This window comes from Theropithecus gelada, chromosome 20, assembly GCF_003255815.1.
Source record: "Theropithecus gelada isolate Dixy chromosome 20, Tgel_1.0, whole genome shotgun sequence".
Classification (NCBI taxonomy): Eukaryota; Metazoa; Chordata; class Mammalia; order Primates; family Cercopithecidae; genus Theropithecus; species Theropithecus gelada.
The window spans coordinates 68,325,875-68,379,761 of NC_037688.1; the positions used below are offsets into that span (position 1 = coordinate 68,325,875).

The 53,887-nt window shown below is 49.6% G+C and overlaps 1 protein-coding gene across 1 annotated transcript; it reads right to left on the reverse strand.

Annotated features, from left to right (window-relative positions):
- Positions 1-25,459: 25,459 nt before the first annotated feature.
- LOC112613895 (translation initiation factor IF-2-like) lies at positions 25,460-50,210 on the reverse strand. The gene is made up of 3 exons (XM_025369762.1): positions 50,019-50,210; positions 48,898-49,233; positions 25,460-25,730 (listed from the first exon to the last, which is right to left on the reverse strand). The coding sequence occupies exons 1-3, from the start codon at positions 50,208-50,210 to the stop codon at positions 25,554-25,556; spliced, it is 705 nt and encodes a 234-aa protein (XP_025225547.1). The 3' UTR covers positions 25,460-25,553.
- Between the last annotated feature and the right edge of the window lie 3,677 nt (positions 50,211-53,887).

The following is a 53,887-nucleotide window of genomic DNA, read 5'->3' on the forward strand; positions in this document are numbered from 1 at the left end:
AAAATTTTTTACTTATTTCGAGACAGGGTCTCATTATGTTGACCAGGCTGGAGTGCAGTGGTTGAATCACTGCTCACTGCAGGCTTGACCTCCCAGGCTCAAGCAGTCCTCCCACTTCAGCCTCCCAAGTAGCTGGGACTACAGGTTTGAGGCACCACACCTGGCTAATTTTTAAAAATTGATTTTTTGTGGAGATGGGGGTCTCACTATGTTGCCCAGGCTTATTTTGAATTCCTGGGTTCAAATTATCCTCCCACCTTTGCCTCCCAAAGTGCTAGGATGACAGGCCTGAGCCAGTGTGCCTGGCCAGGGAAGGAAGCTTTGACACGTGCATGACATAAATGAAGCTGGAGGACATTATGCTGAAAGAGAAAGAAGCCAGTCACAGAAAGCCAAATACCGCGTGATTCCACTCATTCGAGGCATCTACGATAGTCGAACTCATAAAAACAGAGTAGAATGGTGGTTGTAGGGGGTGAGGGGGAGAGGGAAACGGGGAGTTGCTATTCCACAGGTATAAAATTTCAGTTATGAAAGAGTCATACTTCTTTTTTTTTTTTTTTCCAGACAGATTCTCGTTCTGTCGCCCAGGCTGGAGTGCAGTGGTGTGATCTTGGCTCACTGCAACCTCCACCTCCCGGGTTCAAGCGATTCTCCTGACTCAGCCTCCCAAGTAACTGGGATTATAGGTGTGTGCCACCACGCCCAGCTACTTTTTGTATTTTTAGTAGAGACGGGGTTTTACCGTGTTGGCCAGGCTGGTCTCGAATTCCTGACCTCGTGATCCACCTGCCTCGGCCTCCCAAAGTGCTGGGATTACAGGTGTGAGCCACTGCAACCAGCGAAGATTAATAAATTCTAAGGTCGGGCACAGTGGCTCACACCTATAATCCCAGCACTTTGGGAGGACAAGGTGGGAGGATTGCTTGAAGCCAGGAGTTTGAAACCAGCCTGGGGAACATCGTGAGATCCTGTCTCTACATAGAAATTTTAAAAATTATCCTGGCACTGTGGCACGTGCCTGCAGTCCCAAGTACTTGGGAGGCTGAGATGAGAGGATCACTTGAGGCCAGGAGTTCAAGGCTGCAGTGAGTCATGATTGCACCACTGCACTCCATCCTGGGTGACAGAGCAAGACCTTGTCTCAAAAAAAAAAAAAATTCTAGAGATCTGCTATATAACATAGGGCCTATAATTAACAGTACTGCATTGTACCCTTAGAAATCTGTGAAAAGGGTAGACCTCAAGCTAATTGTTCTTACCAGAATTTTTTTTTAGAGTCAGTGGTGGAGGGACAGGCACAGTGGTTCACGCCTGTAATCCCAGCACTTTGGGAGGCCGAGGTGGGCAGATCACCTGAGGTCAGGAGTTTGAGGCCAGCCTGGCCAACATGGCAAAACCCCATCTCTACTGAAAATACATAAATCAGCCAGGTGTGTGGCTACTCGGGAGGCTGAGGCAGGAGAATCGCTTGAACCTGGGTGGCGGAGGTTGCCGTGAGATGAGATTGCATTACTGCACTCAGCCTAGGTAGCAGAGCAAGACTCAGTCTCAAAAAAAAAAAAAAAAAAAAAGTCAGTGGTGGGATTTGGCTTCCAGGATATAGGTACCAACTCTTTGTCTAGGGTTTCGGAAACCAAAGCCACAAATGGTGTTGGTGCCGCCCACCCGTTGCCCCTCTCCCTGAAGGCAGTGAGTAGGAGCAGCAGGCTCTTTGCTTAGAAGGAAAAAGAGAAACTGACTAGAGGATTAAAAAAAAGTCAGATTTTCATGCGCTAAACACTGGCTCATTTGTGAATAGTTTTGCAAGTCAAATATCACTCCCTGATTTACCTTTGAGGGGAGATATATTTTCCTACGCTGATTTGCCTAAAGCTACCAGTTCCTGATGCCCCGGGGTTATCAGATTCTCGAAAGCTCTTTCGTGCCCAACCTGAACGTCTCGGCATCTGAGCGCTCCAGGTGTGTGGCCAAGGCCTCTTGCTTAGGGGTCTGGCCAGTCTGGATTGCAGCCGTGGTCCCACTGTTTTCTGCCCGTGTGACCTTGGGCAGGATACCTCACCTTTCTGTTGCCTTCTTTGTGAACCCTGGAAAAACACACGTCACCTGTGCTGAGGGTTGTCCGAAGACTCAATGAAACACTGCTTGTAAGATGCTCAGCCCAGGGCCCGCTAGAGGTGGGCGTGCAACACATGGAAACTGACTCCCCAGCGTCACACTCTGATTATCTTGGGGAGAGACTTGGGGCAAATGATTGGAAAGATGATTAAAAGGTAGAAGAAAGCCAGGCATGGTGGCAAGTGCCTGTAGTCCCAGCTGCTGGAGTGGCTGAGGCAGGAGGATTGCTTGTGTCTAGGAGTTTGAGTCCAGCCTGGATAACATAATGTGATCCCGTGTCTTAAAAAAAAAAAAAAGGCCAGGCACAGTGGTTCACGCCTGTAATTCCAGCACTTTAGGAGGTCGAGGTGGGCAGATCACCTGAGGTCAGGAGTTCAAGACCAGCTTGGCCAAAATAGCGAAACCTCGTCACTACTAAAAATAAAGAATTAGCCAGGCCTGATGGCATGCGCCTGTAATCCCAGCTACTGAGGAGGTTGAGGCAGGAGAGTCGCTTGAACCCGGTAGGTGAAGGTTGCAGTGAGCCAAGATCGTGCCACTGCACTCCAGCCTGGGTCACAAGAGTGAAATTCTGTCTCAAAGAAAAAAATCAAACCTTGGGCATGGTGGCACACGCCTGGAGTCCCAGCTACTCAGGAGACTGACGTGGGAGGATTGATTGAGCCCCTAGAGACAGAATCTCATTCAGGGCTGGTTCTGAATATCTAGACTCAAGTGATCCTCTGCCTCAGCCTCCCAGAGTGCTGGGATTACAGCCATAAGTCACTGCACCCAGCGCAGTGGTTTTAGAGGAAAAATATTAAGCAAAGAAAGTGGACAGGAAGAAAAATTACACTGACTCAAGTTTGGCAAGTTCTGGGGTTGAATAGTGAATGGAGTTCTGGAATAGACAGACGGTGGCATGTGGGGGACTTCAGAGCAGTGAGATAGGAACCAGGTATTTTTGAAGGGGTGCTCGATGACCCTGTAGTTAACTTAATATCTCTGGGCCTCAGTTTCCTCACCTCCAAAATGGGGCAGGTGACGGTTGTGAGAATTCAGTGAGATCAAGTAGGTGACGCACTTGGCACAGGGACAGGCACATCCTGACGCCCACGGATTCATTTTTAGGTTGTAGGAGGAGCTAAATGCATTGTGGTGCCCTGGATCAGGCCCTAAAACAGAAAAAGGGCATTGGTGGAAAACGAGGGAAATCTGAATATGTCCAGAGGGTGGTTCACAGTTATGACCAACGTTAGCATCTGTTTGGGCATGGTCGGGTAAGATGCTAGCATTTGGGGAAGCTGGGTAAAGGGACACAGGACCTCTCCTTGCCATCTTTGCCGACTCTTTTGTGAATCTGAAATTCTTCTTCTTGGCCAGGCGCGGTGGGTCATGCCTGTAATCCCAGCACTCTGGGAGGCCTAGATGGGTGAATCACTTGAGGTCAGGAATTTGAGAGCAGCCTGGCCAACATGGTGAAACCCTACCTCTACTTAAAAAACAAACAAAAAAATTAGCCAGGTATAGTGGCGGGTGCCTGTAGTCGCAGCTACGCAGGTGGCTGAGGCAGAAGAATTGTTTGAACCTGGGAGGAGGAGGTTGCAGTGAGCCGAGATCACACTACTGCACTCCCGCTTGGGCCACAGAGCAAGACTCCGTTTCAAAAATAAAAGAAAAAAATTGCTCTTCGATTTCTTTTTGTAGAGACGGGGTCTCGCAGTGTTGTCCAGGCTAGTCTCGAGCTCCTGGCCTCAAGTCATCCTCCCACTTCGGCTTCCCAAAGTGCTGGGGTTACAGGCATGAGCCACCACGCCCGGCTAGTGAATCTAAAATTATTCTAAAATAAAATGTTTATTTAGAAACATTCAAAGGGATGAGGGCAGAGTGTTATAGGTCTTCGGGGAAGGGAGGCACTGAAACCAGCTTGGGAGATTAAAGGCTTCCTAGAGGAGAGGGAAGGCTGAGTTTTGGAGGAGCGCAGGCACTGTTTACAGAAGGAGGGGTGCAGAGTCAAGCCCTTTGTTACCACCTCCCAGGAACCTGGCCCAAAGCACGTGTCAGCCCTCAGAGAGAGATCTCCCAGCCCCAGACTGGGTCCTGTCATTGTCACACACTCAGGGTCCCCTCCCTATTTTCTTCTTGGCCTGATGGCAGCACTGTAATCAACTAGTTGCTGGCAGGAGTCAGGGCCGGCTTGATGGGTATGTCCTGTGCTAAGAAGGGTCCATGGCCGGGCTTGGTGACTCACACCTGTAATCCCAGCATTTTGGGAGAATTGCTTGAACTCAGGAGTTTGAGGTCGGCCTGGGCAACATAGCAAGACCTTGTCTCTGTCAGAAAAACAAAAGCCCGGTGTGGTGGCATGTCCCTGTAGTCCCAGCTAGTTGGGAGGCTGAGGCAAGAGGATCACTTGAACCAAGAGGTTGAGGCTGCAGCGAGCCATGATTGCACCACTGCAGTCCAGTCGGGGCAACAGAACCACACCCTGCCTCAAATAAGGGCCCCGCGCTTGGCTGAATGCTCTGCTGTTGCTGTTTTGAAACTCCTGATAACTTTTTTTTTTTTTTTTTGAGACGGAGTCTCACTCTGGCCTAGACTGGAGTACGGTGGTGCCATCTTGGCTCATTGCAACATCTGCCTCCCAGGTTCAAGTGATTCTCCTGCCCCAACCTCCTAAGCAGCTGGGATTACAGGCATACACCACCACTCCTGGCTAGTTTTTGTATTCTTAGTAGAGATGAGGTTTCATGATGTTGCCCAGGCTGGTCTCGAACTCCTGACCTCAAATGATCCACCCGCCTCAGTCTCCAAAGTGCTGGAATTACAGGTGTGAGCCACTGTGCCTGGCTGCTGCTAATTTTTGAACAAAGCAAACTGCGTTTTCATTTTCGGCTGGGCCCCGCAACAAATTATGTGGCCAGTCCTATGGGACGTGTGAGCTGTCTCCACTGCCAGACCATCACATTAGTCTCCTATGGCTGCTGTGGTGAATTTCCGCAATCAGCAGCTTAAAACAACTCACATTTGTTATCTTACAGTTTTGGAGGTCAGAAGTCTAAATTAGGTCCACAAGACTTCATTCTGTTTATTTCGGGTTCTTTTGTTTGCTTTATTTTAGAGACAGGGTCTCACTCTGTCACCCAGGCTGGAGTGCAGTGATGTGATCACCACTCACAGCAGCCTCAACTTTCTGGGCAAAAGTGATCCTCCCACCTCTGCCTCCCAAGTAGCTGAGGCTACAGGGATGTGCTGCACGCAGAATAATTAAATGTTTTTTTTTTTTTTTTTTTCATAAGAGGAGGGTCTCATTATGTTGCCCTGGCTGGTCTCGAACTCCTGGCCTCAAGCAGTCCTCCCACCTCAGCAGCCCGAAGTGCTGGGATTATAGGTGTGAGCCACGATGCCCAGCTGCTGCATTCTTTCTGGAGGCTCAGAAGAATCTGCTCCCATGCGCTTTTCAGCTTCTAGAGGCTACCTTCTCTCCTTGGCTTGTGGCCCCTTCCACTGTTTTCAAAGCCAGTGATGTATTAATAGCATCTTGTCTTCTCTCTGACCTCTGCTTCCATCCCTACCTCTTCTGACTCTGACCCTCTTGCCTCCCTGCTGTAGGAACTCTTGTGATTATTTTGGGTGCACTTGGATAATCTAGTATAATCTCCTCATCTCAAAATGTGTTATTTAATCTCCTCTGCCAAGTCCCTTTTGCTACATATGGTGACATATTCACAGGTTCCTAAGATTAGGATGTATGCATCTTTGGGGGCTGTTGCTCAGCCAGCTACAACCACAACCATGATAGCTGGAAGTACAGAGCTTCATCTGCTCACCACTGCATCTCCTGTCCTGGCGTGGTGCCTGGCATACAGTAAATGCTCAATAAATAATTGTGTGCTAAGCGAATGCGTTCGCTGAGGCGTTGTGTATGGCTGGAGCACCTGGTGTGGGGAGCAGGGAGGGCAGGGGACTGGCTTTGCAGGGCCTGGAGAGTTGCTTTTCTGGGTTGGAGCTCAACTTATGGGTGGTGGGCAGTGGTCAGTGAGAAGCTGACCTTAAATGACAGAAAACTGGAGAGGTGCCAGTTCCTGGCCTTGGTGCCCCTTGGCCTTTCCAAGTCTGCCCAGCTGGTGTTGAATGTCCTGGCTTCCTGAGGCAAGGGCACATGGGCCTTCCTTCCCATACCATCAGCTACTCTGCCTTTGGGGATTGGGGGTGGAAGCAGTGAAACAACCTGGGTATTGCAATCCACGCTCTGAGATGTGCTACAAAGGGAGTTGTGTCATCACAGTGGGGACGCAGTGACCCAGTGACCTGGAGGTCATGCCCTAAGCCCCTGGCTCTGTCCTCAGACCGGCTGTGGGAATGGTTTCTCTTTTGGTTGTGGCAAATGCTGAACACTGATGGCATACTAGGCACCGTGCATGCTAGGCACTGTACCAAAGTCTGGGGATAGGGCAGTGACAAGAGACAAGGGGAGTGAGGGCCCTCAGTACTAAGAACCGGGCTGGGCGTGGTGGCTCACACTTATAATCCCAACACTTTGGGAGACCGAGGTAGGAGGACTGCTTGAGGTCAGGAGTTCAAGACCAGCCTGGGCAACGTGGCAAGATCCCTATCTCTACAAAAAATACAGAATAAAAAATCCCGCTGTGGTGGCGTGAACCTGTAGTCCCAGTTACTTGGAAGACTGAGGTGGGAGGATTGCTTGAATCCAGGGGTTCAAGGCTGCAGTGAGCCATGATCACACCACTGCATTCCAGCCTGGGCAAGACAGTGAGACCCTGTTTCTAAAAAGCAAACACACAAATGGAAACTGTGCCCTTTGACCCAGTAACCACGCTTTGGGCATCTTTCTGTAGACAGGAGACAGGTCAAAGCACCGCTGGTTGAGTGAAGGACTGGAAACAGCCTACATATCCATCACTGGGAAAGGGGTCAATGCCTTAAAATACATTGAGGGTCATTGCCAGTGGGTAGTATTAGCAAGCTGCTAGAAAGAAGGAGATTGATCTTTCCACATTGTATTAGCCTGGGACGATGTGTATGGAATTTGCCCATTTCTGTAAAAATGCAAAAACCACATATATGCAGGTGGATGACTGTGCAGAGAGAAAGGTGCACAAGGGAAAATGGGCACTCGTTAACTCCTCTGGGGAATGTGGGGGTGGGGAAGGGGTCTGGAGGTTGCGAGGTTAGCGGGAAGGGGAAGAAAGAAACCTGGCTTTTTCTTTGTTCACCTCTCTGCTGTGTGGCTTGTTTCAAGGAACATACATTGCTTCTGTAGCTCAGAAGGAAAATCCAATACAACATATTTTTAGAAATGTACTGAGCTAGGCTTTGTGCTAAGAGTGTGCTGGCTGTGCTTGGAGCTGCTCTCAGCTCTTATAGACCCTCCGTGAGCACCATGAGGTGGGTGCTTTCGTCGCCTTGATTTCTTGCATGGGAAACTGAGGCTCAGAGAGGTTGAGTGACTTGCCCAAGGAAGCACAGCTGGCAAGCATCACAGCTGGTGCCTGTGGACGGGGAAGGGGAAGGTGGAGTCCCACGTCACAGTATCCAGTTACAGGTTGTGGCGGGGAGCAGCACAGAGGGCTGGTGATGAAGGAACAGCCTCAGCTAGCGGGGGTTGAGTGGCAGCTCCTCCGCTTGTGATGTCTGCTGAGTGAGTGTAGAGGCTCCCGCCCACGGAGGGAAGGGAACGGCCAGCTGTTCATATCTGATTGGGGCTTAACTTTCCCCAGCCTTCCCTTTCAATGTAGAGGGTGCAGTGGCTCACGCCTGTAATCCCAGCACTTTGGGAGGCTGAGGCACGAGGATTGCTTGAGCCTAGGAGTTCAAGACCAGCCTGGGCAACATAGTGAGACTCCCATCTCTACAAAAAAAAAAAAAAATTAGCTGGGCATGGTGGTGTGTACCTGCAGTCCCAGTTACTCAGGAGGCTGAGGTTGTAGGATCGCTTGAGCATAAGAGGTCAGGGCTGCAGTGAGCTGTGATCGCACTACTGCGCTTCAGCCTGGGTGACAGAGGGACTGTCTCAAAAAATAAATAAAAAAATAAAAGAAGCCTTATGGGTCTGGCTTCCCTCTTCCCCCACCTTAACTCAGCCACAGGGTCCCAGTGCCCTCTGGTCTGTCCAAGGAGGGCCACACCAGAGAGGTGCAGTTTCTGGCAGGGCAGCGAGGGGGGCTCAGCTCCAGTGACAGCCGTCAAGTTCAATTTCTTTCCAGAGCCTCAGCAAATGACACTAGACATTTCCAGCACTAAGGGGACTGAGATCACACGTAAGAACCACGCCAACAGGCTTACCTCCAGATGGGACAAAATCGGAACCTGGCTACCACTGAGCATGGCCGGAAACATGTAGCTACGGTTAGAAACCCTATGGGTAAGTGAGGTTTTGTCGTGACTACACTCATTCATTCAACAGATGTTTTGTGAGCTCCTGCTATGCCTCAGACATGTTGGAGACACTGCCCGTGGTGTGTGCAGGTGAATGAGAATAGAGTCTCTGGATCATGGCGCTTCTGTTCTGGGGTTGGGTGTGGGGGTCGGAAAAAACCGCCATGGGAATAAAGAAATGAGGATGTTGGCTTTTGAGTTGAGCTAGAAATGACCAGCAGGAGTCAATCCCGCAGAGACCTGGGAGAGATGCTGTTCCAGGCAGAAGGAATGGGACGTGCGAAGGACCAGGAGCAGGAAAGAGCTTGGTGTGTTTGAGGAATCAATGGGGCGCCAGCGTGGGGGCTCAGTGAGCTGGAGGAAAATGGCAGGTTGGGCTTGGGGATGCATTCAGGGCAGAGATTTGCGTACCTGGGACCAGGGTGAGAGCTTCAGTGTTCGCGTAGTTTTCCAAGGGACACCCATTGAGGGTTGTAAGCAGGGGAATATGAGATGGTCTGGTTTTACCATAAAAGATCACTTTGGATTCTGGACTGAGGTAGAATCAGGGCAGAGAGTTAAGATGCTGCTGGGGTGAGGAGGGAAATGGAAGCAGAGAAACTTGGTTGAACTCAGAATATTTCAGAGGTGGAGTCAATAGAATTGAATGTTGAGATGTAGGAAAGAGAAGAATTTTGTGGATGACTCCTAGGGTTTTTGGTCTAGAGCAGTTGAGTGGAAGTAGAGTCATTGACTGGGAGAGGAGGGGGTGTTGGAGCTGAGTGTCAGAAGTCATACATTTTAGGCCAGGTGTGGTGGCTCATCCCAGCATTTTGGGAGGCCAAGGCGGGTGGATCACCTGAGGTCAGGAGTTTTAGACCAGCCTGGCCAACATGGTGAAACCCCATCCCTACTAAAAAGACAAAAATTAGCTGGGTGTGGTGGCAGGTTCCTGTAATCCCAGCTACTTGGAAGCCTGAGGTAGGAGAATCGCTTGAACCTGGGAGGCAAAAGTTGCAGTGAGCCGAGATTGCGCCATTGCACTCCAGCCTGGGCGACAAGAGCGAAAATTAGCCGGGCGTGGTGGTGGGTGCCTGTAATCCCAGTTACTTGGGACCTGAGGCAGGAGAATCACTTGAACTCGGAGGCAGACGTTGCAGTGAGCTGAGATTGTACCATCACACTCCAGCCTGGGCGGCAGAGTGAGACCCCATCTCAAAAAAAAAAAAAAAAAGTCTGGTAACAGGAGGGCTGAGATGGGAGAAGAGACAGCCACTGAAGTACAGGAAAGATGTCATGGAGGACTCCATGAAGGTAGAACTTACTTCTTGGCTGGGTATGGTGGTTCATGTCTGTAATCTCAGCACTTTGGGAGGCTGAGGTGGGAGGATTGCTTGAGGCCAGGAGTTCCAGACTACTCTGGAAAACATGGTGAGACCCCATCTCCATTATTTTTAAAGGAAAAAAAAAAACAACTTACTTTCGCTTGCTCAAACCAGGAATACATGAGTCATTTCTAATGGTGGCAGGCATTGCTGGTGACCGAGATGTATCCCATCAACCTATCCCTGGCCTGGCTTCCAACTTTGGCACTTGCATTTCTTTGCCTGAGGACATCTTCTGACTTCTGGAGCTCATTCTACCCTTTCACATAGCAGGAGAGAATACATTGATATAGTTTGGCTGTGTCCCCACCCAAATCCCATCTTGAATTCCCATCTGTTGTGGGAGAAACCCAGTGGGAGGTAATTGAATCATGTGGGCTAGTCTTTCTTTTCCTGTTCTCATGATAGTGAATAAGTCTCATGAGATCTAATGATTTTATAAAGAGGCGTTACCCTGCACAAGCTCTCCCTTTGCCTGCTGCCATCCATGTAAGACGTGACTTGCTCCTCCTTGCCTTCCACCATGATTGTGAAGCTTCCCCAGCCACGTGGAACTATAAGTCCATTAAATCTCTTTTTTTCTTTTCTTTTTTGTAAATTACCCAGTCTCGGGTATGACTTTATCAGCAGCATGAAAATGGACTAATACAGACATATTAACACTTCCTGGGAGCAGCCTTCAATCAATAACTGGCGAGGTCTGGGGTATAAATACCCCAGCTCTCTTGCCTCTCAGATGAGAATAGGGTATGTTCAACATTATCTCCCAAAGTTCCTGAGTGAGACTGAGCTGCAGTTGCCCACAGAGGTAACTCATTTCGTAACACGACCCTGTGGGAGGGCTTCCTTTCTTGTTTCTCTTTCCCACTTCCTATCCGTGCTTCCTCAAGTCCCCCTTTTTGTTTTTTTGTTTTTTTTTTTTTTTAAAGGACACGGAGTTTCGCTCTTGCCCAGGCTGGAGTGCAATGGTGCAGTGTCGGCTCACTGCAATCTCTATCTCCCGGGTTCAAACAATTCTCCTGCCTCAGCCTCCCAAAGTGCTGGGATTACAGACGTGAGCCACCGTGCCCAGCCCTCAAGTCCCTTCTTATATAAATGATTTCTACCACTCAAGTCCTTGTCTTATAGTCCACTTCTGGGAGAGATCAAGCTAATTTCTAATACTCTTTTCACCCTCTAATCCAATCTCTAAGTCCTATCAATTCTTCCAAAATACATCTCAAATTAATGTGTTTCTCAACTCCACAGTCGTTGCCCTTCCCCAAGCCATCACCATCTCTGACCTAGGTAACTGCACCAACAGTTTGATTAATGTCCCTCCTTTCATTCTTGCTTCTCTTCGATCTGTTGTCCATACAGCAGAGATATCTGTTAAAATCTAAGTAAAATAGGCCAGGCATGGTGGCTCACACCTGTAATCCCAGCCCTCTGGGAAACTGAGGCAGGAGGATCACTTGAGGCCATGAGTTTAAGACCAGCCTGGGCAACATAGTAAGACCCCGTCTCTAAAAAAAGTTAGCCAGGCCTGGTGACACACATTTGTAGTTCCAGCTACTTGGAAGGCTGAGGTTGGAGGATCCTTTGAGCTCTGGTGTTTGAGGTTGCAGTGAGCTATGATTGTACTACCGTACTCCATCCAATTAATCAAACCCACTCAATCAAAAATCAATTTAAAAAGTAAAAAGTAAATACAAATAAAAATAAAATAAATGAAAAAGAAAACCATGTTACTCTTCTGGTCAAAACTTCCCATTATTTTCCCAACACACTAGGAGAAAATTCCCAACTCTTTCATGTAACCTCCAAGGCTGGCATGATCTGGCCTGGCCCACCCTTCCTTACACCTTTGTCTTAACTCACTTTCCTCCCTACTCGCTCTGCTGCAGCCAGACCTAGAAATCTGTCTGTTCTTCCTTGGGGACATGGCCTGTGCAGTTCCTTTTACCCAGATACTTTTCCTGCAACTCTTTGTATGTTTCATTCTTGTAGACCCAGCTTAAACATTGTCTTCTTAGAGCAATCTTTCCCAATCACATGATCTAAGGTTATTCTACTCGTAATTTTCTCTCCTCAGTACCTATTGGTTTCTTTCTCAAGACTCTGCATATTTTGTAATTGTTTGGTTATTGATTTAATTTTGTCTGTCTTATTCCTGAAATGTCAAGCTTCATGAGATCACAGACCATGTCTGTTGCTCGCTGCCACATGCCTCACACCTTGTATGGTGACCGTCACATGGTAGGTGTGCAGCAATTGATTGTTGTATAAATAAAACATTGACGTTAATGTCTAGGGAACCCACCCCTGGGACATACCTCCCTTCACATGGATGACTTGGCAGGGTATTTGTTGGTACTCAGGGACACTGTCCCCTTCATCTCTGTGACCACAGTCTCTGCCTCTGAGAGGCCCAGATCCTAGGATGGGAGACCTGGGTTAAAATCATGACTTGGCCTCTTATAATGTGTTTGTTCGTCTTTGCTGCATAATAAACAGTCTCCAAAATGTAGTGACTTAAAAGAATAACTTATGGTTCTACAAAAGTTAGCTGGGTGTGGTGGCGGGCACCTGTAATCCCAGCTACTCAGGAGGCTGAGGCAGGAGAATCGCTTGAACCCGGGAGGCGGAGGTTGCAGTGAGCCAAGATTGCGCCATGGGTCTCCAGCCTGGGTGACAGAATGAGATTCCGTCTCAAAATAATAATAATAATAATAATTTATTTTTCAGGCTGGCTGCTTCCTCTGACTTCACTCATGGCCTGCAGTCAGCTGGGGGTTACTGGGCTAGAGGGTCCAAGATAGCCTCCCTCACATGTGTAGCCATTGGCTCTGGCTGTTGGCTGGGTTGCCTCAGTTCTCCTTCATGTGACCTTTCGCCTTCCAACAGGAAAGACCAGCTTGCTTACATGGAAGCTTTGGGTAAGCGTTCCAAACCAGTTCACACAGAAGCTTCGAGGCTTCCTGAAGCCTGTTCTCAGGACTTACACAACACTACCTCTGGCATATTCTATCAGTTGAAGTAAGTCAACAGGACAGCCTATATGTAGGGGAATGGAGAAATAGACTTCACCTCCTTGTGAGAGGAGCCACAGGGAATTTCTGGTCATATTTAATCTACCACAGTAGGCTGTGAAGTCTGGGGCCAGCCACTTACCCTCTTGGTGCCTTACTTTCTTCTTCTGTAAACTGGGTCTTTTGGCATCTATTTCATAGAATTGTTTGTGAAAATTAAACAGATGATGCATCCAAAGTGCTTAGTGTAGAAACCTGTTTCTTAGAAAGTACCTAGTGGATGGGAACCACTGCTATTATTGCTGTTATTAATATTACTGTCATAATTACTTTGAGAACTTAGCAAATTGATGGATGGATAGATGGGTGGGTAGATAGGTAGGTAGATGGATGGATAGGTTGGCTGGATGGATGGATGGGTAGGGAGGTGAGTGGATGGATGGGTGGTTTAGGGGTGGATGAATGGATGAATGGATAGGTGGGTGGATGGGTGGATGGATGGATNTTTAGGGGTGGATGAATGGATGAATGGATAGGTGGGTGGATGGGTGGATGGATGGATGGGTTTGGGGTGGATGGATGGATGAATCGATAGGTGGGTGGATGGAAAAATGGACAGGTGGGTGGATGGATGGGTAGATGGATGGATGGATAGGTGGGTGGTTGGATGGGTGAATGAGTGGGTAGATGGATGGATGGATAGGTGAGTGGATGGATAGATGGATAGGTGGACTGATGAATGGGTAGGTGGATGAATGGGTAGGTGGATGGGTAGATAAATGGATGGATGGATAGGTAGACAAATGTATGCATGGATTGACAAATGGCTTTTGATGTTCAAACAACATGTAGCCCCACTGACTTATCTGTTAATGATAAGTCATCTTATTTCATGGGGTTTAGAATAAACAGTAGCTCTTTGCTGTTGAGTTCAAACACCCTTGATTTCTAAAGAGACCTGACCTCTTGCTTAGTTTACTTTTTCATCACCTGTGTTTGTGTGGAAAGAGGGGTGGCAGGGGTGGGGGATGAGTGTCAGGCAATTCCACTGCAGGCTTTGTGTTTGGGAAATATGCGAGCTTGTGCGAGCACCCCTCTCGCTCACACATGCACTCCCCTCCACAGCCTCAGTTAAACGTCACCAGACTCTAACTGTGAAAAACAGCCAAGCTTGCCATTGCAGAGTTCAGCAGCAAAAGGAGTTTGCCGATACACATCCCTATGGGCTGGAGCCAGGTGTGGCCAGTATGGGCACCTGTGAGGGGCAGCCCTGCTGGCTCCTGCACAGTAGAGGCCACCTCCTCCCAGGTCCTGAGGCACAGAGCCCAGACCTGGCATGTAGCACACACACTGTGAACATGTGCACTTTTTGCACTGTAGTCCCAGCATAGAGAACAGTGCCTGGGAGACAGTAGTAAATGTTTTCAGAATAAACGATGGCATGGCTGAGCATGCAGGGAGCTGTGTCCTCCGCAGCTCTTGGGCTTGAAGACTTTGTGCCTGAAAGCTGGGTGGGACCAAGGGGTTAACAGCAGGATTCTCAAACATCCTCAGAGGCAAATGTATGCCTTCAGCACCCTAAAACCCAACCAGGCAGGGCGCAGTGGCTCATGCCTGTAATCCCAACACTTTGGGAGGTAAAGGCGGGAGGATCGCTTGAGGTCAGGAGTTTGAGACCAGCCTGGGCAACAGAGCGAGATCTTGTCTTTACAAAAATAAAAATAAAAAAGTTAGCCAGGTGTAGTGGCACATGCCTGTGGTCTGAGCTACTTGGGAAGCTGAGGCAGGAGGATCACTTGGGTCCAGGAGGTTGAGGCTGCAGTAAACCATGATTGTGCCATTCCATTCCAGCCTAGGTGACAAAATAAGACTCTGTCTCAAAAAATATTAATAGGCCGGGTGCGGTGGCTCACGCCTGTAATCCCAGCACTTTGGGAGGCCGAGGTGGGCAAATCACGAGGTCAGGAGATTGAGACCATCCTGGCTAACACAGTGAAACCCCATCTCTACTAAAAATACAAAAAATTAGCTGGGCGTGATGGTGGGCTCCTGTAGTCCCAGGTAATCGGGAGGCGGAGGCAGGAGAATGGCATGAACTCAGTAGGCGGAGCTTGCCGTGAGCTGAGATCATACCACTGCACTCTAGCCTGGGTGACAGAGCAAGACTCCATCTCAAATAATAATAATAATAATAATAATAATAAAACCCAACCTGTCCCAGCAAGGCAGTGTGATCAGATTTGCATTTTGAGACAGTTCCTCTGGGTGTGGTGGGGAGCTAGACTGGAGGAGAGGGGCAAGAGTGGCTATAGGAGAACCAGGAGAGATACACTTCTAGAAGGCCAGGGAGAAGTGAGGGCGGCCTGATAATAGGTGGGGACATGGACGGGACAGGGAGAGAAGCTGCTGCGAGGGCCGCCAAAGAAATTGATGGGCAGGACTTAGTGAGGCTGGGATGTGGGAGAGAGGGGACCTGGAGGGATCAGACATGGCACCTGGTTTCTTTTTTCTTTTGAGAAGGAATCTCACTCTGTCATCCAGGCTAGAGTGCAATGGCATGGTCTCGGCTCATTGCAACCTCTGCCTCCCATGTTCAAGCGATTCTCCCACCTCAGCATCTCGACTAGCTGGGACTACAGGTGCGTGCCACCACACCCAGCTAATTTTTTTTATTTTTAGTAGAGACGGGGTTATATTATGGGAGGCCCACCTCGGCCTCCCAAAGTGCTGGGATTATAGGCGCGAGCCATCGTGCTCGGTACCTGGTTTCTAGTTAGCATCTCTAGAGTGGCAGATGAGGGAATTCAGAGGGAAATCAGTTTCGGGGGAGGCTCCTGAATTCGGTTTTGAGGAGCCACAAAGACACTAAAGAATTAGCCCAGGTTTGAACTCCCGAGAACATAGTGACGATGTTACCTGGGCAAGCCTCCCTCACCCTTCTGGGTGTCAGTTTCCCCATGTGCAAAATGGAGTGCCTCACCAGGTAATTGTGAAGGCCCTATGCAGGAATATAAGCAAACTGCGTGCCTTAGAGCCAAGGCACCATGCAGAGAAGCTATGTAACCCCATTACTTAGCACTCTGTCAGCGAGAAGCAACAGACACAAAGGTAAACTGGCTTAAAAAGAAAAACAATTTATTATTCCTGTAACTGTCAAATCCAGGAAGTAGATCTGGCTTCCTCAATAGCTGCATCTGAGGCTCAAGCATTGTCACAGGGACTGCATATCTTTGGGGGCTTCCTATATTTCTCAGGCACATTCCATGTGTATTCCCAGTGGGCAGCAGCTCAGCAAAGGTAGGGTTTGGGAGTCTTTTCCCACCTGGCAGAAAAGTCTCAAGGAAGATTCTGATTGGCCCAGCTTGGTCATGTGCTCACCACAGAGCCAATCACAGTAACTAGGCCTGGGTCACATGACTTTCTACTCCTGGAAGATGGCAGCAGACAAGCGGAACCAACGGTGCAGCAGCTGTTAGGTTCCCAGCCAGTCCAGTGGGAGTTTTAGGATGGGAACAGATGGGAATGTGGTTTGTGGTGTACAGTAGAAACTCAATTCATGGTGATGGTTTTCGTTACAGTTCTGGAGGTAGATCACCAAATGGCCCTCCATTTGGGTGTTTTAAAGTGCTTTACAAATATGACCTTCACCGCTAAAATCCTAAGTTCAGAGGTATCCTCAGCCTCCTCCAGATAGTCTGTCACCATGCTTAGGAGACGGAGGTGAGAGGTCAGTCCTGGGGGGCTTGGGGCACCCTTTCTGCAACAGTGTTGGGGGTCACATTGTCTGTGGCCAGCCATGAAAGGGCTCTGAGCATCCCTGTTACTGACCCTAACTAGGAGACCCAGGGACTCCCCACGCCTCCTAGGGAAATTCCAAGGCCTCTAGTGTCCCCCAACAGCCAAATCAAGAAAACAGGTTCTGCAGAGTTAGGCAAAGACCTTTGCGGTTCATAACGTCAGCGAGAAAATTCCAAAACCTCTGAGCGAGCTGTCATGTGGACGCTCCTTTCAACAACCTGGTTCTGATTGGAGCTGCCTGGTAACTCCCTGCCAATTAGCAGCCATGCTGCAGAAACCTGGAACTTTATAGCTTAGCAACGAGAAATCTGGAAGAACTCTGGAATTAATTTGAAGAAAGGGGAAGGAAAACACCAAGAAGGGAATTAGCAGCCAAATAATCAGGCTGTGCGTTTGTATTATTACCTTTGCTGCCAAGATAAGTATTGAAACTTTTCAGCGTTAATTACCAGCAAAGAGGGAACCAGTGAGATATCTTGTCTCAAACTCTGGGGCTAATGTTTGCTTTTGTTTTGTTGTCCCAAGCTACTATTGAAGTAGGGATATGAGCAGAGCTAAGAAAATGTGGTCAGAACAGGTACAGTAATTAAAAACCACACCAATCCTGCCTTCGACGTCCTCCTCCAGGAGCCTCTCTCTTTGCCGGTCTTTTTCTGGGATCATTTTCTATCCTGTGACATCACGGATAGCAGCCTGTCTGAAATGGGAAGTGGAGACCCTGGTGGCTATGGAGGGTTTCTGTGATTTCAGATGGAGGCCCAGTTGGAGGTGATAGCAGTCTCTGGTAGAGCCATTCAATGACTTTTTTTTTTTCCTCTTTTTTTTTTTTTTTTTTTTGTGGCGGAGTCTCGCTCTGTCGCCCAGGCTGGAGTGCAGCGGCCAGATCTCAGCTCACTGCAAGCTCCGCCTCCTGGGTTTACGCCATTCTCCTGCCTCAGCCTCCCGAGTAGCTGGGACTACAGGCGCCCGCCACCTCGCCCGGCTAGTTTTTTGTATTTTTTTTAGTAGAGACGGGGTTTCACCGTGTTAGCCAGGATGGTCTTGATCTCCTGACCTCGTGATCCGCCCGTCTCGGCCTCCCAAAGTGCTGGGATTACAGGCTTGAGCCACCGCGCCCGGCCTTCCTCTTTTTTTTTTAAGAGTCTTGCTCTGTCACCCAGGCTGGAGTGCAGTAGCACGATCTCGGCTCACTGCAACCTCTGCCTCCCGAGTTCAAGCAATTCTTGTGCCTCAACCTCCCGAGTAGCTGGGACTACAGGCATGCACCACCACGCCTGGCTAATTTTTTGTATTTTTAGTAGAGACGGGGTTTCACCATGTTGGCCAGGCTGGTCTTGAACTGATGACCTCAAGTGATCCAACTGCCTTGGCCTACCAAAGTGCTGAGATCACCGCGACCAGCCAGTTTTTTCTTTTTCTTTTCTTCCCCAGGCTAGAGTTCAGTGATGTGATCTCGGCTCACTGCAACCTCTGCTTCCCAGGTTCAAGCAATTCTTCTGCCTCAGCCTGCCGAGTAGCTGGGACTATACAGGTGCATGTCACCACACCCAGCTCATTGTTGTCATTTTTAGTAGAGATGGGGTTTCGCCATGTTGGTCAGGCTGGTCTCGAACTCATGACCTTAGACATTCTACTCACCTTGGCCTCCCAAAGTGCCGGGATTACAGGTGTGAGCCACGCGCCTGGCCCATTCAGTGACTTCTGAGTGTTATTCCTGTGTCTCCACTGAGTCAGGCTGTAAAACAGTGAACATCACACACCCGCCCCCGCCCCTGTGGGCTGACAGTCTAGCCAGGGGTGGGGGAGGCTAGATATTAATAATCAGCTAATTATACAAATAGCTGTGTAATTACAATTGCACTGATGTCATGGAAGAAAAGGGTGGGATGCTAAGATGAAGGTTACGTGGGTGAGGGGATGGTGCAGTGAGAAGTCTTTGGTTATCCTGTCCTTGCTTGGAATTTCGTAGGGGTGAGGTGGGGTGGGTTGCAGAGAGAGGTGGACCTGCACCAGGTGGACAGAGGCAAGCCCACAAAGGGTCTCCTGGGCCAGCAAAGTTTATAGTTTGTCCTAAGGCAATGGGGGGAAGATGAGAAACCATTTAGGTTTGCATACTGGGACATGGGGCAATCAGGTTTATGATTTAGAGCCCTTTAGCTGTTTGGGGGCAGAATAGGATGCCAGGCCATGGGATGGTGGAGGCATCTGAGATGACACATAGGTGGGACCTCCAGGGTATCATGGACTTAAAACCCTGGTCGTTCAATGGGGTCTTGATGGTTCTTGTCAGCCAGCTCCATCCCAAAGCCTCCTTTCCTGGAAATAACCATTTAGACACCTTACTGTCTATGGGACGGAATGCCCAGTGCATCCCAGTTGACCCAGAGCTTTCCTGGTTTTAGCACCTGATGTCTCCAGTCCCAAAAACCTCCTAGTCCTAGGCGCACTGGGATGGCTGGCCACCCTGCTTTGGGACAGGATTACATGGGGGCAGGAAGAGTTGGCTTCCCTCACTGAACAGGGCTTCCCTGCACCATCTCCCCAAGCAGTGTGAACACAGGCTCAGCCACCCATTTGCTATGTGGCCCCAGTCAAGTTACTTGGCCTCTCTGGGCCACTGTTTCTTCATTTGGAAAATGATCTGGAGAGCTTTTCAGTCTTCTGGCAGCACTGATTTCCTGGCCCTGCTGTGGCATTTCAAAGCTTCATCAATGCACAGAGGGCTGAGCACAGAAGACAGGGGCCTCATACCAGTAGTGTGGGCTTCACCAAAGTATCTCACCTCTGTGCTTAAGCTTCTTCCTCCACAGGATGGAAATAACGTGACTTAGCTCATAGAAATGTAAGCACTAGGCCAGGCACAGTGGCCCACGCCTGTAACCCAGCACTTTGGGAGGCGGAGGCGGGTGGATCACTTGAGGTCATCAGTTCAAGACCAGCCTGGCCGACATGGTGAAACCCCATCTCTACTAAAAATACAAAAAATTAGCCAGGCGTGGTGGTGCATGCCTTTGATCCCAGCTACTCAGGAGGCTGAGGCAGGAGAATCACTTGAACCCAGGAGGCAGACGTTGCAGTGAGTCGAGATCATGCCACTGCACTCCAGCCTGGGCAACAGAGCGAGACTCCATCTCAATAAATTAAATTAAATAAGTAAATAAATAAATAAATAAATAAGAAATGTGAGTGTTGCATTAAATGAAATGATCCTGTGTGTTTGCCATAGCTAGATACTCAGTAGTTGGAACGTATGGATGTTCTGGTTAGTGAAAAGTATGACTAGGAGTTGCAACTGCTAGTTTTTTTTTTTTTTTTTTCAAAAAGTGGGATGTGAGGTCAGGCGCAGTGGCCTGTGGAGACTGCCTGTCGCCCCTCTGTAGAGTTCCATGAGTTGGAGACTAGATCCTTTTTTGTCACTGTCCATTCATAGTAAAGATGTGTCAAGCAACTAACTCAACAAAGGTCACATTATACCAGCTTTATATATTTTATTATTGTTTTATTTTGAGACAGGGTCTCGTTCTGTCTTCCAGACTGGAGTGCTGTGGTACAATCACAGCTCACTGCAGCCTCGACCTCCACGGTTCAGGTGATCCTCCCACCTTAGTCTCCCAAGTAAGTTGGGACTACAGGCGTGTGCCCCCATGCCCTGCTAGTTTTTGTGTTTTTAGTAGAGATGAGGTTTTGCCATGTTGCCCAGGCTGGTTTTGAACTCCTGAGTTTAAGCAATCTGCTCACCTGAGCCTCCAAAAGTGCTGGGGTTACAGGCATGAGCTACTGCTCCTGGCCTATTTTTTAAAATTTTTGTAGAGATGAGGTCTCACTATGTTGCCCAGGCTGGTCTAAAACTCCTGGGCTCAAGTGATCTTTCTGCCTCAGCCTCCCAAAGTGCTGACATTACAGGCAAGAGCCATGCCCAGTCACGCCCCCGTCTTTTTTAAACATTAAATAAAACTGTATGCCCATCTTGCAGATGAAAAAAATGAGGCTCAGGGAGGTTTCTGATCCTGCCATTAAGTGGTGAAGTCAGAATCTGAACCTGGATCTGATTCAGAGTCCTGTTCTCTCCACTGACTGGATCCTACTTCTTCGGGGGGCACACAGGGAAGGCCACAGTGATGGGGAATGGGCGCAGGGAGGCAGCTCTGGTGGGAATTCTCCCAAGGGAGCAGCCACACAGGGCCTGGCATGACACTGGTGGCCTGGCCTCACCCCTGTGGGGACCAGAACTTTGTGGATGCAGTTTTCCCTCCCCACTGGTTGCCATGGAGACGGGGGTGGGATGCGTGAAGATCTATCTCAAGCCTGCTACCCAGGCTTGTCCCAGAGACGCCGGCAGTGGGTGGACACACTAGCATTGAGAGAAAGGAAGGAAAAGGCTGGTCTTTACCTCTTTTTTTCTTTTTATTGTGAAAAGCTTCAAGCACACATAGGAATGGAGCCTGTGGTACAATAAGCTTGGCTTCAGCAGTCAAGTTCCAGCCAACCTTATTCCATCCACGCCCTCTTCCCCTTCCCTCATCCCGTATTACTCTGAATCAAATTTCAGACGTCAGTCATTTCTTGTATAAACATTTCAATGTGTAACTCCAAAAAAAATTTTTTTGGCCACCTTCACTCCTCCTCAAACTGTTTAGTAACAATAATGCTTTTACTATCAGCAAATATCCAGTTAGTATTCAGATTTCTCTGGTGATCTCATAAAACGCCTTTTTTTTTTTTTTTTTTCGTGACGGAGTCTTGCTCTGTTACCCAGGCTAGAGTGCGGTGGTGTGATCTCAGCTCACTGCAACCTCCGCCTCCTGGGTTGAAGAGATTCTCCTGCCTCAGCTTCCTGAGTAGCTGAGATTAGAGGTGCACACCACTGCACCCGGCTAATTTTTGTATTTTTAGTAGAGATGGGGTTTCACCATCTTGGCCAGGCTGGTCTTGAACTTCTGACCTTGTGATCTACCTGCCTTGGCCTCCCAAAGTGCTGGGATTACAGGCATGAGCCACCGCGTAAAGTTCGAATGTTGCCATCGGTTGGGATGGCTTTTGTATCTTTCCTAATCTGTAGGTTCTCTCCCCTTGTCTTTTTCTTCCCTTGCAATTTATTTGTTGAAGAAACTGGCTTGTTTGTTCTGTAGTTTCCTGTGGTCTGAATTTTGGTTATACCATCTCCACAGAAGTGTCATGTGCTCCTCTTCCGGCTATATTTCTTAGAAATTGGTAGTTAGGTCTAGAAGCTCACTTAGATTGATGTTTGCTTTTTTTTTTTTTTTTTTTGGTTGAGTACTTCCTATTGGTGGTTTTGTACTTCCATTCAAAGGCACATACTATCTGGTTGTTCCTCTTTGTGATGTTAGCAGCTATTGTTGATTTGTTGATGGTCGTTGTCTAGATCCACAATTCCTTCCTTTTTTTTTTTTTTTTTTTTTGAGGGGTCTTGCTCTGTCACGTAGGTTAGAGTGCAGTGGTGCAATCATAGCTGACTGCAGCCTTGACCTCCCAGGCTCAAGGGATCCTCCCACCTGAGCCTCCTGAATAGCTGGGACTACAGGCACATGCCCTCACCTGGCTAATTTTTTTTTTTTTGGTAGAGACAGGGTCTTGTTGCATAGATAGGTCTATGTTGCCCAGGCTGGTCTTGAATTTCTGGCCTCCAGCAACCTTCCCACCTCAGCCTCCAAAAGTATAGGGATTACAGGGATGAGCCACTACACCTGGCCCATTATTTCATTAGAGATTACAACATGGTAGCATACTGATTCTATGATTCTGTCTTTGGTAGTGGACGTGTATCTATAAAAGGTATCAATGTATCAACTATTTGGCTACCACAGAGTATGGTTTGTACCAAAAAGGATAAATGCTTCTTTCCCTTTGACAGTTTTCAAAATGAGTTGGTTTTCCAATATCCTCCCAAGGTGATAAATTAATTTATTTTTCTTTTTTTTTTAAGTATTGTCAACTCATAGATTTGGACATACACGATATGTTTCAATCCATTACAATCAGTATTCTTTTTTTTTTTTTGAGATAGGAGTCTTGCTCTGTCACTCACCTAGGCTGGAGTGTAGCGGCACAATCTTGGCTCACTGCAACTTTCGCCTCTTGAGTTCAAGTGATTCTGCTGCCTCAGCCTCCCAAGTAGCTGTAATTACATGTGTGCGCCATCACACCCAGCTACTTTTTTATGTTTTTGGTAGAGATGGGATTTCACCATGTTGGCCAGATTTCAAGTGATCCACCCACCTTGGCCTCCCAAGTGCTGGGATTACAGGTGTGAGCCACCGCACCTGGCCTACAGTCATTATTCTTAATGATGCTCAAACTGTCCCATTGGGAGCCACTCCACGTTGTCTCCTGCATCCTTTTCAATATGACCCTGGAAGTCATTGACACCTTCCTTGCTATCAACGAAGCAAGGAATGACCAGATATTCCAGGCTCATCTTGAATTTTTTCTTAACTCAGACCTGGAATTGGTCATTTCTCCATGCCCTCGTTTCTAGTCAGAAGTGGTGTTTGGAAACCATAACCTGGGTGCTGGGGTGTCCACTGCCACTGGATGGCTCATTATTTCTAAACTTTGTGGTGGACAGAGCTAGCAAACACCTGCTTTACTTTGTAAGACAAAAATATAGTACGAATTCATACTGATGCTTCCAATTCCAATTTGGGGCTACGGGTTTTTCACCTTGTCTCTGTGATCTTACGTGGGCATCTCCTTTCTTCCATGACCATGTGACAAAGCCTGTTTGTAAAAGCAAAGCTCCCCACTGTGATTCTCATCAAGCTGGAAGCGTGTGAGAAAGCACTTAAGTTTCTTCCCTCGGATATGAACCTGAGCTCTCTGATGAGGTGGTTTAGAAGTGGCCCTGGGAGAAGCCCACTTCTTGGTCACAAGAAACTGCGTTCTCATGGCAGATGAACCAGCTGCTTTCAGCGTCCGCTATGTGGGTCCTCACACCTAACTCCTTTACATACTGGCTGCACACTGGCATCACATGGGGAAGTATAAACACCTCTGATGCCTGTCCCTACCCAGCTTAATCACAGTGAAGTCAGTCAGATTCTCTGGGCCTGGGACCCTACCATCATTTTTTAAAAAGAATTGCAGGGGCCGGGCGCGGTGGCTCACACCTGTAATCCCAGCACTTTGGGAGGCCGAGGCAGGCGGATCACGAGGTCAAGAGATCAAGACCATTCTGGCTAACACAGTGAAACCCCGTCTCTACTAAAAACACAAAAAATTAGCCTGGCATGGTGGCAGGTGCCTGTAGTCGCAGCTACTCGGGAGGCTGAGGCAGGAGAATGGTGTGAACCCGGGAGGCAGAGCTTGCAGTGAGCCAAGATCACGCCACTGCACTCCAGCCTGGGAGACAGAGAGACTCCGCCTCAAAAAAAAAAAAAAAAAAAAAAGAAAAGAAAAGAAAAAAATTGCAGGTAGGCCTAGCATGGTGGCTCACGCCTGTAATCCCAATACTTAGGGAGGTCAAGGCGGGTGGATCACCTGACGTCAGGAGTTCGAGACCAGCCTGGCGAAACCCCGTCTCTACTAAAGATACAAAAATTAGCTGGGCGTTGTGGCAGGCGTCTATAATCCCAGGTACTTGGGAGGCTGAGACAGGAGAATTGCTTGAATCTGGGAGGTAGAGGTTGCAGTGAGCTGAGATTGCACCACTGCACTCCAGCCTGGGTGACAGAGCGAGGCTCTAAAAAAAAAAAAAAAAAAAAAAAAAAAGAATTGCAGGTAATTCTAATGTGTAGCCAGGGGTTACAATCACTGCTCTGTTCCTTGCTTCTCAGCAGAGGGAAGAAAAAGAAGCAACACAGCTGGCAGATGAACTCTGCCTTCAAAGCCCATTAGCTTGGGATTGAATTCTGGCACTGCCAGGTTCTAGCTATGAAATCTGAACCCAGCCGGGCGTGGTGGCTCACACCTGTAATCCCAACACTTTGGGAGGTTGAGGCAGGTGGATCCCCTGAGGTCAGGAGTTCAAGATCAGCCTGGCCAGTGAAACCCCATCTCTATTAAAAATACAAAAATTAGCTGGGCATGGCAGCGTGCACCTGTAGTCCCAGCTACCCAGCAGACTGGGGCAGGAGAATCGCTTGAACCCAGGAGGTAGTGGTTCCAGTGAGCCGAGACTGCACCATTGCACTCCAACCTGGATGATAGAACAAGACTCCATCTCAAACAAAAAAAGGAAATCTGAGTAAGTGCTGATCAATAGCACTCGCGCAACCTTCAAATGGTCTATATCTGCACTGTCCAACGTGGTAGCCATCAGCCACACAAGGCTGCTGGGCACTTGAACTCATTGTTAGTGCAACCTAGGGAGTCAACTTTAAAATTTATTTAATTTTAACTAATTTACACATCAATAGCCACAAGGAGCCATAACAGCTACTGTCTTGGACAGCACCACTCTAGAAAACGAGCGAACGTCTCGTGGCTTCACATCCATAAAATAGGGAATAATAGGGGTTATTTCACGGGATATTGTCAGGATTAGTGTCAGGATTAGATATAATGTATATAAAGTTCCTGGTTCCCACAAAACACTCAATAAAATGCTGCTTATTTATTAACATCAGTCTGATACTCAAGAAAAAAAAATTGCCTGGAAAACAAATATTCAGAAGCACCCTGTCACAGAGGCTAGAAATTCAGAGCCGTTTCAGAGAAACTCGGAAAATATTCCTTAATTGTAGAAGTTCAGTTGCAGCAGGAGGTTATCAGTTACAAGGGCTGTATTTCATTACAGATCCAGCCGCAGCTCAATAAATTAAGCAATCACTGAGAATAACATGTTGCTTTAATCCCCTCTCTTGGAGCGGTTCCAAGTTGTTTGGTTTTATATGCGCTCAGCCCTGAAAGGGGACTCATACTGGGCTCATTTCTTTCCCCTCAGTTCTTCAGCCCCTCTCTGGAAACATCTTTGCATCTTCCAACCAGCAGGAGAGAGGATTCCAAGGCAAGCAGGCCTCCTTTTATCAAAACCGGAGCCTTTTCCATCCTCTGGCCTTGACGCGTTCCACGTTTCATTTGCTGAAATTACTGGCAGGTTTATCTGCAACGAAAAAAAAAAAAGACACCTCTTAGCAGCCCAGTTCTGGGCGTGTAGAGAGAGCTAACTCTCGGCGGGTTTTCCATTCTCATCTTCTCTCGAGTGGTTTATAATCTCACAGCAGAATTTTGCTTCCCCTAGAAACTTGGCACGGGAGGTGTCAGCCTGGGAACATATTTGTTTGTGTAAATTAAAAGAAGAATATGTTTTGACCATATTTAAGTTCTAACTGCACTAAAGAAATAAATACTGACTTGCACAACGCTTCTCGCTGCCGCACGGTTCTGGCTCACCTCCCCAAACTCTGCCTTTGTTAATAAAACCTACACTAACAAGAGCTCTAAATAGCTTATCTCCTCAGACAGCTGCAGGGACAACCTCAGAGGCCATGTCTGCCCTGACCCAGGCCCACATAGAAAATCCACTTACCTCATGTGGGATTTGCTTCTCCTGACACACCGCACTCTTGCTGGGGTAGAAAAGGGTGTCAGAAACAGCACCCTCACCAATGTAGGTTTGTTTTTTATGGTGGGGGAGGGACAGGGTCTTACTTTGTCACCCAGGCTGGGGTATAGTGCTACAATCACAGCTCACTGCAGCCTTGACCTCCCGGGCTCAAGCGATCCTCCTGCCTCAGCCCCCCAAGTAGCTGGGACTACAGGCATGCACCACTATGCCTGGCTAATATTTGTATTTTTTGTAGAGACAGGGTTTTGTCATGTTGCTCAGGCTGGTCTTGAACTCCTGAGCTCAAGCCATCCTCCTGCCTCAGCCTCTCAAAGTGCTGGGATTACAGGCGTGAGCCACCGAGCCCAGCCTCTACAGGTGTACCCTTGATGTGCACGTGAATGGTAACCTTTTGAAGGCCCTGGGCAATAGCTGTAGAAATTTACAATGCACACCTCTTGGCTGGGAGCGGGGGCTCACATCTGTAATCCTAGCACTCTGGCAGGCTGAAGGATGGCTTGAGCTCAGGAGTTCAAGACCACCCTGAGCAACATGGTGAGACCCTGTCTCTACTAAAAAATACAAAAAAATTAGCTGGGTGTGGTAGTGCATGCCTGTAGTCCCAGCTATTTAGGAGGCTAAGGCAGGAGGACCACTTGAGCCCAGGAGGTGGAGGTTGCAGTGAGTCAAGATCGTGCCACTGCACTCCAGCCTGGGCAACAGTGTGAGATTGTCTCACAAGAAAAAAAAAAAAAAAAAAAAAAGAAAAAGCACATCTCCTCTGACCAAGAAATTCCACTTCTAGGAATTTATCCTACAAGTATTCTTGGTCACATGCCAAAGACTATAGATGTTATAAAGGCAAAATCCTCGAGTTAACTGAAATGTTGGCCAGTAGAAGACAGGTTAAGTATGATGCAATGCTAGGAGTCATTAGAAAGAATGAGGTGGGTCTAAGAGCTGTCGAGATATATTATATACCCCCAACTTTCTTACCACTATGAACCACAAAAAGTGCATGCTTTCAAAATTTATAAAGATTGTGCAAACTGCCCACAGTGGTTGTCTTATAAAGTGAAGTTGGAGTTAAAGAAAAATTGCAGGGCAGGCGTGGTGGCTCAAGCCTATAGTCCCAGCACTTTGGGAGGATGAGGTGGGAGGATTGCTTGAGGCCAGGAGTTCAAGACTAGCCTGGACAACATAGTGAGACCCTGTCTCTACAAATAATAAGAATAATAATAATTAAATAAAAATGGTGGCATAAGCCGGTAGTCCCAGCTACTCTGGAGGTTGAGGCAGGAGGATCGCTTGAGTCCAGGAGTTCATGGCTGCAGTGAGCCGTGATCACACCACTGCACTCCAGCCTGGGTGACAGAGTGAGACCCTGTCTCTAAACACAATAAATTAATTAAAAAGGCAAATCGTCCCTTTATTTCCACCTTATTCTCTTTTGTATTTTTTCTCACTATAGGCATAGTTTCATTTTTAAAATTTGGCACAATTAAAGAACATACAATGATGTTTTAAAAATCATTTCCACACTCTGTGCTCCGTAATAACAATACCGCAATAACACTCTCTTTATTGCATGCCTGCTAGGACAATGGAGTCGGGGGGAGGTGAGAATCTCTGCTTTTCTGATTTATTTATGCAGATAACCTGCAGTAGGCTAAATAGCAGCCCCCAGAGAGAGAGTAAGTATGTCTACTTTCAAATTGAATCCCTGGAAAAAGACTGATTAAGGATCTTGAGAGGAGGCATTTGTTCTGGATTATCCAGATGGGAACTAAACGCAATCCATGTATCCTTCTAAGAGAGAAGCAGAGACCAGGACAGAGAGAAGAGGAAGATAAGAAGACGGAGGCAGAGACTGGAGTGATGCGGCCACAAGCCAAGGAATGCCAGAGCCACTAGAAGGTGGAAAAGACAAGACACACATCTTGCGTTGTGTGCCTGGAAGGAGTGCAGCCCTGCTAGATTTCCAACTTCTGGCCACCAGAACTTTGAAATGAATCTGCTGTGTTAAGCCCTGTGGTCTGTGATAATTTGTTATAGCAGTCCCAGGAAAAAAAGATATAACCAGACGTCCCTTATACCTGTTAGAAGCATGAAATGCACAGGTACATGAGAAAACAAGTTTGATAGACCTGTTTGTGTTGGCAAACACAAATAATCCATTCATTACAGACACTTACTGAGCATCTATTAGGTGACAGGCACAGTTCTAGGTGCTGAGGATACAGCCAGGATAGAACACAACAAAGAAGCGTGCCCGCCTGGAGCTGACATTTCAATGAGGGAGAAATCAACAAAATAAATAGAACACGAAGGAGGGTGGATGGTGGTAGAAGGTGCTACAGAGAGCGAGGAAGCAGAAAAGAGGGACCAGGGGGTGAAGGAAGGGGGATTGGAGTAGAGGCTTGAAGGTGGTGAGGGCATGAGGGGTGTGTCTACCTGAGGGAAGACAAGTAGAAAAAGGAAACTAGGGACTGGGCACAGTGGCTCAGGCCTGTAATCCCAGCACTTTGGGAGGCCAAGGTGGGTGGATCACTTGAGGTCAAGAGTCTGAGACCAGCCTGATCACCATGGTGAAACCCATCTCTAGTTTAAAAAAAAAAAAAAAATATATATATATATATATATATATATAATATATAAAACATATATTATATATAAAACATATATATAAAACATATATATATTTTATTTTCCCTCCTCCTCTCTGGCATCCAGGCTTTAAAGAGGTGGACTTGTCACTACCAGTGGTCTCAGACAGTAAGGCCAATAAGCAGAGAGGAGGAGAAATGAAAGATGAGGTGAGGGGGATAAGGCAGGAAAAAAACCCAGAGCTTCCAGTCTCTGAATCGTAGAGAGCAACACAATATATTATATATATAAAACATATATAAAACATATATATAATATATAAAACATATAAAATATATATTATATATAAACATAAAACATGTATAAAACATACATTATATATATATAATATATACACACACACACAGACACACAAAATTAGCTGGGCATAGTGACGCACGCCTGTAATCCCAGCTACTTGGGAAGCTAAGGCAGGAGAATTGCGTGAACCCAGGAGAGGGAGGTTGCAGTGAGCTGAGATCACGCCATTGCACTCCAGCCTGGGCAACGACAGCAAAACTCCACTTAAAAAAAAAAAAAAAGGAAAAAGGAAAAAGGAAAACAGGCAGAGGGAACGAATACGGAACTTGAGCCTAGGAGTGACACATAAAAATAGGAAGGAACTCCCTTTTTCCCTCCTTCTTCCTCCCCCACCTCCCTCCCATACTTGCTATCTGCCTGCTGCGTACCAGGGCCTGGGGTACGGAGATGAATGAGGCCTCATTCTCAGGTTCGATGCTTTCCCTAGTAGGGGGACAGTCATAAACAGATCATTACAAATATAATGTGGTAGGCGTCAGAGCAGAGGCCAGGGCAGGCTGCACGCGCAGGTCAGCGTGGGAAGGTGCGTGTGCGTTGGGGTTAAGGTTGGGGAGGTGGGAGTAAATTGATTAGGGCAGGACTTGAAATCGCAGCACGTGTGTTGAGCTGCAGTTCAGCTGGAAATTAACAGGAGGGGCGGTGGTGAACATGGAGATGGGTCTGGGATTCTTTTATTTTTAAGTACAGTCGGCACATCGGGACAGGAATATCAGTTCTGAGAATGACCTATCCCTTTCAGTTCTACACAATCCATGAAAAGGAAAACAGTTCCGAAGTCCTGAATTGGGACACTGTGGGTTGCAAACGGCAGACACTGAAGTTGATCTGAATGAGGTAGAATGAGGCATTTATTCACTGGGTAGCTACGATGAGGAAAGGGAAGAGGCTCTATTGCTCTCTACGATCCAGGGACAGAAAGCTCTGGGTTCTTTTCCTGCCTCATCCCCCTCACCTCATCTTTTATTTCTCCTCCTCTCTGCTTACTGGCCTTAATGTCTGAGGCCACTGGTGGTGCCAAGTCCACCTCTTTAAGGCCTGGATGCCAGAGAGGAGGAGGGAAAGGAACACCCTCCCCACAAGCTCTGCAGACAATCCTGAATTTGCTCTGTTTGAGTCACATGACTACACCTGGACCAATCACTGCATCCCGGCTCAGAAGTGGGCTGCTATGATTGGTCGCGGTGGGTCACATGTCTATGCATGGACCAATTACTGTAGCCGAGAAACAAGTACTGTGGGTGGCCATTTTTGGCCATCTTCCCATGGTACTGGGGGGTCTGTTATCAGAAGTTGGGGAGAGTGTGCTGGCAGGAACAAGAAGAGCCGCCTGCCTCCCTCAGGGCCTTCTGACTATGTTACTGCTCCATTCATTCTGCTGGGAATCGTCTCAATCTTGAACCAGACTCTGCTTGAAGATCCCACTCTGGATGTCTACAAACCCCAGAGCTGCCAGCTGGGATTTAGTCAGACCTGTTGCTGTAGTTCTTTTTTGTCATTGTCATTACGTGACTTTGATCAGATTTAAAATGGACTTTTAGTCATTGGTTTATGATTGCCTCTGCTCATAAGCGTCGGACCCTCATCTGTCTTGTTGATGACGATACAGCTCATGCTCAGTCCCCAGCGCCTATGTACAGTAGGTACACAGGTAGTGAAATGAATGAACATCCTCCAGGGAACGGGAGGAGCTGCACGGTTCTCATCTGTTCTCAATGAGTCCCTTTCTGCCACCCTCTCCGCACCTTTCCCAGTCACCCTATACCCCTTCATGACAAGGCTCTGTTAGTATAAGTGCACCTTGCGTCCTGTTAGTATAAGTCCCTGGATGTCAGCCCAACACACACTGGAGGTTCCGAATCTCTGGGTGTTTTGAGTAAAGATGATCCTTTGGCAAAGCTAATGGAGTTCTGTCTGAGCTCAGAGGGACTGGGCGCCATGACTGGTTGGCAGTGTCTCCCGTGGCCACCTGCCCTGTTGGGCATCCCTGGTCCTGCTCTGTGTCGTTTGCTAACCAGGGGACTTGTTTTTAAGACTGCAGCCCAGTCATCTGCTGGGATATCAGAGTACACTCAGAATCCAGGACAAAATGGTGTGGCCAAATAAAACAACTGTGGGCTCTTAGGGAAGAAGGCTTAAGACAAATGGTTATTTTTCTTAAGTGTGCATGACCCACATGTCAGCTGGGGTCATCTTATTTTTGGAAATTCAAACAAAATGGCCTTGAATCTTGTCCCACATGCCAGAGAAGACCCAACTATCCTTGGACTCTTTCCAGGGATTGGAGGTGAGAGGTGCTTCTGTCTTACCCAGACGCCTAAGGCTCTATAAATTCCTGTGTCCCCTTAATCACTTCTGCTTGGGCACCTTTTTGCTGGCCTCAGGAGAAGGCTAGCTGTCAGAGGCATGGAACGTGTGCAGTGACACAAGCTCGCGCTGTTGCTGTCTTCAACTTTATTATAATTTTGGAACAAAGGGCTTCCCGTTTTCATTTAGCCCTGGGTCCTACAAATTAGGTAGCCAGTCCTGCCCTACTCGAGGGCTGTTCCTTTCCTACCCCACATTGATTCTGCCCCAATTCCTCTATTCTCCCTAAATCCCATTGCACACAAGGATGTGGGTGTAGGAGACTTGGAAGCTTTGGGACAAAAGAAAATGTTGACCTCTAAGACACAGAAACAACATCAAGTGCAATGTTTGAGCTGCCTCTAAAATACTCAGTTGGGAACAACACAGTTGGGAACAACACAGGCTAAAGCTGAGAAGTGTCGAACCTGAATGAAGGGTACTGGGTGCCTGTTACATACCACGTACTACTTTCAGGTATGGTGGGAAATTTCTGTAGTACAAAGTGGTGTAAATAAATTTTATTTATTTATTTATTTATTTAGAGACAGGGTTTGGCTCTGTTGCCCAGGCTGGAGTACAGTGGTATGATCATAGCTCACTGTAGTCCCAACCTCTTGGGCTCAAGTGATCCTCTGGCCTTGGCCTCCCAAAGTGTTGGGATTATAGGTGTGAGCCATCACTCACAATTTAAACTCTATAATACAAAGTTTAAAAAGGCAGTAAAGCCGGGCATGGTGGCTCATGCCTGTAATCCCAGCACTTTGGGAGGCTGAGGCAGGCGGATCACAAGGTCAGGAGATTGAGACCATTCTGGCTAACACGGTGAAACCCTGTCTCTACTAAAAATACAAAATATTAGCCGGGCGTGGTGGCAGGCGCCTGCAGTCCCAGCTACTCGGGAGGCTGAGGCAGGAGAATGGCGTGAACCCAGGAGGCGGAGCTTGCAGTGAGCTGAGATGGTGCCACTGCACTCCAGCCTGGGCGACAGTGTGAGAGTCCATCTCAAAAAAAAAAAAAAAAGGCAATAAAAGCCAAGCACAGTGGCTCATGCCTCTAATCCCAACACTTTGGGAGGCTAAAGTGGAAGGATCATTTGAGCCTAGGAATTCAAGACCAGCTGGCAACATGGCAAGACCTCATCGCTACAAAAAATAAAAAATTAGCCAGGCATAGTGGCATGTGCCTGTTGGTCCCAGCTACTCGGGAGGCTGAGGCAGACAGATGGCCTGAGCTCAGGAGTTCAAGGCTGTGGTGAGCTGTGATCGCGCCACTGCACTCCAGCCTGAGTGACAGAGCCAGACCCCATTTCAAGAAAATAAAAACAAAAATTAAAAAGGCAATATATTAAGACTTGCCCCTGGCAGTTCCTCAAAATGTTAAACATAATGTTGCCTTATGGCCCAGCAATTCTACTCTGACCTGTATGCCTAAGAGAAATGAAAGCATCTGTTTACACAAAAGTCCAACACACGAATGTTCACTGCTGCATTATTCATAGCAGCCAAAAAGTGTAAACAACCCGTATGTCCATCACTGACAGTGGATAAGCAAAATGTTGGTCCGTCCATAAAATAGAATATGATTCAACTGTAAGAAGGAATGAAGTTCCGATCCATGCTACAGTGTGGCTGAACCTTGAGAACGTCATGCTAAGTAAAAGGACCCAGTCACAAAGGACCACATTAAGAGTGTGATTGCATTTATAGGAAATGTGCAGAATAAACAAATCCACAGGGGCAGAAAGTAGATTCGTGATTGCTCAGGGTTGGGGGTGTTGGAGGATTAGGGTGCAGGAGGGTTCTGGGTTTCTTTTTTCTTTCTTTCTTTTTTTTTTTTTTGAGATGGAGTCTCACTCTGTTGCCCAGGCTAGAGTGCAATGGCAGGATCTCGGCTCACTGCAACCTCCACCTCCTGGGTTCAAGGGATTCTCTTGCCTCAGCCTTCTGAGTAGCTGGGATTACAGGTGCACGCCGCCACGTCTGGCTAATTTTTGTACTTTTGGTAGATATGGGGTTTCGCCATGTTGGCCAGGCTGGTATCAAACTCCTGACTTCAGGTGATCCGCCCGCCTTGGCCTCCCGAAGTGCTGGGATTACAGGCGTGAGCCACCGCGCCCGGCCCAGGGTTTCCTTTTGAGTTGATGGTGTTCTAACATTGATTGTGATGGTTGCACAACTCTGTGTATACACTCAAAGACATTGAATCGTACACGTTAAATGGGTGAAGTGTACTTTAAGTGAATAATTTCTCAATAAAGCTGTTTAAAAAAAGAAGTCACACCTTCCTCTCTGATCCTCCTGCTAGGAATCCTTTGGCTTCAGCTCCCTGCCCTCTTGGGAAATCCCTTCTTTCTCTCCTCTACCCTCTCCCTACACACACGCGTGCACGCGTGCACACACACACACACACACACACACCCCTGCCATTCTGTCTTAAGCTATTTTCAGCTGGGCATGATGGCTTATGCCTGCAATTCCAGCACTTTATGAGACTGATGTAGGAGGACTTCAAGACCAGTCTGGCCAATGTAGTGAGACCCCAACTCTATAAAAGAATAAAAAAATTAGCCGAGTGGCCGGGCACGGTGGCTCACGCCTGTAATCCCAGCACTTTGGGAGACCAAGGTGGGCGGATCACGAGGTCAGATCGAGGCCATCCTGGCTGACACAGTGAAACCCCATCTCTACTAAAAATACAAAAAAAAAAAAAAATTAGCCAGGTGTGGTGGCGGGCGCCTGTAGTCCCAGTTACTTGGGAGGCTGAGGCAGGAGAATGGCGTGAACCCAGGAGGCAGAGCTTGCAGTGAGCCGAGATCACGCCACTGCACTCCAGCCTGGGTGACAGAGCGAGACTCCGTCTCAAAAAAAAGGCCGATAGTGATGTTAATCTATAGTCCCAGCTACTCAGGAGGCTGAGGCAGGAGGATCACCTGAGCTCAGGAGTTTAATGTTGCAATGAGCTCTAATGACACCAGTGCACTCCAGCCTGGGCAACAGAGCAAGACCCTGATTCAAAAAAAAAAAAAAATATATATATATATATATATATATATACACACACACACACACACATATACACATTCTAACTTTAAAGAAGTGGCTTCCAGAGGCAACGTGAACCACTGAGGTATGTTTCTAAACTACAACACTTTCTTTCCTCTTTAAAAGTTACTCAGTTGACAGCTGCTAAAATTACAATGTTGAAATCCCCAGAGTATTCTATTGTGGTTGTCACCTAATCTAATTTCCAAGAGCTGCAGAATTCCCTCAAAGGAGGAGGAGCCAACCTAACCTCTCCAGAGGCAGTGGTCATCTGTTCTGAAACCTAACTCTGTCACCTCACAGGTGGGGAGAAAAGAACATGGCCAAGGCCAAGTTCATGATGTTCTAACTGAAGGATAAGCTTTTGCTCTGGAACAGGAGTCAGGAAATACGGCCTGTGGGCCAAGTTTGGCCCACTCCTTGTTTTTGTAAATAAAGTTTTATTGCAACACACAGCTGCATCCATTCGTTTGTGTACTATCTGTGGCTACTTTTGAGTTAAAATGCCAGTTGGCCAGGGTCGGTGGCTCACGCCTGTAATCCCAGCACTTTGGGAGGCCGAGGGGGGTGGATCACGAGGTCAGGAGATCGAGACCAGCCTGGCCAATATGCTGAAACCCCTATCTCTACTAAAAATACAAAAATTAGCTGGGTGTTGTACCCTAGAACTTAAAGTATAATAAAAAATAAATAAATAAAAACACTGAGACAAAAACAAAATTAGCTGGGCGTGGTGGTGGGCACCTGCAATCCCAGCTACTCGGGAGGCTGGGGCAGGAGGATCACTTGAACCAGGGACTCAGAGGTTGCAGTGAGCCGAGATTGCGCCACCACACGCCGCCCTGGGCAACAGAGCAAGACTCCATCCCCAACTTCCAAAAAAAAAAAAAAAAAAAAAGGCAGAGTTAAACACCTGCAGCAGAGGCTGTATTGCCTGCAAAGGCTAAAATCTTCACAGTCTGGCCTTTTACAGAAATGGGCTGCTGAGCCTTGGAATGGAAGATCCAGGCCTGAGCCCCAGTTCCTCACATGCTGGGTGTGTGGCCTTGGACAAGTCAGTGCACCTCTCTTTCCTCATCAGTAAGCTGGAGATACCAACAATCCCTTTTTATATGTTGCTTATGCAACTGTAATGACTTCATACAGGTGCGGTGCCTAGTACATACAAAGCATTCAATACGTATCGATGGTTATGGTGTTATTTAGGAAATGAGGACAGATTCTGCTTCACAGGGTTATTTGAAACAACAGATCGTGCCTGTGCAAACAGCTGGCAGAAAACAGTATAAATACATATTGGCCAGGTGTGGTGGCTCACGCCTGTAATCCCAGCACTTTGGGAGGCTGAGGTGAACACATCACTTGAGGTCAGGAGTTTGAGACCAGCCTGGCCAACGTGGTGAAATCACATCTCTACTAAAAATACACAAATTAGCTGGGCGCGGTGGTGTGTGCCTGTAATCCCAGCTACTGAGGCCGAGGTGGGAGAATCACTGGAACCCTGGAGGCGGATGTTGCAGTGAGCCGAGATGGCACCACTGCACTCTAGCCTGGGCAACAGAGTGAGACGCTGTCTCAAAAAAAAAAAAAAAAAAAAAATTTTTTTTTGTTGTAAATGTCTTCTAGGCTTTTGAAACCATTCTTTGCTTCTTAGTACCATTTAGATTTTGGAGTTTTGAGTATCAATAAACTTCCAACTTCAGAGGAAAAGGAATCTTTCCCTCAGACCCTCTCATTAACCAATTCAGGAGACCAAACCCCTGACTACCGGCTGGGTCTTGAACCTGCCCAGAACTAACATCCAAGTATTATTTGGGTTATATTCTGCCTCTTCCCCACTGTAGGCATGCAGGAAGCCAAGCCCATATGCCTTTATTTTTATTTATTTATTCTGAGATGGAGTCTCACTGTCACCCAGGCTGGAGTGCAGTGGTGCGATCTCAGCTCACTGCAACCTCCGCCTCCAGGTTCAAGCGATTCTCCTGCCTCAGCCTCCTCAGTAGCTGGGATTACAGGCGCCTGCCACCACACCCGGCTAATTTTTGTTTTTTTACTAGAGACGGGGTTTTGCCATGTTGGCCAGGCTGATCTCAAACTCCTGACCTCAGGTAATCCGCCCGTCTCGGCCTCCCAAAATGCTAGGATTATAGGTGTGAGCCACTGAGCCCAGCCTCCATATGCCTTTAAATACTTGTGTTACCTTTGAATCCCCCACCAGAGCCCGTTAAGCAGGAATCTACTCCAAGGTGCGGGCACACAGGTTTGGGGCAGGGGGAGGGTCTTAGGGGACCCTCAGGGGCTGTCCAGAAGCCTACTGGGGGATGGGGGGTGGTGACTGAGATGACTGACATCTGACACTGCACCACTAGTCAGTACTTCCCTGGAAGGTGTCATTTAAGTAGGCTGGGTCCGGGGAGATACAGCAGTCTCCGACTGATACATTGGCTTCGCGTTAAAACTATTAACTGAACATCTAATCTAACACAGACGAGGCCCTGAGGATACAGCAATGAAGGAGTCATGCCCTCTGCCCTTAGCAACTGCGCCTGCCTGCCTTTTAGTGGGGGCAATTCAGCCCTGTAGGGAGTGTTCCTATTCTCCCAGGATCTCAGTCCTACTACAAAACACCATGCTGATGACTTGGAAGATGACTGTGGGCCTGGCTGTGTGATACATGGCTGGTAGGAGTTACGAGTGCCAGATCTGGAGTACTTTAGATCAGGGCAGGACTGGCTACATAATCTGCAAAATGAAAATCTGAGGCCCCTTGTTCCAAAGTTATTAAGGCTGGAGCAAAGTTATTAAGGTGGCACTATCACAGCTCACTGCAGCCTCGACCTCCGGGGCTCAAGCCAGCCTCCCGCCTCAGCCTCCTGAGTAGCTGGGACTATAGGGGCATGCCACCATGCCTGGGTAATTTTTTTTTTTTTTTTAAAGAAATGAGGGTCTGGCTATGGTGCCCAGGCTGGTCTCCAACTCCTGGTCTCAAGTAATCCCTATGCCTTGGCCTCAGAGCAGTCAACTAAGTGTGGGTCCCAGCCGGCGGAAACCAGCCCTGCATCTGAGGTCGCACTGCTTGCCCGCTGGTTAGCCTCAAATACCTCTCTTCACCGGCCTGAGCCTCAGTTTCCCCAGCCTCAGATGTCAATTAGGCTCACCTGCAGGTTGGTTGTGGCCATTGGGTGAGATGAGGCCTGTAAAGCGTTTCGCACAGAGGACAGGCTCGGCCACATTACTGATGTTCCTGGCCTGCTGTGGCTGGCACATTTCATCTTACAATAATAGTTCACATTTATTATTCTTATATAATAGCTAAGACTTATATAGCACATCATCAATGTCAGGCGCCGTGCTTAGTTCTCTACAGACGTTTGTGTGTTTCATCCTCACCACATCCCTATGCTGTGCCCTAATATTCTAGTGACTGTAGATGGGGGAACTGAGGCACAAAGAGGGCAAGTATCTTGGCAGAGGTCACCCGACCACTCAGCAGAAGAGTCCACGTTCAAACACAGGACAGCTGGCTCCCAGGTCTCTGGTTCTCAAGCCTAACCTGTTGTTGGGGCTCAGAAAACGATACCCCAAAATGTGGCTCTTTGATGTGCTGAACTAAAGCAGCCTCAAGGTCTGTCCAACACCACCACCCCCACCCCAATCCTGTTTCTCCATCCTCTGTCCGTCCCAAAGCATAGGAGGCCGCTGCCTGGAGTTCCCTTATCTACCTGGAAACCACATCCGCCAAAGAGGAACACAACTGCCTTCGACTCCTTCCCTGAAATTTCATTAACCAGAGACGAAAACTCATCACAGAGAAAGAGCATGAAATGAAACACCACACCTGGAGCCCAGACAGACTTCATCCCAAACTCTCATCTGTTCTCCCGTCCCATCCAACTCTCTAAGGGAATTATTCACTGACTGTTGTCCCAGCATCAGACCCGTTCACTCCTCCGAAAAATCATTTACTACCCCTGAGAGTGGCCACATGTCCCCCATCTCCCTGCTCTGACGGAGGTATTTATTTATATTTGTATATATTTTTGAGACAAGGTCTCAGTCACCCAGGCTGGAGTGCAGCGGCGTGATCTCGGCTCACTACAGCCTCTGCTTCCAGGGCTCAAGTGATCCTCCCACCTCAGCCTCCCGAGTAGCTGGGACCACAGATGTGCACCACCAAGCTTGGTTAATTTTTTTTCTATTTCTGATAGAGACAGGGTTTCACTATGTAGCCCAGGCTGGTCTCGAACTCCTGAGCTCAAGCAATCCACCTGCCTCGGCCTCCGAGACTGCCAGGATTACAGGTGTGAGCCACTGTGCCAGGCCAATGAAGGGTTTATGAGCATCTGGACTTCACTGGATTACTGGGTAATCATTCTCCCGCTGCGCCCCTGGCGTTTATGCATGGTGAATAAATTAATATGCCTTTTTCTCCTATTAATCCACTTGTTGTCATTTCTTTTTTTTTTTTTGAGATGGAGTCTTGCTCTGTCGCCCAGGCTGGAGTGCAGTGGCCGGATCTCGGCTCACTGCAAGCTCTGCCTCCCGGGTTTACGCCATTCTCCTGCCTCAGTCTCCCGAATAGCTGGGACTACAGGCGCCCGCCACCTCGCCCGGCTGGTTTTTCTTTTTGTACTTTTTAGTAGAGATGGGGTTTCACCGTGTTCGACAGGATGGTCTCGATCTCCTGACCTCGTGATCCGCCAGTCTCGGCCTCCCAAAGTGCTGGGATTACAGCCTTGAGCCACCGCGCCCGGCCCACTTGTTGTCATTTCTTTGGTAAAAAATTTTAAATTAGCCGGGCGAGGTGGCGGGCGCCTGTGGTCCCAGCTACTCGGGAGGCTGAGGCAGGAGAATGGTGTGAACCCAGGAGGCGGAGCTTGCAGTGAGTGGAGATCGCGCCACTGGGCTCCAGCCTGGGCGACAGAGCAAGACCCCGTCTCAAAAAAAAAAAAAAAAAAAAAAAAATTTTTTTAAATAAATACAAAATAGGGACAAGATCTTACGATGTTGCCCAGGAAGATTTTGAACTCCTGGGCTCAAGTGATCCTCCCACCTCGGCCTCCCAAAGTGCTAGGATTACTGGCGTGAGCCACCATGCCGGGCCTGTCAGTTATTTTCAGCAAACTTTTAGAGGGTGAAGGCGCAGCCTTCGCTTGTCTCCTATGCTATGTGTTCTGGGAGTTGACTCATGACAGACACGCATGCATGATCCCTTCCTGAGATCCTCACACCAAGTATTCAGCTTGCAATTTTCATCGTAACGTGGCATTATTTCTTTGATTCTTCTGTCTGTCTCCCAACTCAGCTGTGAGCCCCATGCGGGCAGGGGCTGTCTGGCTCCCTGCCGTACCTCCAGCACCTGGCACCCAGCTCAGCACACAGTAGGGCCTCAGCAGACATCTGTCCAGGGAAGGAAGGGCAGAAGCAGTGTCCAGCCACAGCAATCCCACCCAGAAGCAACAGCCACAGCTCTCTTGAATGTCCAGCCTGCGTGATTTACAAGCTTGTTTTGGGCAGGACTCGGTGGCGTGCACCTGTAGCCCAGGCGCCTTGGGAGGCTGAGGCAGGACGATCGCTTGAGCTCAGGAGTTCAAGGCTGCAGTGAGCTATGACTGCACCACTGCAATCCAGCCTGGGTGACAAAGAGAGACCCTGTCTCAATTTAAAAAAAAAAAAAAAAAAAGGCTGTTTTGGGGGAATCTCCAACAACTCAGGAAACCTTCTCATCGGCTCCAGGCTTTTCTCACTTGGGGACCCCCGACACTGCGCAGGTGGAGAGATTTAATAGGTACTTAAGAGCCCAGCCCCCATCCTGGCAGGCTGCAGGGGGTGGGCGGGGGGTGAGGGGTGGCAGCAGGGCCGGCAGCTGTCTGCAGGCCTCTTGGTGCCAGCCGTAGCTGGCCAGCGGGGGCCCGCTGCCACCCCTCACCCCATGACGCAGCAGAAAGTGAAACCGGAGTTGGCCCCTGCCCGGCTGGGACTGATCACCCACTGTTTCCCTGCAAAACCACAGTCCCAGGGGGCTGGTGGGCAGCTGGCGCCCGGGTCCGGCACAGTGAGGCCTGTCAGGCAAGTGCCCCTAGAGGCCAAGGGAGGTGCCCTGGCCAGAAAGGAGGGTGCCGAGTCATCATGACCCTAAAATGAGAGAGAAATCCGAGCTATGGATCAATGCAGGGGTGGGGGGTAAGAGGTCCCAGTGGCGTCGGTGAGCAGGGAAGGGTGGTTTCCCGCCCCCCAAAAGGAAGATGTGTGACACCCAGTTTTGTCATGCTGGAGCCCGCTATAGATCTGAATTGGCAACTCCCCCCTCTACCCCCACCCCTCCCCACACCGACCACAGGGGTGCGGAAAATCCCTAAGATAAACCAGAATTCTTTAAAAGTGGACCTCTGAAACTTGACAAACGACTCTCTTGATTTCTGCCCCATCCGCAGGGCACCTGTAGTTGCTTAATATTTTTCTTCCAAAAAACCCACTCTTTTTTTTTTTTTTTAACTGACATCAACTGATGGGGAAAAAAAAGGGCCCCGTCTCCCAACCCTAAATGGAAAACCAACCAATTGCCTGAAATAGAAATCAGCGGTGCAAAGAAAATACCTACGAGGATAATTTTCACCTTTAGCCGGCGCCCCGCAAAATCAGATGTGCAAATCAGACTTGGGAGACATCTATTTCAAGTCACAGGTTTCATGCCTGAGGAGCTGCTTGTCCAGGGCGACACAGCAAGAGAGTCACAGAGCTCGGGCTGGAATGCAGGCCTGGCTGATTCCAGAACCCCAGGCTCAGTGGCGGGCTGCTGTCTCCCCACCCATGAATTCCTCTGCGTGTATTCATATTATCGCCTTCCGTGTTTAATGCGTGGACTCCCCGATTTTCAAAGCACCTTTAAAGCTTATACATCGTTAGAGCTTATTATATATAACATTGGATACATCCAAGAACCCTTCGAAGCCACAGCAGGGGGTGCTGCCCCTCCCTTGGTGTATGGGGAAACTGAGGCAGCGAGCGGGGAAAAGTGTTCTGTCTCGGGGAGCTAGCAGGAGAGCCAGGACTGCTCAGGGCCCCCTGCCAAGGCGATGATCCCGGAGGCCCTGGCTGCAAGGACCAGGCCTCGTCAAACAGGTAACACTTGTTTCTTTTCGCTTTCCCTACCTCCCCCGACAACCAACCCCCCAGAGCAAACGCTGACGCTGACAGCTGGACGGCTTTCCCAGGCCGGATCTCAGTGTCTGCCCCTGGAGGGCAAAAGCACGTTTAGCAACCAGTGTCTGCGCATGGCGTCTTTCAGTTTTTCAGAGCGATAACCAGTTCTCAGCACAGGAGGCATCCACCAGGGACCCAGAAGGCGCTATAGCGGGAGAGTTTGGGGACCAGCTTTCTCTCTTCTTTGAGTTGCTGGAGGAACTCCGAGCTGATGTCTTTCTGGCCCAGGGACCCCCGAGGAATACTGCAAGAGCAATAAGGATTTTTAGGGGCATTATGATAGTGGAATGGAAACACATCTGCCCCCAAAAGTCCCTCATTTTCCCTGCGGTAACGAACCAGCTGGCAGGAAGTGGTAGCGCTCAGAGCACCAAGAGCCAAAACTAAAAAGGAAAAAAATGTACAAAGTTAGAGTAAACTTTAAACAAGTGAGCGCTTTCATGGTGTACGGCGGCTCCGTGCAGACTCACGAAAGGGACCTCATCTTCTCAATAACTGGCTAAATAGGTCTCAGTGCAGCAGCTTCCATACAGACGTGCCCAGAAAACCACAGATCTGGAATCCCAGAGCAGGTTCCCAAAATGGATACAAGGATTATTTCCTAAAGCCAGGCGCATCATAGGAGACGCGACGTTTCCCCCAAACTTCGAATGAATGTTCCAGACCCTCATTAATGATCTAAGTGAACAACAAATCCTTCAACACCTCCTCCTCTGGAATGGGAGAAACTTAGTCCCCTTGGAAACGCTGATGAAAATATCTGGTTTCCACAACACGGACGGAAGGGGTAAGGCTTGGGTAGGGAAGTTGAGTGGTTATCACTGGTGGGGCAAAAGGGGCAAACTGGCCAGGCGTGGGTGCTCATGCCTGTAATCCTTGCACTTTGGGAGGCCAAAGTGGGAGGATTGCTTGAGGTCAGGAGTTTGACAACAGCCTGGGCAACACAGTGAGACCTCCCCAGTCTCTGCAAAAAATAGCCAGGCATGGTGGTGTGCGCCTATAGTCCCAGCTACTCAGGAGGCTCAGCCTTGAGCCCAGAAGTTCAGGCCGCAGTGAGCCGTGCTCACCACTGCACTCCAGCCTGGGCAACAGAGTGAGACACTGTCTCAAAAAGAAAAGGGTGAAGGGTTTTACCACTAAGGTCCTGGGTGCCATCTCTTTGTTCAGCCACTAAGATCTGAGGACTAAGGAGTCCAGGGTGTCTTCCCCAGGGCATATGACCTTTGAGGCCCTGCAGGTGGGTGCCCCCTGTGCCAGCCAGCACTCTCAGAGCCGGGAAAGGGTTAATCCCTCCACGTGGCTGACACCGGAGGAGAAGCTCACTCTGCAGGCTGGGATATCACACTGGGCCATCTCAGAGAGGAGAGGGCCTGAAAACAGCCTCTGTGAGTTCTGTGAATGGAAGTGGCTTCACTGCCTTCAGAGAACGGGGTGAAAAGGCATCCCCATACAGAACCACTCCCCAGTCGCTAGCTGGCTCCTTGGCACCCGTCGTGTGGCCCTGAAGCTCTGGCAGGGACTCTGGGCATCGGTACCAGTGAGCACCCGGCCATCTCAGCCAGGCCTGTGAGGGAGCGATTCTACCCTTGCCATGTGACAGCCGGCAACTAGGACCCAGGTCTCTTCTTTCAAGCAGCACCTAAAATATTCTCCGGGTGAACCTAGGGCTAAATACGGCATGGCCGACAAGTGCCAGGTCTGGACCTTTTAACGCCATTCTAAGATATGATCGAGAACCCACGAGGCCTTTGGTGGCCTGGAGTCCAGTTACCGGGGCCAAATGGGAGTCCCACGGGTTTGGCTGACTCAGGGCTGGGTGCGACTTCCTGGAGCAGGCACATGTTGGTGTCAGAGCAGAGCGGCTGCAGACTGTTTTCTTGTGTGTTTGAGCCCAGAATGCCAGCCCCGTTCTCACTCTGGGCCGACTCCCAAGGTGGCTTAGCTGGTGGCCCCTTTTTCTCTCTACCTGGCCCACTTCTTTCCACTTCTAGCCTGCAGCCCTGCCCCTCCTGGCCTAGGTTTTCCTCCCAGCCCCATCAAAGCAAAAGGCTCAGCTCCCAGGTAGGAGGCCTCGCAGAGCTGGAGAAGAGACCAGCAAACACAGGCACAGTAACCCAGATGTGTTACACGTTGTGTTACTGGCTGGGAGCTACGCCTCCTAGGCCCACCCCAAATCGAAGGATCGCAGCCCCAGTGCTCCAGAGGGAGGGCTTGGGGCTGGGCTGCAAAAGTTCAGCGTTGCCTCTGAATCTTCTAGAGCGACGTTTGCACTCACACAGGACAGATGTGCTCTGAGCCTGTGGGATAGCCTCACAGCCCCTTTGAGCATTTGGAAGGTTGTGCTTAGCAAAGTGGGGTTCTGCCCTCACCAGAGCCCACAGGGTCACCAGGCTATTAAACCCTGCAGAGTCTCTGGGGAGGCTTCCTTTGCGAGCCAAACACCCCATCTTCTGGCTGAACTGCTGCGGGCTTCGTCCAGGGAGGAAAGACCCCCCAGGCACCTGTCTGGACTCATCTCGGCACCAGTAGCGGCTCTAAGGCCACATCTGGGCCTTGCTGGCAGAGGTCTGGGCTGTCTTGGGCACAGAGGCCAATGCCAACAGGCCCAGCACTGATCTCACACATGATTCCAGCAAGACAGCCTAGATTTTTGCACATCTCTGAGAAAACTTTCATACCACACCGCACAGCTAACCTCAGGCGCAACCAGCCACTAACTTCTCTCCCCGCCCAGGCGAAGTCCCCTTCGCTGCAGTGGTGCAGCATTTCAGGGACATGGAGAAAGAAGTTTGCTTTGTGATTCCGTAAACTCAGATGTTTCATATAAGGAAGATGATGTAAAATCAGAAACCTTATTTTAAAGCTTGGTACATATGTGCATATGTCCCCTACAACTGGGGACGCTGGAAAGGCAGCATCTGAACACTGGCTGCTTTGAAAAAAGGTCATGAGAAGGGCAGAAGGGGTCACCAGGGCACAGGGTGATGGAGGGAACCCCAAGTTTACTCCTTCTAAATTCTTTCAACGTCCATCTGTTTCCCTGAAAAGTCCGGCTTGGCTACTAGGCCTGAAAAGTCTATGTAGTTTATATCATGTTTGTGAGTGTTAGTGTTTTTGTTTAGGGTTTATTTTCACCTTGCTCCAGATATAAGAAGCGAAAGGAACTCTACATTTTCCTGTGTTTGGGGTGCTCAGGCGAGAAAGAAAATGCCTGCTTAAAGTAATCGATCAGCAGTGTTTTGTTTGCACACGCACTTTATTCTGGCGAGTGATTTTAAGTACCAAGTTTGCCTTAACTTTTCACTGCACTCATTTTTATCCTCATGGCTAAAATAGCTGTATTTACTCCACAATCTAAATTAAAGGAGGGTGAGCTGATCGACTTTTAGGAGGCTGTAGGAAAGAAATTTCATCTTTCTGTTCATAACGTTAAGTTGGGGGGTTGCTGGGAAGGGAAACAGAGTGTTCCCTTGGAGGGACTTTTCCAACTTTCATTAGTTTGAGTCACCAACGCACGTTTTATTTTTAAGGAAGTATCATATTCATTGCAGAACCACCTCTAAATATTTTACCCCTGGCCATACCGTATTCTTTTCTATTGAAACATATTTTTTGCCTCTCTGAGATCAGCTATGGCTTGAGTATTGCTAAGAACAAATTTCAAAGTTGCTTGTTTTTTTGTTTTGTTTTGTTTTTCTTAAATCCACACTTCTTTGAGGGTTGGCGGGGGTGGGGAGGGAACAGCAACTGCTTAATGAAGTTTCTCACACAGAGGCAAAAAGAGAAAAGCCAAAATATATTCAGTGTATCCAGCAGTTCCATGTTGAATTTTTTTTTTTTTTTTTTTCCTTATTGGTTTAGGGGGTTGTGTAGGAGGGTGGTGGGAAGGATCTGAAAAGAAGCTGTGATTCTTTGCTGAATTAATGATGACTTCTCACTGCAAAATGCTGATTTATAATCTCTTCACCATACTAGACTGTTTCCAGACTCAGGGGGAAAAAGTTTGCTAAATGTATTCATAATTACATGCACAGTTTCAGACGGCTGAATATAAGTAATGCTTGTGCTGTTGCGAACGCTCACCATTAAAGCAGAAATTGTTTCACATTTAGCACTAAATTCTGTCTGATTTTGCACACTTAACAATTCAGTAATTTTAACATTCGGCTTCGTCGTCTCCATTATAGCTCAGTATCTTGGAGAAACAGTCAGTGTTCCGGCCTCGTTAATTCACGTAAAACACCCTATTTGTGGAAGTATCATTAAAGGCTAATTTGATGAGATATCCTCATTTAGCAAAGCAAATAGGATTTGACAGTCAGCTCCGGGTGGCGATTTAGCAAAGCACAAACACAATTCACAACGTGACAATTTCCCATCCGTGCGCCTCGCTGGAATTGTGGACTCCTGAAAATTGTGCTGTTTCATCGTGTCCCATACTAAAGAGAAAGAACTCTGGAAGTAAAGAACTGTTTTTGCCAAGGCAGCACAAATGTCATCTGCGTGTACATGTGCCATGTCTTTCAAATCCTATATCTTGTATCAAGAACGCTGTGTTCAAAAGTTTTTTCCAGGTACAGCTCACTTCTATTCCCTGCTGTGCAGACTTAATTTAAATCTAGACTTGCAAATAACTTAGGGTGTGTGGAAGTCTATATAGGTTACAACTATATAGGGAGTGTGCGTGTGTGTACGTGTGTACACACAACTGAAGGTTAATGTTCTGCGAGGGGGATTTATACCCACTACCCTTGCTTTAGAGACTTCCCCCGAACGTATTAACCAGGCTTTTATAAAACGCCTGGCTGGGCGCAGTGGCTCACACCTGTAATCCCAGCACTTTGGGAGGCCGAGGTGGGCGGATCACGAGGTCAGGAGATCGAGACCATCCTGGCTAACACCGTGAAACCCCGTCTCTACTAAAAATACAAAAAATTAGCTGGGCTTGGTGACACGGGCCTGTAATCTCAGTTACTCCGGAGGCTGCAACAGGAGAATCGCCTGAACCCGGGAAGCAGAGGTTGCAGTGAGCCAAGATCGCGCCACTGCACTCCAGCCTGGTCAACAGAGCAAAGATTCCGTCTCAAAAAACAAAAAACAAAAACAAAAAGAACGCCTTCAACAGCAAAGTAGCAAAGAGTTGCAAAGAAATGTTGCAATTCCAGGTGGAAGCAAACAGCTGGTTGCTCCTAATTTAACAAACATAAAGACAAATCTAATGTCATCACAATTCATCATTTCAGGAGTGCCTTATTTGGGGGTTTCAAACACTTTGCCACAACCGACATCCTACTAATTCCTTTCCAATCCAATCCTGTCCTTTAAACCATTGTGGGGGTGGTCAGGGGGGATGTACTTTCTCCTCTTTGCATCGTTTTTCGGCCTCCCAAGGAGAGACGCCCTTGGAAAACACAGTAGGTTCGGCAAACTGAGAACACACACATATAAGAATACCGCCCTCGAAGGGGCCTTTTAGTTCTATGCAAGTAGCAGACCTCCCCCCCTTTCCCCAGCTCCGCCACGCAGCCGGGTTTTAGATGCGTTCCCTGGGGGTGGTAGCTCTCTGCCCTCACCCTCCCGGGACTGCCCAGGCCTGAGTCCCTCGCTGTCCAGAATGACCCCAAAAGCGGGACTTTGAGGGCCAGTTGGATAAAACATAAACTCATCTCGCCCTCAAAACCCCGATTCTGAGACCACAGCCTCCAAAACCTCTTTTCCTAAGAAGTGAGTCCCCATTCACGGCTGACAGCACCGGGGCAGGCCGCCTTTGAGGCAGGAGTTTGGAGAATCCCGGATCGCTGAAGGAATCGGTACTGGGTGTTCCCTCGGGGCGGCGGTTCATCTCACCAAAATGCCAGGGGGTCGCTATGGGAGGAGGGTGCATTTGCCCACCCCACGGCTGAGGGCAAGAGAATCGCTTGATCCCGGGGTGTCTCTTCCCTCAGGGAGCAATCACCAATCTCGCCCAGTAAACAGGCCTGAAAGCTTCCCGGAGAACACGAGGGGGTGCCCCCAACGTCCCTTAGCAGCGGATAAATCGGGTGTCCGAGGTGTCTCGTACAGTCCACCCACCCCCCCCCCCCACGCCATCTCCAGCTAAAAAAAGTTTCATTATTTGTGTCCTTAATCGTCTCTCATTAAAGTCAAATTTGCTGCGCGCCCAAATTGGGGGAAGTGATTTCCATTTTAATAGCTCAATTAGCCTCTAGGTTCTGGAAAGGCCACTCCCCCACGCACCTTTTCTCTTCATTTTAACCCCCCTCCCTTTTTCACAACTTCTCCTAAAAATAAATTATAAATATGGATGTGTCCTCAGAGGACATGAGCGGCGCATTCCAACGCTCCGCTTGGTGGGGATTGGAAGCAAAGAGAAACCAGAAACGCCACTCCCCCCACCCCCAAATCAAAATGCCTTTTTCCTTTCTTTTTCCTTTTCTTTCTTTTTCTCTAACTTCTTTTTCCTAACTTGGTGTCGTCTCGGGCACAGACACCCAGCTCTGCACCCCGGTACCTAGTTTTTTTTTGCCCCCGTCCTGCAGAAGCTAAAGCCAATGCGCGAGGGCTGCCTGCTTCTCGGGAGGAGGGCGCAGACAACTTTATTTAGGGGGCGGCGGTAACTCTCTGGGGACGGTGGTTCCCGGCCGGTCCGGAATCCCCGGGGCCCGGCCCCCGCAGGCGCCGCCGCCCATGCCAGCGGGGCCCGGGCGCACGTGGAGCGGCGGGCGCGGCCGGCCTGCTCCGCGCGCGGCATTGAGATCGGGGTCACGCAGCGAGTCAGTTTCCCGAGCGGGCTTTCCGGGGTGGGGGCGGGGACGCGGACGCTCCAACGCCTAGTCAATTTCCAAGCCCAGGCACGAGGCAGGCTGGGGGCGGCCTCGCCCCCTTCCTACCTCCCGGCCTCACACGCCCCTCTGGGGAGCGGGGGAGGGGTTCGAGGGGGAGCCGGGGTGGCGGCAGCGGCGGCGATCGCAGCCCAGACAAGCGTCTCGCGCCGGGTCCCGAGAGAGCCGCGCGCTCCCCCGCCGCCACCTCCCCGCTCCTGTTCCCATCCACCCTGCAGGCAGCCGCCCCACACCCCTTCGGCCCTGGGGACCTGGGCGCCCACCTGCCGCGATCCCTGCCCTGGCTGGGGGAAGGTGCCAGGCGGGAAGAAGGGGAGCACTCACCGCCGCTGCTGCCTCCGGGGGTGCACGGCCCCCCCCCGCCGGGGCTGCGCCTTCCCAGGCTCCAGGCAGGCGTGCGCCGGGCGTGGGGGGCGCCCCGCGGGCCCTGCAGCCTCCGCCTCGATTGGAGCCCAGCCTTAAATCCTCCACCGTGAAGAAGAAGGGTACTTCCAGAAAAAAAAATCCGCCCCTCCCCAGACGAGATCCAAGTGATGGGCGGGGAGCATAGAAAATCCTTTTCTGCAGAGAGCGCGCAGCCGACGGGGCTGCACCCGGCCTCCACGGTCCGCTGCCGCCACAAAGCCGCGCCCCCGGCCCCCCCTCCGCCCCCCCAGCGCCCTATGGCCGGCCCGGGGCGGGGGCTGGGCCAGCCCGGGGTTGGCCGCGCTGGGGAGGCGGCGGCGGCGGCGGCCCAGGCTGCGGGGCGGTTCCTCCCCAGCCCGGGAGAGAGGGCAAGAGCCTGGAAGCCGAGCGCGCCCGCCCGGGTGGGGGTAGGGGTGGGGGTAGGGGTGGGGGTAGGGGTGGGGGTGGGGGCGGGGGTGGGAGTGGGGGCGGGGGCCGGGGGGGGGGGGCGCCTTCCTAGAAACCCTCGCCAAATTTAGTCAGCGGATAGGGGCATTCCTAGAAATGCGGCGGCGACGTCAGCCTCGACCTGGGGGCGGGGGGCAGAGCCCGGGGTGCTTCAAACTAGGGGCACGGAGGAGGGGGAAAGAGTCCCCACTTCTAGTACCACCGCAGCCCAGAGACGGAACCGAGGCCGGACTTCCCTCCCGAGGGGCATGCGGGAGTCCTCCAAAGGCACTTGAGGTATCCCGGAGCTGGGGGTGCATCCACTGAAGATTCAGACCCGGTCTGCCCCCCTCTTTCGGGAACACCCAGTGCCACTGCCAGCTGGCGCTTCTGGCCCTTCCCCCAATTTTCAGCACCCCCCTACCCCCCCCCCACACAACCCCGTGAACAAACAGTAAAAGTAGGAGCAGCATCAGGCGGGGTCTCCCAGCCTCTTACACCCACCCCAGGATGTTTCCTCACGTCCTCTCGGATGGCTGGAGTCCCTGGATCCCCAGGGTTGAAACTGCACAGACACACTGTGTTCCCAAGAACTCCTCCAAATACCAACCCACCTTCGGGCCAGAAAATAAAGTTGTGCTTCCTCCTCCCCAGTCCAGTGTCACTTTGTTGCTGCTTCCGGGGCCAAGGGCTCTTGGAGAGGTGCTGGAACTTGGGGGTAGGGCATAAGGGTGTCCTCTCCACCTGGCAAAGACCTGGCCTCTGGCACTGACACTCTCACCAGCCACAGCTGTAATACTTTCCATTTCCCGCAGTAAGGGAGACGCCCCCACAGCAGCTCATCCCCTTCCTAAAATCTGCCCCACCCACACGCCTGCCCAGGGACCCCCAAATCCATTGCAGAAGTGGCCCCTCTTTCGCAAAGAGAATCCACATAACTGAGACATGACTTGTCCCTCTCCACCGCCCCGCCTCTCTGCGCGAAAACGTGACTGGCCTGAACCTCCCAGGATCATAAAAAATGTATTTTGCTGTCCTCTGTTGGCCAACATGGGTCACATTCACAGAACACACCACCCAACCCAGCGGGCAGTCCTGATGCCACAGAGGGGGTCCCAGGGACCCCAGCCAGGGGGAGCAAGCTGGACTCCTCTTCTCCTGTCTGTGGTGTCCTTGCCCTCTCTGTCCTCTTTCTTTCTTTCTTCTTTTTTTATTTTTATTTTTTGATATGGCACTTCGCTCCTGTTGCCCAGGCTGGAGTGCAATGGCGCGATCTCGGCTCACTGCAACCTCTGCCGCCCGGGTGTAGGTGATTCTGCCTCAGCCTCCTGAGTATCTGCGATTACAGGCAGGCGTCGCCACGCCCAGCTAATTTTTGTATTTTTAATAGAGACGGGGTTTCACCATGTTGGCCAGGCTGGTCTGGAACTCCCGACCTCAGGTGATCCGCCCGCCTTGGCCTCCCAAAATGTTGGGATTATCGGTCGTCTTTCTTATCTTGCAGCCGATGCACAGAACTTGCTCATGTCCCCTTTTCCTCTTTGGGCCCTAATTTCAGAAAACTGGAGGGGTTTCTTCCTTGCTCTAGGGGAGGCAAGGAAGGCTGTGTTCACTCTGGACCCTGGGCTCGGGGACCCCAGGATGGTTTTTCTAATAGCAACTTGGAGAGGAAATGTAGCAAAAAAGGCAACAGCTGATCACTGATAATTTAACAGTCCCCATTCCCCGCACTCCACCCCCAGAAGACCTAAGCACATGGAGAATAGTAGCTTATTGAACTAACCTATTTTCCAGATGAAAAGACTGAGGCTAGGCCAGGCACCGTGGCTCATGCCTGTGATCCTAGCACTTTAGGAGGCTGAGGCGGGTGGATCATTTGAGGTCAGAAGTTTGAGACCAGCCTGGACAACATGCTGAAACCCCATCTCTACTAAAAATACAAAAAAGTTAGCAGAGCATGGTGGTGAGCACCTGTGGTCCCAGCTACTCAGGAAGCTGAGGCAGGAGAATGGCTTGATCCTGGGGGGCGAAGGCTGCAGTGAGCCAAGATTGTGCCACTGCACTCCATCCAGCCTGGGTGACAGAGCGAGACTCTGTCTCAAAAATAAAAATAGAAAAGACTGAAGCTTAGAGGTCAGTTGTTCATGGAGCTAATACCTGCTGGCCCTCTGTGTGCCAGGCACAGAGCTGCTGCTATAGCCCCTAGAGCTAAGGTGATAAACAGCACAGGTCCCTGCCCTTGAGGAACTAGACGTCTCAGGGAGAGACTTGAGTCAACAGGTGAGCACTTCGCTGCCCTTATGGTCCAGGGCACCACGACAGAGCGAGGCTGGGCTGGGGGTGTCCTACCCTGGCCCTTCCTGCGGCAGTTGTCTCCATCCAGCCTGCAGCATCCTCGCCCGTTCTTCTTTCAAGCTGTGTTGAAAGAGAGAGGCTGTGTCTCCCCCTGCTGCGTGTCACCAGCTTGGGGGACCCCGGGCACTGCTTCACCTCTCTGGGCCTCTGTTTCCTCCTTGGTAAAGTAGGAGTCACAAGGCCTGCCTTATAGGACTTTTAGGGGGATTGCCTGAGACAGACTTCCTTTAGGAGTACATGGCAACAGTGATTGGTGAGCTTGGTGCTGTCACCTGGAGGAGGGGATGTCTGAGCTGAAACTGTGAAAAAGGAAAACACTGGGGCTGGGTGCAGTGGCTCACACCTGTGATCCCAGCACTTTGGGAGGCCAAGGATCACTTGAGGTCAGGAGTTCGAGACCAGCCTGGCCAACATGGTGAAACCCCGTCTCTACTAAAACTACAAAAATTAGCCGGGCATGGTGGCGCGTGTCTGTAGTCCCAGCTACACGGGAAGCTGAGGTGGGAGAATCGCTTGAATCCGGAAGGTAGAGGTTGCAGTGAGCCGAGATCGCACCATTGCACTCCAGCCTGGGTGACAGAGCGAGACTCTGTCTCAAAAAAAGGAATACACTGGGATTGTGGGAGGGGTGGAGTCGGTGCAGCAGGCACGGCATGTGTAACGGCCCAGGCGGCCCCTCTGGAGAACTGAAATAGCTGTAGCAGTGCTGGCTCGGGGGCCTCCAGGTGCTGCCCCCACCCACCTCTGTGCCCTGAGTCACAAGATTCTGGAAGCTCACCTCATCTGTCCAGTTCAGGCCCTGCCTGGGCTCTGGGACACCTGGATCAGTGCAGAAGGAAAAACCAGGCCACCAAAGGCAGCCAGGGCCCTGCCTTTATCTTGCAATTGAAATCCCCATCGAAGATGCCCCCTGGATCCTTCTGAGGCCTGCCATTGCCAGGCCTGGCTTCGCTTCCCCGTGACTCAAGCGAGTGGCGGCCTGAAATCCAGTTTAGCAGTGGAAGCACTGCCAGACTCCGGAAAACAGCTCGCTCTTGGGCCGGAAGCCCCGGAGGCCCACCCTGGCCTTCTCTCAGGAGGAAGCCCCACCCGCACCCAGGTTTCTGGCCCCAGGGTGATGCCAAGGCCCCAGCCAGAACTAGGGAGCAGCCACACCAGGCAGAAGGAGCCCTGGAGGGCTGCAGCTGTGCTGAGCCTCTGGGAAAGGCCTGGACTCCGGGCTCCCAGGCCCACACAGAGAGAGTGGGCGCAGGCCTTGCCTATGGGCGCTTTCCTTGAGGCCTGGGGAAGGAGGACAGGAGGGTACCAGCACCCAGTTACCGCCACCTCCCAAGCCTCCCAAAATACTCGCAATGAGAAACTTCCCAAGCGAACAGACAGAAAGTATTGTACGATAGGTTTTAAACACTTGGATTGAACAAATGTAGGCTTATAAAAAACAGATACACAAGTCCATTGCCATATGGTGATGCTAGCCATGGGACAATGGTGGAATATAGGTGCTTCCAGAGGCATCCTTGGGACAGTTTGGTTTTTTGGTGGTTATTTATTTATTTATTTATTTTGAGTTTCGCTCTTGTTGCCCAGGCTGGAGTGCAGTGGCACGATCTCAGCTCACTGCAACCTCTGCCTCCTGGGTTCAAGCAATTCTCCTGCCTCAGCCTCCCAAGCAGCTGGGATTAGAGGCGTGCGCCACGCCCAGCTAATTTATTTTGGTATTTTTAGTAGAGATGGGGTTTCGCCATGTTGGTGAGGCTGATCTTAAACTCCTGACCTCAAGTGATCTGCCCATCTCGGCCTCTCTTACTGCTGGGATTACAGGCGTGAGCCACTGAGCCCAGTTTGGGACACAATTTGAAGTGTTGTGATGGCTTTCTTGTTCAACCACATCAGAAGAAGGCTGTGCCCACCCTGTGATATCTTCTGGAGAGAGCATTAAGAAACGAATCTAGGCCTGATGCAGTGGCTTACGCCCTTGACAATGGAACTTCAGGCATTGGTGGAAGGAGGACCACTGGAAGCCAAGAGCTCAAGATCATCCTGGGAAACATGGTGAGACCCCTATGTAGAAAGAAAGAAAGAGAGAAAGAGAGAGAGAGAGAGAAAGAAAGAAAGAGGAGGGGAGGGA

What these genes read in the sequence shown, in the direction of transcription:
- LOC112613895 (XM_025369762.1), bottom strand. Translation starts at nt 50,210, where the DNA reads ATGGAAAGTATTACAGCTGTGGCTGGTGAGAGTGTCAGTGCCAGAGGC. An exon ending in CTTTATTTTCTGGCCCGAAG is followed by an intron (nt 49,234 to 50,018) that starts GTGGGTTGGTAT and finishes GGCCGGCCATAG; the next exon opens with GGCGCTGGGGGGGCGGAGGG. An exon ending in CCCCGGAGGCAGCAGCGGCG is followed by an intron (nt 25,731 to 48,897) that starts GTGAGTGCTCCC and finishes TTTTCGTTGCAG; the next exon opens with ATAAACCTGCCAGTAATTTC.